Source organism: Pinus tabuliformis, chromosome J (assembly GCF_031772625.1).
Source record: "Pinus tabuliformis cultivar Carrire ecotype Pingquan chromosome J, CPIR1, whole genome shotgun sequence".
Taxonomy (NCBI): domain Eukaryota; kingdom Viridiplantae; phylum Streptophyta; class Pinopsida; order Pinales; family Pinaceae; genus Pinus; species Pinus tabuliformis.
Window position 1 is genome coordinate 1,058,381,387 of NC_142295.1, and position 72,089 is coordinate 1,058,453,475.

The window sequence follows — 72,089 nt, forward strand, 5'->3', positions numbered from 1 at the left end:
TTGTAGGTTGATATTAGAGGGGTTAACCTCATCAGAGTTCATCATAAGGATCTGGTAGTCACTGAGACCAGAAGGTTAGGGGAGTTGGGCTGCTTGACCTAGATGAGGTTAGAGCGCCATGCTGTGCATAAGAAGGAGCAATAGTTTGGTAGACGGGTTGGGGCCCAGGAAATATGTTGCTAGAAGGAGGGGCATAAATGTTGGAGGAACTGGTGCCCCCTGCGTGTAGCCATAATTCTACTGAGTATATGGCGAAGAGTGTGAAAGAGATCCAATGATACTATCAGTTGCGTGAGATGCCCCCGCTGCATTGGCACTTCCAAGAAGATGGAGGTCTGGAATGACGGTATAGACATAACCAGATTAAGCGTAAATCAGATCATATCTCAAAGCGGTCTTGGGAGCTTCTTCCTCGATCTGTGGAAAATGGGATGTGACATCTTTCCCGATGGGGGATAAAAGTCTCTTAAGAAACCAATCTAGATAGACATGGTCTTCGAAAGATGGGCTCGACATGTTCTCCTCCTTTGATGCCACTCTTGAACATGGTCAGAAAAGTGAGTGGCTAAGGACTGACGAAATGTGGTCAATATCTCCGTACCATTGTCGTACTAGAGATGTAACTAGAAATATGAAAGGAACGCTTTAGAAAGCGTCATAAAAACAGTATGAGAGCCACAGGGTTGGTCTAAATAACATTTTGCAGTGTCTCCAGTGAGTGTGTGTTGGAAGAGCTGAAGACAAATGGAGTCATTGGTTATGGATTTGGATGAACACCACATGTGATTAAACATGGTTTGTAGGATCCTCTCTAGCAATACCCTCGAACTTTCGGATGTTTGAGGGAAGCTTAGTCGGCATAGAGGGCCAACCAACATCATGGTGTATGGGGTCATTTATCAACTGGTTGAGATTGGTATACTTCACCCAGCCATAGAGGGGACCATGGGGGCTGATGGAACAGTTCCTAAGACTGTTCCTATTGTTGTGACCACTAGTATAGAACTGGAGCCAACACCAGGTTGGGTTCGTGCACCAGCTATGGGTCCATACATGGCGAAGATATGCAGTGAAGGAGGTTCAAAATCAGATGAGGTATCAAAAGGACCAAGAGAAGAGTCGGTATGGGGACTCGGAGGGTTGTGAACTCGAACTTGACAGGGAGTAATACACCCAAGCGGAAACTGGAAGTGAAGGCCTAATAGTCTCCGTGACACACGCCTTGGTGGCGCAATGATTGAAGGAAACACAAAACATGGAAATGTTGAAGGGAGATCAAAAATATATCTTTTGTCTCGATGTGGGGAGATAAATTTATTATGTTAAGTCTTGGCTTGGCAGTGTAAACCAAGCGCCCTTCGCTTAAGGTTTACTTATGTGAGCAAGTGTATTAATTGATTAAGCCCAGATCATGTTTGTAAAAAAGAAAAAAGCTTGCTGAAAATAAACTGAAATAAATAACAGAAAATGAACAACAAAACAATTAACTAAACCCCACCCAAACTAGGTTTGCAAACACTGCACTGCTTGGTGTCCAAACTGATGGGAAATACACTGAAATAGTCAAGAGATCTGAATGCCGGTGTGACTAAGATCAAGTGACACTAAGCTACTAGAAAGTGGTGCAACAATAGCAAAAAACCAGAGAGGAAGATCACTGCAAAAATATAGGGAGATGGGTGAAACACTTACGGCAACCGATGGGACCCTAAAGGAATGACAAAACAAGTTTGAATGTGAAACTATGGATGGTAGAAACCTATCTTAACAGATCTCAAACAACGGATTACACATATGGAAAATGTGGCTAAAAGTGCTGCAAAAACTTAGACTATTCACTCAACTAAACTCCTCTTAGAAAGGTGGAAGTGTACTAGAAGCCCTCGGGAAGGCTAAATTTGATTTCGACAAATAAAATAGAGTGGATCAAGGCCCAAGTGGGATGAGACAAAGGTCAGACACCCAATATATAGCTCTTAGCAAAACCCAGAAATAGATCTGAGAAAAACCCTAAAACCCAGAAATCAAAGGTTCTGAAGCCTAGATCGCACCTTTTGGGCTGAAAACTGTGATCTCTGTTCCGAGGATCTTGGTCTGCAAATTTCAAAAAAAAGTTCCGCCTTTATCGCAGCTGGTTCCTGTGACCTACGGAAACAACTAGAAAGCTTGCGGAAGTTAGAATTTTATCAGATCTAGGGTTAAAAAACTAGGAACATTAAGAGAATTGAAAAAAGAAGAAACACTAAGCTGAAAACCAAAGGTCACCCAGGTTTCTGGATCTGAAGTATAAAACCCAACAGAGTCACGAATTTGTTGTAGTGTTTTCTTCTCAATGATGTACGAAAAGAACCCACTTAAGATTGTGGATGACAAAAAATCTCAACAATATAAATGACTGCTAAACATTGTAGATTTTCAGCTATTGATAGAAACAAAAACTGCCAATATTATGATCTATGCCACAATCATAGTTCAACAGTGAAATAAAGAGTAATAACCCCAATTATCCAATGCAAACCAGATATGTAAAGGATAATTTTATAATAACACCTGTGAAGAGAACAGATAAATGTTACCAGTCCCCCTCTATGGGATGGGTTCTTGGCTATCCTCAAACATCTTCAGATTTTTGTAGAGTCTCTCTCCTTTATAATGAATAAACCAAAAAACAATATGGTGTGCGATAGTGAAAATAAACAGAGTTAAAACAGTGAGTGCAACAATGAAAATAATCAAAAGTGAATAATGAATGGAAAACCCTTCTACTTATAAAAAAATATTGAGTTATCCTTGAATAATGAGCAATAATAAAATATTATTGATCCTATTCTTGGAATAACCACTTGGAATATTTTATTATATTTGTTTAGGAGGGAAAAAGTATTTAAACTTTTATTTAGAAATAATAAATAAATAAATGATTTATTTATTGTCTCAATGAATTAGTTAAGGAATAATAAACAAATAATGATTTGTTTAATTATTCCTAAGGGATTTAGTCAAATTTAACAAAGAATAGTAATTAATTAATGATTAATTAGTTATTCTTAGAGAAAACTAAGATAAATAATGATTTATCTGTTTATTTTTCATGATTGGGTCAAATTTGACAAGGAATAATAATAAAAAAATGGTTTAATTAATTATTCCTAGAAGAAAATCAAATAAATAGTGATTTATTTAATTATTCTTCATGGGTTTAACCATAAATTACTTAATAAAGGTGGTTTATTAGGTAATTTCTCATAGTGAAACAATTTTACTAGGGTAAAATTGGCTTTACATGGTATACTTCGATCCATCTAGTAAATTAGGGTAGATGATCAATTTTTTGGTAATAACACATGGCCAATATGATGATGTAGGCTAGGCCTTTTGCCATGATGATGAAAAGGAACGGGGAGAGACGGTCACCTTGTCATATACCCCTGGCAGGAAAGAAGGTGTCTAAGGGAGAACCATTGACCAAGATGGAGAAAAAAGGGGTGGATATGAGAGACATGATCCATTGTATTCAGGTGGCTTCAAATCCATAGGCCTGAAGGATGTTTTCAATGCAGTTCCAAAATATTTTTTCCAAGGCTTTTGACATGTCCATTGTAAGTAGCATGCCTTGTGTTTTCAGGGCCTTTAGAGAATGGATTGTTTCATGGGAAAGGATGATGTCATCCAGGATTTGTCTGCCTTTGACATAGCTCGATTTCTCATGGGAGATGAGGAGAGGGAGGAGGGGATTTAGCCTATTTCCTATAACCTTGTAAATGATTTTCTAAATGACATTGCACATAGCTATAAGTATGTATTTACCTGGTGATGCCACATTATCTTCTTTTGGAATGAGGGCAAGGAATGTGGCATTAAAATCTCGCATAATAGATTTGAAACACTTGGGCTCCTCCATAATTTCGTGGATTTCCTTCCTAAGGAAGTGTCAGAATCATTTGAAGAATGAAACTATTAAGCCATTTAGGTTGGGGAACTTTCCAACTGCCATTTGGGATAGGGATTCCCAAAATTCCAATTCTGAGACTGGATGAATGAGTGCTTCATTGTGCTCTGTTATGACAAGGTGGGGGATGTTGGCTACAATTTGGTTGATTTCATATGTGTGCTAGGTTGCAAGTCCCTTGAGAATTTTGGAGACTCTAGCTGACCAACTCTTCTTCAGTATCCTCCTGGTTTTACACCATTGTTCTAGATTTTGTCCTAAGGAGGGACATTCAATTGTTGGCTCTGTGTTGAACGAGGGATTTGCGGAAGAAGGAGGTGTTGAAATCTCTGTCCTTTAGCCATTGGATCCTGGATTTCTACTTCTAGTATATTTCCTCTTGTTTATAGTAATTCTCCATCTGTTGGAGTAGTGAGTTATCACGGGAGGTATATTTCTCAGAGCATCCATTGAGGATGATTTCTTGCTGTAGGGAGCCCATTTATTTTCCTAGGAGCTATTTTTCCTAAAATATATTGTTGAATTCTTCTTTATTCCATTTCTTGATCAAGAATTTGACCTGCTTGAGTTTCTACTAGAAGATGTACATTTTGGATCCCTTACAAATGATTATTCCTTTCCACCATCCCTTGATTTTGGAAATGATGTTAGGGTTCATGAGCTAGAATTGTTTGAATTTGAAGGGTTTATTAAGAGGCTTTCCAAAGGTTCTACTATGGGCTAGTGGTCAGAGCCTGTGGAAGGGAGGATGGTTGCTACAATTTCCTTCCCATTGAGTAGGAGATCCTCTGAGACAAGGAAGTTGTCCACCTAAGGGGAAATTTGGGGAAATTCACCTCTCTTATTCTTCCAGGTGTATAATACATCGGAGGTTTTAATGTCAATAAGGTTAAAGTCCTCAATGAAGGAGTTTAGCATTTCAAATTCATCGTCTAGTTAGGTGGATCCCACTTTTTTCTCCTAGAGGGACGAGATGATATTGAAGTTGCCCCTATGTATCCATTTGTAGGTATCTGGAAGGGGTCTGAGAAATGAGAGGAGATTAGGAAAGGCTAATTTTTTGGGTGGGTTTTTGGGCCTATATGCATTGGAGATGTAGCCACGAATTTCCATTACAAGTAGACGGAAGGAGGCAATAATGACAATTGGGTTAAGATGGGGAGTTTCCATAGATATTATGAAGGGATTTAAGAAATTCCCAAGCCTCCTGAAGCACCATCCATATCCATTGTAATGCATTTGGAAGCTCTCCATGACTTGGTAATTATTGCAGTGAAATATTGACTAGAATGTTTAGTTTCTTGAATGTGTAAGAATATAAGTTGGTCCTATTGGATCTTCCTACGAATAATTCTATGCTTTGAGGGGTTGTACATTCCCATTTTGTTCTAGTATATAATATTCATGGAGATAGAGATGGTTGGGAGGAGTAGATCTCTTAAATATGCTTATATTTCCTTGATTCCACTAACTTCCACTCAAGTATGTGCAGTCTTTGGTCGATTTTCTACCTCACCTTTTGAATTCATTTCCTCTTTTCTTCCCTTCTTTGTTTGTTATTGTATTAACTCCTAGTTGCATTTTGGCTTTCACTTTCTGGAGAGTTATGGATAGGAATTAGATCTACTTGTCAAGTATTATGTTGGCGACATTCCTATGGAAAGCGTCTTCCATGGAAATGAGGTCCAACCCTTAAAGGTTTATGAGGTCTTTAGCTTCAACCATGGGAGTGTCCTCCTCCTAGGCTGGGAGGTCCTACTCCATTAGGGTTTCTAGAGCTCCTTGGTTTTTCCCTTTGTCTTAAGTCATGTTCCGATCTTAGGATGAAGTTGGATCTACCTCAGAAGGCTATTTCATGGTTTTGGTGATGTCCTTTGGGATATCTTCTATAACTTCAAAGTCGTTGCTTGATTTAGGGCGCTTGGTCTGAAAGGGTTGACCCTTCTTTGTGTGCCTCCTTTTGGGAGGAATGCCAGTGAAGCCCTCCTCATCTTGCTAACTAGCATTGAAGGCTAATGGTTTTGGGTTGTTGAGACAAAAATCCTTGAACAAATGGCCATGTTGATGGAATTTCCTACATATGAAGGGAACATGTTCATAGTCCACAATTTGGAACCAATGGTTGTCTTAATATTTTAGGGCTATGACTTCTGGAAGAGATCCTATAATGTCCATGTAGATGCACATCCTAGCGTAGGCTACATAGAATCCCTGGTGATTTTTCTCAGATAGGCACACAAATTTTCCCTTTGTGTTTCCAATGTCCCTTAGGGTATCGTGGTCTGAGTATTCATTGGGAAGTGAATAGAGGAGCACCGATACTGATGCCCATGAAACGTCTTCATTTTCTGGTATAAAGTGTGGATACCATTGCCTGATGTAGAGGCGTATAGAGTTCAGGAAGTAGGTTCCTCCTTCTAAGAAAAACTTGGGCTCATCTTGGTGAGTGAAGACCCCAGTGAAGAAGCCCTTAGATCTTAGCTTGACGTTAAAGTGTTCTTTTAGTTTCCACCTCTAGGAAATCTACCGCATGAATGTCTTTTCAATCAGTCAAAATCCAATGAACTTGCAAATTAGGGCTTGATCTTTCATGTACTGGTTCTTGTGGTTTAACCGTGCCAAACAATATGTAGGGGGGTATCTTCTCCATTTTTCTTTGCAAGTGTTGGTGCTTCTTTGTTCAGGTTCTGGCATAAGCGACATTTGGTGCTTTTGAGAGTCCTAAGTTACACAGTCCTGCATTACGTATGACTTTAATTATGCTCCAATGTCTCATTGTATCGAGAGGTGATCTATACCCTAGAATGGGGAAATATTGTCTTATAACATTGCATTTAAAAATAATTAAATAATACTTACATTAATTCATAAAAATTAGTAATAACAAAAAACTATTTCAATATAAAGTATAAATAAAATAGTTTTTTTTTTTCTAGGTCAGAACATTATATTAGCTGTAGAAGAAATTATTTACAAGGCTACTGCTAAGAGGTATGGCAATGTCACCCCAAACGGGCTTGTTGACCATTGCCATGAGTCCAAAATAAATAGTCTAAAAAAGGCATAAGCTAACCAACCATAACTGTAAGGGAAAGATATGCCAAAAGACTAAAAAAATTAACAGAACACCAAAACACATACTCAATCATCAGATTTTATAGAACGTGGGTTGGTTGGAACCATCCCTGGTGGAGACAAGGGGGGATGAGTAGCTGACATGTTACTCGAGATGAGCTAGTCAAGCCTCCAATGGCTACAACTTATCCAGAATGCAAATATTTCTTCGTTAGATCACCCCCACCCACTCCTAAAGATGACACTAGAAATATCGTATTTTAGCCAAGGCTACGATGACTATGTCATGCTCCTCGCAACAAATTTTTCCATAGGCTTCCAACTGCATTTTCATAGATGGGCACAATTGACCTTGGTGGCGTAAGAGGGATTTTTTCTCTTCATGGATGACATTCATGGCATAGTCCCCAAAAGCTCTTGGTTTCCTATGAGCTTGGCCCCACCTCCTCCCTCTTCTAGTATCGACATCATGGTTGGATTCTGTGGTCGACCCCTTTCTAGTTCCACCCAAGCATGAGCTATGTCATGGTGCCATACACATGCCCTAACACAAAACCTTTCCAACTCCTTCATCACTTTCACAACCACAACCCCAACAACACCACAACACTGCACCGCAACATGTCTGACACCAAAAACACTACAACTCTAGTAATACCACAACACCAACAACACTACAACATCGCAATGCCACAACAAAACTGCAACATCATTGTAACAACCATGGTGAAAATTCCATGTAATAAAAGTTAATAAAGGAAAAATAAGACCATGGGTAGGAGACATGTATTCCAAGCTGAATGTTGGGGAAACATATCCTAGTGGGCATCACTAGATCTATTATTGGCTAAGGAAAATGGGCAAATGAAAAGGCAAAAAGGAATTTTTGGCACATTTATTGATGAAAATAAAGGAAATTAGGAGAAAAGTAAGGTGAAAGGTCACAAGTTCCATGTGAGGAGGAGATTGAAAGAAAATAATGGAAAATGAAGAAATTAGAGGCCTCGTTAATAAAAAGGCCTCTGAGGATCAGTTGGAAATCTTAGTTAGTGTTAAGTTCTTGGTTAGTTCAAGTTTGGATCTCTCTAATTATTCTCCCTCTCTCTCTCATACTATTGGTCACTTAGAGTTTTCTTGAACCACTCTAGCTTTGGAGAAAGGAAGGAAAAGCAAGAAAGGGGAAAGGAAGGAAAGAAATGATCAAGGAAGGAAAAGTGGGATCAAGAAGACTTAGCGAGAATACTTGTAGGTAAACTTTTTCATTTTTGATTTCCTAGTTGTTTTGTACATGCATGGCCTTACATATTTTTGTATGTTTCTCTTGTTATTGATGGTATGGTTTTGCAAGGTTATGACTGTGGTTTTCAGCCTAGCCTTGCCTTTTTCCAGATGCCAAGGTGTTGGAATGTTTATTTTGTCTTTTGAGCTTTGGTTTTCTAGATGGATTTCCAAATGAGTGGTGAAGGTGGTCTCAAGTTTCATTCCCAAAGGACAAGGAATCACTTAACTGATTTTTGTGGGATACACGTAAAACATGAGGGAGGAGTCTCAGTTTAGGGCCTAGTGATCCGAGTTTCAATTGTAGTAAAGCTTGAGAGACTAGTCTCAATTTAGGGCCTAGATATCTGGGATTGGATTGTGGTAATGCCTAACCAATAAGGAGACAAAAAATTCCTCTAGGATAGTGATGCATTCCGGTCGACATTCCAAGTTCGGTTTGGTTGGTAATTGGAGCACCAGTTTTGGTGTGAATAGGGTCTCATGAAGGTGGAGGTGGTTTAACCTCTATATTCCCTCAGTTGTTTTTGGACTATTTTTCTATGAGATCCCACATTCATTCTTGGAGTATTGCATGAGAGTGACTGGTTGAAAGAAAAAATTGGTTCAGCCATGTCTATGGTTAGGTGGTACATGGAAGTCCCGAGCCTGGTCAAATTTGCCTATGATTAATAAAAACTAAGTTCTCTTACTCTTGCACTTGTTTATATGTGGCTTTGATGGTTGTCATAGCTTTGATATTTATATGGTTTTATGGTATTTGTAATCATGGTTACATGACTAGTTCATGTCATGGTTATTTCATGTATTTACTTGTAATTGTTAAAATGATGGATGCAAGGCCTAATTGAGGTTATAATAGTTCAATGGAGAAGGTGGTGATCATTTTGGTTATGTTTCATAAGTGATTTTAGTCATTCATGTTTTGTCTTGTATCCTAGACCTGTAGGTTGCATTGATGCCAAGTGTTTGACATAATGTCAGCCCTGGTTGCGGATGGTCAGCCCTAATCCTATGGGTGATTTTGATTTATTAGTATTGTCATCATGTCTTTGATGGATTTTGGAGTTTGTAACATGTTCTGGTTAAAGGCCAGGATTCTGGGCTAGAAAGGTAGTTCAAATACCAGGGATGTTGGCGTAGGTCTGTTAAAAAGATTCCAGGGATGTTGGCACATAGGCCTACGATAACGACTCTGGGTTTCTGGACATTTTCATGCATATAGCATGAGAGGGAGCAGGGGTTAAAAGGCTTAAAACATTAGTGGGACCCCAGGGCAGGATTTTTGAGTGGATGATATGTCTCATGAGGGTGTTGTTGCTGATGTGGATGGGTGCGATTGGTGTTTCGTTGATTTCATTTCCTTAAAGTCACTAAGGAAGTTGAATCCCTTATAGGGACCTCTTGTGTCTCATGTTTACCCAGGTTGGTTGGTTGCTTTTGTAGACTTGGGAGGAGGGTGTGTTACACATTGGTATGAGAGTGTGGTTGCACTTTCCTTGGGTGAAGGTGTTTGTCATGCATTTATGTTGCTTTTACATGTTTCAATCATCCTCAAATGCTCGTTTCATATGCACAGTGCTGGCCATGGTCGTAATGATGTCATCATGGGAATGAGGATGTCGTTGTGTGAAGCATGTTGTCATGAGTGTATGATTGGTTACATGTTGTTGTTCTTTGCTTACATGTATCATTTTGTAGCCTTTTATTACATCATTATAGGTTAGGTTATATTCTTGTATGTTTGATTCCATGTATTAGTCTTGTAGGTTGGTTACAAGAATTGATCACTTATTCTCGCCTGCATGTGTTCATGCATATGTGTAGTTGATTAGGCATTTCTTATACATGTTGATGGTTGCATGTGGAAATGTGTACAATGGAGTAATGATTGTCATCATGCATGAGGTCATGGTTTATGTGGTTTATATGGTCATGCATTGATGACTGGACTCTAGCTAGAATGAGGTATATATGGTTTGGTACTCATGATTTATATGTTTATATGCAGTTTTCATGAATGTATGGTCTTGATTATAGTTATGCATGAATAGTAGGTCAAACATGTCTTGTGAAGTCATGGTATCAAATTTAGGTCATCAAGGTGATACTGGTATGTCATGATCCTAATGTGTTGGCTGAGATAGAACAGGAGATCTAGGTAATCATAATGAGGTTGTAACATTGGACTTTGGGGTAAGAGAAGATCGTCATACAAGTCTTGTATGTTTGGCATGAAGGTATGTAAGTTAAGGATTGTTATGTGTATTAGGTTTATATACATGTCTATTGATGTTATGGTTACATACATTATAGATTCTATTTGATTAGAGTAGTCATATGCACATGTGTTGGATAGTCATGAATGATAATAACCTATGGTTGTATGCATTGCTATTGTTGTTTTAGGTTAGATAACTTGAAGATTGTGTTATATGTTGTTGATGAAGTATATTATAGGTTAACTTCTTGTTGTTAAATGATAGTTAGCTTAATTATTAGGGTTATAGAATTTATATCTTGATGTTATATGTATCACACTAAGTTGGATTGGCCTATGCAGATGGTTATGGTTACAATATTCAGGTATGAGCGGACATATTTGTGATATGGTGTTGTACTAATCTAGATTGGCTTTGCATATGTGTGAACGATAATTGTGTATGCGTTATGATGTAAACATGTTACCTAGTGACTATTATGGATATCATGATCTTATTTATGTTTCAGTTGATATGTTGTGAAGTCATATCGTGCTAATCTAGCTTGATTGTGTAGATAAGATAGCCTCCCTGAGATACATTAAGGTATGAACTTTCTTATGTCATATATGTGGTGTTTGACTCTTTGATTAGGTCATCTAGTTAATTTATTTAACATGATATGTTTGCAAGTTGGTTGAATGTTTGATGAATTGCATACTATGGGTATGTGTTCAAATGGTCTTGTTTTAAGATGATTGTACAAAGAGATGTGTTGAGAAAGTTGATATGTACTTGAGTGTAATAGGTGACAATTGTAGAATTATGTCTTATGACTATGATTTGATTATGGGTATGACATGATTTTTAGTCTTGGTAAAGGTTGATTTCGAATTGGTACATATGATTGTCTTGATGTTTGGAACATGTGCTTGGCATGCGTGAGTAGTTGTAGGAAACATGCTTGTTATTAGTGTGACAAGGTAATAAGTGATTTTCCTATATAACTAACAATTGGAGGATGTGATATCATGTAATAAGATTTGATTGTAGCAAGATAAATGGTAAAAGAAAGGAATGGGGTAATAATTTCTTTGGCTATGTTTAGTAACCCTAATTTCAAATGAATGAGTGCTTCACATACAAGAAGTATTCATAACCTTAATCTTATCTGACATTATGTGGATACATGCTATATTCACAAACATGTACTTGATAGGTATATTAGCTATTCTTTAGTTACAAATGGATCTGTCAAAGGATTGGAGTTCCCCAAGAGATACCGTGGATGTGCGCATTTGCAAGCAACATGCTTGACACAACACTATGAGATAAATAGTGTATTGTTATGTTTATTTATGCACTAACAATTATGTGTTAAGGAAAACATGATTCAGGGAGTTGCATGGAAGGAGAGGTTGCCATGAAATCTTGAAGAAGGCTCAAGTTAAGTTTTCCTTTGGAAGCATTAGGATCCATGGGGATTGAGTCATGGTGTCTATTGTTAGTCTTGTGCTTTTGTTCTTTTGTGATTTGATTTCATTTGATTTTCAGTTTTGTTATGTCTAGTGGATGATCATGCCTCTTTGGTTGTGGTGTAGTATTGTTGCTATTGGTTTTCATGGTTTTCTTCTTGTTTTTTTCTTAGATTTCCTTTTATGTTTTGAGTCTTGGGAATTTGTTTGGAGAAGATGAAAGTTAAGGGAGATTAGGGAGAGCTCTGTGGTAACCAACAGGTGATTGAAGACGTGGATGAAGCTCGGTGCATGAGTAAGTGCAGCGGAAGGTAAGTCTACGACAGTTGGTTGGATTGGTTGGTCCATTATGGTATGCCCTAGAAATGTTGGATGCCCTGGAAATTTTGGGAACACTTTTTCTCAATGTTGTACATGCTATGCACAAATAAGGAAGCTCTCGTAACCTAGACCTTATGATTCTAGTAGCTATGATATGATTGTGATTATGTTAATGGTTATATCTATACATGTATGTGTATATGGATGTCGTTTTCTGACATCATGATTGTTTATGCTAATGTTTATGTATATGTATGTATGTATCCATGTGTCTATGTCACTGTTTGACATGGTCATCATGAAATTGTCCTTGTGGAGGAATGATTGCTTACGAAAGCGAATGAGAGGAAGATGTTCCTAGCTATGAGGAATCAAGTGGGAAGAGTAGTCATGACAAATATTTGAGGTCAGTATCATGTGAATATGAATTTATATTGTATTATTGTATAATGAATATGCTTATGCTATGGATAGGTTATATTGAAGGATATAGTAGCGAAATGAAAGAAATGTGGTTTGTGACATGTTAGGGAGAGCATGGATAAGACATTGGAAGCAAGGCTGACTAGTAAAGACAACATGGTTTTGGATGTGTGGTATTATTGTTGTGCACATGTTGCATATGTGATGTTATATGCATGTAGTCTTGTGTGGATATTGCATATGCAGTGATAGGTATAGATGGTTCAATGGAGATGTTGGATATGTAGTGCTAAGTACATATTGTACTTTGAGCATGATGTATATGTAGCGTTGTGCGAATATGGTGCTTTGTGCATATTTGATATGTGATGCAGTGTACATACGATGTTGTGTACATGTTGGATATGTAGTGCTATGTACATGTCCTGTTGCATTCATGTTGTACATCTGGTGCTATGTACGTATGGTGTTGTGTGCATGTAGTGTTGTGTAAATGTGGTACAAGTGACACACTGTGCAGGTGGTGTTGTGTACATGTGATTCTGTGTACATGTGATGTGTGTGGTACTGTGTACACGTTGTACAGTGGTGCAGTGTACATGTGGCATTGTGTACACGTTGTGCAGGTGGTGCCATGTACATGTGATGTTGTGCACACGTTGTACATGTGGTTGTACTGTACATGTGGTACTATGTACATGTTGTACATATGGTGTTGGTGTGGATGCATTTATTTCATGGCATTGTATGACGTTTGCATCTATATGTGTGTGATGCACACTATGTGTATGTGCACATGGTTGAGGAGAAGGCATTGGGTGTTTTTCTAGTAGGGAAATCGATTTGGAGTGTGTACGGAATAAAGAGAAAGGTAGAAGCTAAGGATTGATGAAAGGATAAGTATCAACATTTTATTTCAGTTTTATTATGCATGTGATTTATGACTATGGTATATGATGATTATATGTGATATATGATTCTAGTTTATGATGGTTACATGTGATTTACGATGGTTTTGTTTTGAGCTAACCAAATGTGATATGTTTATACATCATGCTTTGATCAAACAATTAGTTTTACTTGTTATGAAGGAAGAAAATAGGATTGCAAGTGTACCCTATTGATGAACTACCAATGAGGTATGATTTGAGGTTATTTAAATTTATTTGAATCTAATGGAAATTATGTGCTTCGAATAGGAATGCATGAACATCCCTGGTTGGGTGGTTGAAATCAATTGCAAGAATTGGCAGCAACAACAAAATAAATTGGAACATGCAAAAATATGTTGGTAGAGTACTTCAGGAGCAGGGCTATTATGGGACACTGGTACCCAATAGTGTCCTTTGATTTCCATGAGCATGTTATGATCGATATGATGGTTGAGGTCGGTATATGAATTGGTTGTTTGATCTTCTGATGTGAGGAAGCCTTACCAAGGGATGGATCACCCGAGATAGGGGAAGCTGGGGAACATGGAAGGTGAGCGACTACACAGAAGGGGGTGATTAGATTTCCCAAGGGGATGTGTAGTAGATAAGGGAACATTGTGGAAATATTGGTTTTGGTCATTAGCATTGCCAGATGGAACTAAATACACATTGGGAGTACGTCGTGGAAAAATGATTCGGTGACTGTTCGTTGAGGGGATAAGTGGTGCAGGATTATAGTGATGGAAATTGGATGCAGCTTTGACTGTGAGAGTGGATTCTAGACTTCCAGGGAAGGTGGTGAATCCTGCTATTAGTTTGAGGGTGGAGGTGTGATCCTCTGGATTCACTTGTTGATTGATACATGCATCATATCCTTTTATTTGATGGTTTAGTGAATGTGAATATGGGTATGTGTGGTTATTGTAAATGCCATAATAAGTTGTGTTATAAAGCTCCAATATGCAATATGGTTGTTATTTGGTCATATTTTCATGATGTTTACTTTTGAGCAGGTCATTCATTGTGAATACTGCAACGAGCTAAGTTATAAATCTCCATGGGAAGTATGTTTTCTTTTCAACATTATTGCTGAGGTCTTGGTGTGGTCTAACACTGAGGATGATGTTCCCCAAGGGGGAGGGCTCTCTAACATCACTAGTGAAAATTCCATGTAGTAAAAGTTAATAAAGGAAAAATAATACCATGGGTAAGGGACACATATTCCAAGCTAAATGTTGGGCAAATATATCGTAGTGGGCATCATTTGATGTGTTTTTGGCTAAGGAAAATTAACAAAGGCTAAGGAAAAGGCATTAAAAATAGAAAAGGCATTTTTGGCACATTTATTTATGAAAATAAAGGAAATTAGGAGAAAATTAAGGTGAAAGGTCATAGGTTGCATGTGACAAGGAAATTGAGGGAACATAATGGAAAATGAAGAAATTAGATGCGTCATTAATCAAATGGTTTCTAAGGATCAGTTAGAAAGATTAGTCAGTGTTAAGCTGTTGGTCAGTTCAAGTTTGGACCTCTCCCATTATTCTCTCTCTCTCTCTTACTCTTGGTCACTTAGAGTTTTCTTGGAGCACTCTAGCTTTGGAGCAAGGAAGGAAAAGCAAGTAAGAGGAAAGGAAGGAAAGAAAGGATCAAGGAAGGAAAAGAAGGATCAAGTAGCTTCAACAGGAATATTTGGAAGTAACCTTTTGCATGTGTGATTTCCTAGCTGGTTTGGACATGCATGGCCTTGCATGTTGGTGTATGGTTCTCTTTATTGTCGATGGCATGGTTTTGCTAGCTTATGACAGTGGTTTTCAGCCTTGCCTTGCCTATTTGTAGATGTCGTGGTGTTGGGATGTTTATTTTGGTTTTTGAGCTTTGGTTTGCTGGATAGATTTCGGAGTCCGAGGCAAAGGTGGTCTCAAGTTTGATTCCCAAAAACCTAGGAAATTATTGACCAGTTTTGGTAGGATACCTGAGGGAGGAGTCTCGGTTTAGGGCCTAGTGAGCCAGGTTTGGATTGCAGTAAAACCCTATAGACTAGTATTGATTTAGGGCCTAGTGATTCGGGATTGTATTGTGGTAAATCCTGAGAGAGAACGAGATGGAAAATTCCTTAAGGATAGTGATGGATTTCAGATGGAATTCCAAGTTCAATTTGGTTGTGATCAAAGCACTAGTTCTGGTGTGATCATAGTTTGATGAGGGTGGAGGTGCTTTAACCTTTGGCTTCCCTTAGTTATTTATGGACTAGTTTTTCTATAAGATACCAGATTCATGCTTGGAATATGGCACAAGGGTGATTAGTTGAAAGAAAGGTTTTGTTCAGTAATGTATATGGTGGGGTGGTACATGGATGTCCCGAACCTGGTCAAATTTTCCTATGATTAATAAAATCTAAGTTATCTTACTCTTACACTTGTTTATATGTGGATTCAATGGCTATCATATCTCTGATGTTTATATGGTTTTATGCTAGTTGTAAGCATGGTTACATGATTGGTTCATGTCATGGTTATTTCATGTATTTACTTGTAATTATTAAAATGATGGATGAAAGACCTAATTGAGGTTATAACAGTTCAATGGAGAAGGTGATGATCCTTTTGGTTGTGTTTCATAAGTTCTTTCAGTCATTCATGCTATGTCTTGTATCCTAGACCTATAGGTTGCATTGATGCCAAGTGTTTGACAGAATGTCCATCCCAGTTGGGGATTCTCAAGCCAAATCCTCAAGTTGATTTTGATTTATTAGTATTATCATCATGTCTTTTATGGATTTTGGAGGTTGTAACAAGTTTTGGGAAGAGGTTGGGATTCTGGGTTAGAAAAGTGGCTCAAATCCCAAGGACGTTAGCATAGGTCTACTAAAAAGAGTCCATGGACACTGGCACATAGGCTTGTGAAATCCACTATGGGTTTTTGGACACTATCATTGCTATAACAGAAGAGTGAGAGGGGGTTAAAAGGCTTAAAACATCAGTGGGACCCAGGAGTAGGATGTTTGAGTGGCTAACATGTCTGATGAGGGTGTTTTTCCTGATTTGGATGGTTTGATTGATGAGTTTTGTCGATTCCATTTCCTTAAGGTCACCAAGGAGTTTAAATCCCTTATAGTGGCCTCTCTCGTCACATGTTTACTCTAGTTGGATAGTTTCTTGGGTAGACCTAGGAGGAGGGGGCATTACAATCAGAACATCGCAACACCATAACATCGCTACACCATAACATGTCCAACACTAGCAACACCACAACAATAGCACCACTGCAACACTAGCAACACCACAACAATAGCACCACTGCAACACTAGCAACACCACAAAACTCTAACACCAGCACCACTACAACACGAGAAACACATCCATAGTGGAGATAAAATATTCCCACAAGACCCAAAGACCTTTTCCTCTAGTCCCACTTCCTACTCTATACTAGTCTCCCTGCCTTGGTTCGATCTCAACAAAGAACGCCTACTCGAGATGAGGCACCCAAGTGTTCTAGCCCACCCAAGACTACACACTTCTCCACCCTTAAACCAAAAATACCTTGAACAACATAGGCCTAGAATAGTTAGAGGAAATTGGGGTAAGAATTTCCCCAAATACCCCACGAAATTCTATGCAGTGCCTCCAACACCAACAGGGATGCACCTAACAATAGACCACAATTCAATCAAGACATTAGAGGAGGGCTGCTTAGTGGGTTGAGTTGTGGAAGCTCACCTAATCAGGAGGGTGACATAGAGAAAGACAAAAGATATAAAGGAATAAATGAATGATGACTCCCTCCTGTAGCATGAAACCACCTTTGACATCATCCAAAGAGAAGAACGTTACATTATCCACCCTCCAAAACTTATCGTCATGGCTTCAATCAGAATTGCATGCCCCAAACTACCATCACCAAAGTATCATAATAATTCCCATCAAATTTTGTAGAGTGCCCATCTCCCATCGGCCTCTGGTTAAATGCACACAAGTGCAACTATCTGGGCTCACATGGAAATTTAACTTTTGTGTACCATGCCATGCATACCTTATACATGTCATGGGCATGGGAAATATGGGGCGGGGGGGCTAAGCTCAACCTTCACTATCTTCAATTTTTCCACCCCCACCAAGGTTTTAAGGTACGTTGCAAGGAGTTGGCCCAGCTCTTCGATCTACCAATCAAGATGTGTTGGTGGCTAGGTCTACAAAATGGATTGGTAAAAAAGTGAAGAGGCCTAATTGGCCAACTAATTCACCACTTTGTTTCCTTCACGTCGCATATGTTCAGTTATGACATATGCAAAGGTATGAGTATGACTGTAGATCTACCCAATAAGGGTCTCAAGATGACATCTTTGACTTATTTGGAGATTGGGGTTCCATTCATTAATTTCTAAATGAGGGAAATCACGATTTAGGAGACTCTAGTGATTTGAAGATTGAAGAGTCTCGCCTCTTGAGCTACACTTAGGCCTCACTGAAGCGTAAGGAATTTTTCCACATCATTTGTTGAAAATCCAAAGGATTCACCATATACCATTAGGGCTGCACCCCGATCAAAATGGAAGACACCTCCTAGGCCTTCTGTTCTCAAGCTCCCTTTGGAAGATCCATCAAAATTTAACTTGGTGCACCCTTCAGGCCAGGGGGTCAAAATGTTGATCGATCGACTAATATGAGGTGGGGATCTTGGCCTCAGTATCTGGTATCATAAAAAATTTCATTATTGTAATTTTTATAAAATTCTGACAATTGTGTTGTGAGCATTTAAGGTTGTAATAAATAGGTTAATACTCCTAGCAGTGTTTCGATACCCGATATAGTTGGAAAGTGAATATTGGTGACAATGAGGATAGCACTATTTTCTCATTTTTCCCATAGGTCAATTGTGAGTGATTAATTTATTTTTTAATATTTAAAGTGTTGATTGTGCTGACCACATTAGCGTTGATATTTTGAGTGCACGTGTCTCTGTTATGATCAAAAGGGTAATTGTTCTTACCTTATGTAATGATTAAAGGTGCTATGTAATAAATTTCATGTAATTATTGATCATGATTCACACTCATGATCAAATGTGATGTTAAGTTTAACTTGACGCATGTGGGTTCACCATATCTTACACCTCATATCCTGTAAGCATTTATATTGGTAAGTTATCTGAGTTTTCCACTTGGAAATTGAAACTATTTCCAATGCAAGGACAAAACATCAAATCACATGGATAATACTAGCCAGAATGGGAAAGGGAGGCATGCTAGACTGAATTTAACCTAAAGAGATGGAGCTATTGAATGTATATCCTCATCTACTACATTTTTTCCAACAAGAAAGGTGGAGTCAGTTCTTCTATTGATGTTTCGATTAACACGATTTGGTAGCTCAATCATTTGCAGTAGGTTTCGACAGGAGCCTTGTAGAAGTCAGTGGTCTAACATTTTAAGTCACAGAGCACAGAGTTCCTGAAGCCAAAACTTTTCCCATGGATGGTAATAGGTTTTTTCACATCCATATTCTAGCAAGCATAGACATTTCATATTTATTCAAGGAAGAGCACAGAGAAAAAAATTGGAAGGTCAGGGTTCGAAAAGATTTCCTACAAGACAAATGGTGTGCTCCCCTGCAGCTTTTGCAACATTATTTTACTTGTGAGGGTCATTATAATAGGATAAATTTATATCATTTTTACTTCTTAGCGCATTTAGATGGCTAGATTAGGATTTATCCCTGCTTCTACTTGGTGGAAATCCTCAAGCACATGGCTGCTAGGTATAGGGATAGGGTTAACCCTTCTTCAAATTTATTTATCACAAGGCACAAATAAATATTTTGATAGAAAGTCAGTTTATTAAGCTTGGGAGGACCTAGAACCATTTCATTTTCTGGGGAGGGTTCTATCCTCAACCTTCCAGAAGGAAAAGAGGCAGACCCCAAACTATCAGGGGGATGAATAAGACTCGGACTCAAGTTCTTGTTCAGAGTCACATCATGTATGAAAAATCAGAAGCCCCATCTACATCAGCTTCCCCAAAATTTGACAAGGTCTATTAAAGGAAGAGTGCTTTACTTCACAAGCGAGAGCCTCCATCATTGAGAAGGCTAGAAGCTAACATTGGCTCCATTAATTTTTCAACTTTACCCTCAGAGAACACGCTGGAAATCACAACTATTACTGAAGATTTAAATGGAAAGAATCCAATAATAGAGGAAAGGGAACTAGAACCTGATATTCTCAGACTGGGTAATAGGAATAGTAGGCCAACAAATAAGCTATGGTATAAAATTAAGCTTAGAAACAATCCATAGTTAGCTAAACAAGTCATTCACATAGATGATGTGCCTCCGAAAGACTAAATCATCAATGAGAAACATGCAAAGTATAAAAAAAGATCTATAGAGTCTGAGAATAAGCCTGTAATCCCTAATAAGAAAGGAAATAAATAGGTTGCCATAGCAAAGCCCATGGAGAATGGAAAGAACAAGAAGCAGATATTAGACAAGTTGGATGTGTTATTCGAAGCTGCCAGTACCCTCAGCTAATATGTTAGGGTATCATAACCATTTTTGTCCACTTGTTTAAATCAAAAACTCAATTTTTCATTTCGTTGACAGTCAGCCTACCAGTTTTGTATACAATATGAAAGTCAGGAGAGATGGAAATGCCCTTTTCAACTTTTTTGAAAACCTTGACAGTGTGTCTATCACCTATTTTGAACAAACTATGCATACTGATTAGTAAATGAAACCTACAGGAAAATGTCAATAACATGACTGTTAATGATTTTTTCTAAAACAAAATAGAGATGCTAACATCTCTGTTGTCAATATATTCGAAAGGATTGACCTCTCATTTGTTAGCTATATCTTAGAATGGAAAATCAGTAATGCGGATGACTTTCCTGTTAGTGATTTTTCCTGAAAATCACAGAGTAGCATAATACATCTAGGGGCAGTGTTGATGAAGTAGATAGAGGAACCTGTTTTGTTGAAACAACGATGATAATCTACAGAGGTACCTATTCTATTTTCTAGCTAGAGATTTGACCAAATCACTTTATTTTTGCCTACAGTTTAGGCCTACAGTTTTTCTAGGATTCATTAGATATTTTCAAAGTTTATCTTTTTCATGCATCAACTTAAAGGATATTTTAAAATTTCTCAGTATTGTAATTGTGAATATTCTATAATTTTGCAAATATTTATGTGAAAATCTATAAAGATAGTTTATGAATAATGAAACATGGTTGGAAATCATTTCAAAAATTACTTGTAGTCTGCATATGTTTGAGCAATCCTAAATGTATTTGTAGTGTTTGACGAGTAGCTAGTATAAAACTCTTGTGTTTCTTTTCCTTGTCAGTGTTTCTCTATTATTAATTGTCTCTTTCATGTCTAAATTGTTAGCTTAATGAGATTGGATTTCATTTGATGCTCCTCTCTTAAATTATCAACCATCAAATACTTGTTGTTCTCAGCTCTTATAAGCTTTGCTTTCTCCGAGATCGTATTTCTTCGAAATCTCTAAAAGAGTCAAAGGACATGTTACTCCCATGCTTTGTGAAAATTTCTCATTAGATATGTGATTTCATTTGGTTGATAGCTTGAATCAATTCCCAATGGTAGGTTTTGAGGATCATCCAACCATATTATACCTAAACCCAAATCTCGCCACCTGAACTCAATTGTGAAAACATTCTACTATAATGACCATAAAGTAGTTAAGTTTTACGGAGAGATCCCCCTGCAGGTTGAAGGGCCAAATTTCAACCTAAAAGTGGTTTGAGGTTACCTTAGCATTTCTCCTTATAGCTAGGGTTTTCTCTAAGTGATAACAATATCGACATCCCCTCCTTAATATTTAGCTTAGTTAAAATGATAAGCTCCAAACCATCGACCTTCTAGTCATCCAGATTCTAAGTATTGGTTAAGAGAGTTTCCTTTAGATTATGTCAGATAATTTCCCAAATATAGCTTCTTGAAGGCTTCTTATGATGAAATATTTCTCGATTACACTCTTTCGAGATGTTTCAAAAGACAAATCCTAGGGCAAGGATCCAAGCTCTGTTGGCAATCAGGTTTTTAAACCACTTAAAGTGGAATAACTCCATAGATTCCTCGAGAGAGTTGGGGGAAATACCATTATGCCTGAAAAAATAATCTCCTTATTCCATAGATCCTCTGTGAAATCACATTTGTTAATAATATTCTCTAATGATTCCTCATCTTCCTGACAGATGGGGCAACACAAAAATCCCGAGAAGCCTTTCGTCCTGACACAATCCCATGTCATCATCCTCCTAAGACCTATAAACCACAAAAAATGGATACTTTAGGCCAAATGTTATTGCCCCAAATGTGTTTCCATAGGGGATTAGGGTCTTTCTCCTACGAGGTTGATAGGAGAGTGTAAGCTTCTTTGACAAAAAATGATCCACATGTGTCATAACCCCATTGAAGCTTGTATAGTTCAGTACTTTTGCAAATGGTTCTCTCCTAGAGCTAAGAAAGAAACGAGTGCCATGACAGTGACTATTGATGCACCAACCAATGCACAAATTTTTTCCATGCACACCATTTTAATGTGGGAGTTTATTTCGACTAGAAGTCTGCTACTGTAGGGGCTCCACTATCTATGATGAATTTTGGGATTTCCTTGAGCTCCTATTTATCGTATAATCATGGAAGCTTCATCCAAGATTCCTCCTAGAAGGAAGTTGTTTGGTCGTTCCTAACTTCCCAGAATCAGTGGTCCTGGATGAGGGAGTGCTTTCTTTGTGCCATATTACATATAAAAGACACATTTGGAAGGTGTTTTCGTCTAAGAATAATTATTGCATTTATATGTTGGGTGTACCTGATCTAAATGTTTGAAAAACTTGTTAATTCTATGTAAGCTCCCTTATTAGTATTAAAAAAATGTGTTTAGGATCGTCTCATATTAACCAAAATGTGAGGAATTATGTGTAGAGTTTGAGTGTCTTTTATGAGTAATTTATGAGGTTCATTAACCATTTAAAACACATATACAAGAAGTAAAATGCAAAGAAGTAAAACACAACAAACTCATAACTCAAAGTTGATAAAGGAGTTCACCCATCCTGGGCTACATATCCTTGGACCTACTTCAATGTCTACACCCTCTTTGGATTAATGGCCAATTCTCTGATTAGATATCCAATGGCTTTGAAACTTGCTCCATTGGATTCAGAAGACCCAAAATACCCAAAAATGACTCTCCAAGCTTTGCAATTGGACTTTAATTGATCTAGGCTTGACCTCCTCCCTTGGTGGCCCTAGGCTTCCTTAAACTTCAACGTAGAAAAATCACATATAAAAGTGCCTTTCTACCTCTACAACCTATTACATTGTCTTCAGAGCATCCACATCATCTAGGAATGACTCTTTCTGAGCCAAAATTGGTCGAAAATTGAAGAAGTTATAGTCTCTTTAGTTTTCCCTAGGACAACTCCACCAAATGTGGAGAAACTCAAGTTAACCTTGTCAAATTTAGCGAATTCCAAATTTGTTGGACCTACAAAACTTCTGCCAACTTAATCCACACTTTAATTGTGGATAAGTATGGGTTACTTAGCATAAATTCCACTTAACGCATTTAATGTTGTGGTTAGTGCTAAGCACTGGCTGCCAGTGTGTAGCAGTTACCTCCCAATCCGCTGACGCTTAAACTACTAGGAAATCATGGATTTCTTTGGCAAAGGCTATGTCCATTGCTCTTTGGAAAGTGGCCCCTGCATTTTTAAGTCCAAAAGGCATTTTGACATATTTAAAGGTTCCCCAAGGTGTTGTAAAGGCAGTTTTGTCTTGATCATCCGGGTGTACTAAAATCTGATTGAATCCAGAGAATCCATCTAACAATGAGATCCTAGAGGCTCCCACTACCCTTTGTAGGATATGATCCATTTTTGGTAAGGGGTAATGGTCTTTGAGAGAGACTTTGTTCAAATTCCTTAAGTCAACACACAGCCTAATCTCTCCCGTTTTCTTCCTAGTAGGCACTAGATTTGAAATCCACTCTGAGAACCTAATTGGAGCAATGATCCCAGCTTCGTACATTCGTTTAACTTCTTTTTCAATTAGGGGAAGGAGGACAGGGTTGACCCTTCTAAGCTTCTGTTTAAAAGGCCTTTGATTTTCTTTCAAGGGTATAGTGTGTTGGATGACTGAAGTATCATAGGACTTGAGGTCCTCATAACTCCAGGCAAAGATATCTTGGAACTCTTTGAACAATTCAATGTATTTCAACTTTTGATCAGCGGGTAATGCCTTGGATAGTTTTACCATTTTGGGATTTTCTGTGGTTCCAATGTTGCAGTCCTCAATTTCAGCATTTAGTGGTTGCATTTTTGGCTTCCTTGAGATATCATTTGAATCGAATAAATCCTCCAAAGGGGTTAAACCTATGGGCAGAAAATTGTCTTTTAGATCAATTACTTCAGCTTCTGCTTCAGCTATTTCATCAAAATCTGTTTGCTTCAGCTCCTGTACATTGCTGTCATTAAAAGTAGTTGGATGCAAAATCAGATTTGCTGTTTCAGCTGATATGTTTTGTTCAATTTTGTGCCTTTGTTGTTGGTCATCCACAGTGCTTGTATCAATGTTCATGTTGGAGAATTCCTCTTTCAAAGTGAGGAAGTTATTTATCTGTGTATCATTTTCAAAGATCTGCCAATTTTTAACATTTTCAAGGACAACAGGTCTATGTTTGATTTCGGCAGTGAAACAGTGGTTGGGTTCTAAAGGTAGCTTCCAAGTGCTGGCAAAGGTTGCCAAGCTATGTGCATGTAAATTGAGCTTTCTGGAAATTTTAGTTAACTGAGATTCTGAGAAGGTGTCAAGTATTTGAATGGCTGCCCCTCTGTAAGCCCTCAACCTAAGATCATTTGTGACAAAATTTCCCTTCATCTGTTGTATGATCAGATCTGAATCCCCTAAAATTGAGACTTTGGTTGCACCTAGATTTTTGATGAGTTTGAGACCTAACAAAAGGGCTTCGTACTCGGCCATATTGTTTGTGCATCTAAAGTTTAATCTATATGCATGACCTTCAGCCTGGTCATTTTGCATGTTGTGTACCCAGACCCCTGCCCCTGCTCCTAATTTGTTGACTGAGCCATCAAACTCTAAATACCATAAGGTTTCATGGTCAAGGTTTGCATTGAGAGTTTTAGAAAGTTGCACCATGGGCAGATTGGGTTCTTGTAAGTCATTTGATGTGTCATTTTTCTTTATTGCATTAGTCATATTGACAATTTTTCGATCTGGATCAGTAGATTGTTCATTCATACTCTCTGGTTGTGCTGTTATCAGGAGTTTGGCATCAGTTTTGGTACACATGTCAGCATTATACAAAATGAATGAATCCATGTCGGAATGTATTGAATAGATGGGGAAGTTTTGGGGTTTTTCTTGACTACTCACCACATATTTCATCAGTGTTTCACGGTACAATCTCTTTGGCTGTCCAAAGACTGAAATAGTGGCATAAGACATGTCCAATTGCAAGGATCCTTGGAGTTTGGCCCCCCATGATCTGGATAAAAGCATGCCATATTTGGGTGGAATATCAGCTACCACCACATCCATCAAAATTGTTTTGGTTGGGTATTGGACCAGGGAAACACACAAATCTTTAATTAGGCCTAGACACTGGACTTGGCTAGAATCAAATGAGAACAAATCTTTGTATGGTCTTGTGATATCTAGGTCTAGTTTTTCCATCACAGATTTAGGAATTAGGTTATGTGAGGCTCCAGAATCAAACATTGCATTGTGTAACACCTTGTCGTGAATGTTTAAACTGACATAAAAAGGTGGAACTCCTCCATTTGTTGTTTTTCCATTAACTTCAGGACCAAAAAGTAATTCAGGCTGATCATCTAGAACATTCACAGCGTCCCTATTTTCTGATGTTTGGAGTGACCTATTGATTTGCTGTCTATATACTTCATGTTTGGAAAGTTCAGAGAGAGGAATAGCTATCTTCAACTTACCTATTTCTGTTTCCAAGTTGAAGGGTTTTTCTATCTGAGTCTTTGTATTATGGGCAACAGATTTTTCCTTTTCAGTTGAATTTTCAGTGACCTTTTCTTCTTCATGGGTATGATTTTGAATTGAATCTGTTTTGAATTTATTTTCAGGAATGCTGTTTGAACTTTCTTTTGAGGGGAGGGATGAGGATGGCTGATTTTTAGAGGGCTGTATATTTGATATATCCTCCACAGTGACTTCTCTTGGGTGTGGGTCTATTTTATCAGACGATTCTATGAGCACAGCTTTGTCTTTTGTCTTTTTTGGATGTTTATTATCCTTTGGTTTGATAGGTTTAGGCACATCTATGGTTCTACTCCTTAGTTTATACTGTTTATGTACCTCATAAGCTACTGCATCATAGCCTTCCCTAAAGTCAAATGACTCTCCTGATTTGGTTTGAAATTGATTGCAGTTATGGGCCTCTTGATCCTCTTGTGTTAGAAAGACCTGATGTTCACTGTCCAAACCCATTAAATTGCTGTGAGGGTCCTCGGTTGGTTCACTAGATGTTGAGGCTTCAGCATAGTTTTCTTGAAAAGGAGGTCTAATGTTCTGGTCGGGACCAACCCTTCCAGCATTTGGATTTTGATTCTTTCTAATGTTTGGGTTTCTAGCAGTACTTGGTTGACCTTCCCATGATGGCTTTCTCTCAATGGTTTCCACCCTATCCCCAAGTCTTTCCATACCTTTGATGATTGCATCCAGTTTTTGTTCAAATGCTGAAGGTTCTTCCTTGAAATTAGTTCTTCTTTCAACTCTTGCCCTATTTCTTTTAGCAATTAGGTTTGCCTCTACACTAACAGCTATATTCTGTATGTCTGCTAAGGTTGGAGGGGCTCTTTCCCTCAGTTGATATGCCATGTCAGAATCAAATCCATCAGGGAATTTGATTAAGGCTAAATCAGGTGGAGGTCTAAGGTTATGAGGAATGGCATTGTAAACATTGTTGAATCTTGCACAACAATCTAGGACAGTTTCTTGTGGGCCTCTTTTTATAGTGTCATACTCAGATAAAATGTGCAGTGGATTTTTTTTCTTTTCCCATCTGTTGAGAAATTTTTGGTAAAGGGCATCCGGATTGGCTATGGAATTTGTAGCAAGTGCCCTAAACCAAGTTCTTACTTCACCTGTTAAACTTTGGAAAAAAAAATTCATTCTCACATCATCATCATCTATATCATAATTCTCAAAGTAGTCTTGCATTTTCTTTGTATGCTGTAAGGCAGTATATGTACCAGTACCATCAAAATAAGTGATCTTACTTTGGTAATCCTGAGGCATAGCCCCAGGATTTCCAAGTAGCTGTAAAGGGGCATAAATATTTTCCATATTTACAGGAACAAATGGAACAACAGGAAGAAATGGAACAGTTGGAACAACAGTAACGGTGGTAGGAATATGTGTAGTAGATGGTGGTGTAGGGAAGGCGCTTTGAGAAGTGGATGAGGAATAAGGAGAAGAAGGAGGTATGTGAGGACGGACTGAAGGTTTAGCAGGGGTTGGAATATAACTTTGCTGAACTGCTTCAGGGCTAGAATCAACAAGATCTTCTTGTTCCTCTTGTTTCCTAAGGATCTTTGGGATTAAGTTGGGATTGTCAAAAATAGTTGGAGGGTCTGGGTCAGGATTTGACCTAGTATAACGAGTTTTCTTCTTTGGAGCCAGCTTCCGAATTTGTTTTTGGTATTTTCTGGGAAATTTCTGATTTTAGGAAGGAACTGATCAAATTTTTTGGAACAACTGTTTAAAGCTTAAAACTAGAATGAAGATTGACTGAAGCAGCTTTTATTTAATCTTGTAAATGCAAAGCAAGAACAGTTTCAAAGGCTTCCTGGCTGACATTCAGGCTTCATCTGTAGTTTTAAGGAATAGACAGCAATTGAAAAATTCGTTCTGTCCCCAGTGGAGTCGCCAATGATGTTATCACTCAGGTTGTTCCCTTTGACTCCCAAGGGAATACGGCCGAGGTAACCACTAACCAATCTTTTAGCTACAGGTCCTAGCCTACCTGCAACCAGAGAGGGCTCTCTCTTTATGATTTAACTTTGTTTTGGTGTAATTTTAGGCTAGTTATAATGTGCAGGATTTTGTTTTGAGTTTGGTTGGATGATGGTTTCAAATAGATCTGACATGCAGCTCTCAGAATAACTTAAACCATTGGGCAATGGAGTCAATGACTGTGTACTACTGAAAGTGCTTGTTGGGAAAGAGGTAGTACTACAGAGCCATATAGGTATCCATGAAACAAATCTTCAAATTTAGGAGTCGATGGCATGGAATCAGGGAATGAAAGGCAGTCAAGGATCTTTCACTATGTTGATAGAGGTAAAGGTGAGAATATTATCTAGGAGCAGTTAAAAATTCCTAAACAGCATTCATAATGAAAGAATCAGTGCAAATATGAGCGATTAAGAATTCATATTCATGACCAATTCTGCAGAAAACATAATTAGAAACAGAGATTGAGCAAAGGGTGTATTTAAACAAGTCTTGAGCTATTCTTTTTCTCTGTCGCTGAGATCATGAAACATACATGTGAATTTAGCAAACATAGAAAAGACAAAACATGGTTTAGAAAAACTTATTGTTTCATTAAACAACATAGGAATCCTGTAGCAGAACGTAGCTCATCACATTCACATCCAGATAGTGCAGAAATCATAAACTCCATCAGCTCTTTGTATTAGGAAATCTGAAAGTTACAGCGCAGCTCTTAGAGCGAAAATCATCAACCAACCCCAAATACATTCTGTGGGGAGGTATATATACAAAAAATAAGATACAAAATATCTAGTTGATGAGTTAATAACTCATAACTTCTTTACCAACTCTTGAGGAATAGTAGCTGAAAGAGTAAATGCTGCAGTAAATATTAATGTATTAGCTATCCATCCTGTCAGAGAATTTTGACTTTTGTGACCAACTGAGTCGGCTGGGGCTGCGCTTTCAAATCTGCATTTCTTTTTCTTTTTTGGGCTTGTTGTCCCAGCACTTTGCTGAGTCACTGCTCCAACCTACTCTGCCTGTTGTCTTCATGCTGTGCCTGGTGCCTGCGTACTCAACTCTGCTGACCTGTAGATGACCTGAGGTTGACCAAAAAGAGAAAGGACTAAGATCACTTTGGCAAAATTTCCAGCATTGCTTGCCACCAATCTTCTTTAGGCAGTTGATGTCTTCGTATCTTTATCAATGTCTCATCTACCTTGGTATACTTGTAAAAGTTGGGTGGGACCTCAAACAAGTGATTGATTTCATGCTCAATGTAAAATAAATTTTCCAGCTTATCATAAAGGCTCTGTCCTGATGGAGGTCCTGTTTCTTCTGAGGTACTTGTGGATGCTGTGATCTGATTTGAAATAAAGTTACTCATCCTGGTGCCATACTGCTCACGGGTCAGTATTCTTCCAGCGCTGGTCAATAGACTGGGCAATCCTTTACCTTGCAATGCTCCCATCCTCAGCTTTTAATCATCTACCTCTGCCTACATTTCCTGACACTTTCTCTCCAAACTTTGCATAAAATTTCTAAGGGTCAGCACCTTTTTTGTGGTTAGAATGGTTTATGTCCTGTTATTGATGTCTAAGGTTGCCAACTCCTCTTTGGTGTGAGTGTTCAGGAAATGAATCATTCTGCTAGCCTGCTCAGGCATATCTCCCAATGCTGCTCTAGCCTTTTGACTCTCAATTTGGGCTAGGCCTATTAATTCAATCTGTTCATGCACAGTTCGGATTGATTTCCATTGTCTAGTGATAGAGTGGTCAATTTTGGTCCACAAAATCTTTTTTATTTCAGCTAGAGTCTTTTCTAAATTCAGCTCCTTCTCCAAGGCCTTTATTTTGTCGTTCAGGGCCTTAATTTCTCTTGTTTTTTCAGCTACTGTCACCTTGGACTTATCATATTTTCCTTCTAGATCGGCCAACTTTTCTTTGGCCTCTTTTATCTCTGTCGCCTGAAGCTCTAGCTCCTTGACAGCTTTCAGCATTTCATCCATGCTCATGCTTGATTCAGGAGCTATTGTTGTCGCTGCTGTAACATCTGTAGCTGTTGTAGTTGCTGGAATAATAGGAGGGGTTACTGCTGCTTGTGTAGGTGGAATAGCAGCAACAGTTGGAACCGTTTGAGGTGGCTGAGAGGTCGACTCTCCCTACTTGCCCTGAAGTGCTCTCTCCAACTCTCCCTCCATTTGAATTATTCTCTGGTTCATTTACATCAATAGGTCCATTGTATCCTCAGCTTCTTTCTCTTGCATAAGTTCTACTGTTTGTGGGTGCATAGTCAAGGAGAGCCTCATTTGCTTTTTAAGAGCAGCAATATCATCCTCCTTTTTCTTCATTAGGGCCTTGATAGCTTTGGGATTCTTAGGATCATGCCCCAGGTCCATAATAATGTCCTCCAATGTTTTTATTCTGTTGTCTTTGGCTGAGGAGGACATTCTTTCCAAATCCAGTTGAGTATTTGTGTTCTTCAAAGATTCCTTCAATTCATGGGCCAGTGTGGCATAGACCATTTCCCCTGTTTGCTTATGTAACTCTATTTGATCCATGGGGTGAATGTCCTTGGCCAGGACCTCTAAATTTGTCTTGACATAGTCTGCAGCTGTCTGAGGCTGCTGAACCTTGGGCTTGAAGTGGCTGAGAATCATCTTTTCTTCTTTGATGTCATATGTTGCCATCAACCTTTCCTGCTTGGCAGGTGTTGCCTTAAGAAATTGGTCATACAATTGTACTCTTAATAGTTCATTTTGAGCCTTAATTTCTTTAAAGGTGGCTTTGATGCTAGCTGGCCTCTTACTTTGCTGTGTAGAGGAAGACACCTCCATGCCATGCTGTCTGTCTTGCTCTTGTTGGAAAGAGCTTGTAGGTGTTTGTTGACTCCCTTCTTTGTCTCTCCTTAGAATTCCAAGGATTTCCTCACTGACTTCCTCCTCAAATGGGGGATCAACTCTTCGCCTTTTAGCTTCAGGCTGCTGTGTAGACCCACTAGCAGGTGTGGAGTCTTCTCGGTCTTGTTTTCTGCCTCTTTCCTCATGGGCAGGAGTCTGTAAAGCAGGCACTTGTGGTGCCTCTATTTGCTGTGGAGGAGCCTATCCTTGAGATTGTTCCATTGAAGTAGTAGGCTGCTCTGCGATCACTTCTTGCTCTGCATCCATTACCTCTTTCCCTTTTGCTGTACCTGTTGCTGATGTAGATGGTCCCTGGGCGGCTTGTGTGGCTGCAGCAGCAGATGTGCCTTCTCCAATTTGATGTGGCAACTTGAATGTTACCTACTGCAAAGAATCCAAGTCAAGAGTTTTTTCTAAATCCTTGACATTTTTCTCCATTATTTCCTCTTGGGTCAATTCCTCAACTAATGTGTCTTGCAACCACTCATCTTGGTTGGCATATTGTTCAATTTGTGGAAATTTACAATGGTCATAGGCCAGTAGCCTGTATTTAACTCTTCTGGCACTGATAAAACCCTCCGGGTCATAAGGGACCCACCAAAAGCTCCTCTTTAACTTATATTTGTCCCTCAATATTTGATTAGCATCTTGCCAACCTTCTTTCTTGTTCATAATGAAAGGGCCTAGATGGTCTTTGAATTTCAGGTGAGCTTTCTTTTTAACACTATGAAAATGAGTGAGATCAGAATTAATGAGTTGCCTATAGTACTCCAAGGCAAACAGTCTCATTGGTACATATCTTGGGAGCCTGTAAGGACAGAGCTCACAGCCATAGATTCTAATGACAGTGTGATTTTGATAGAGATACCAATCACCTATTTTGTAACTCTTGGATAGCTAGAAAGTCTTCTGTATGTCATATGACAATCTAGGAGGAGGGGATCTCCTTAGGAGACAAGAGATCGGGTATACAAATTGGTCAATGAACTCACAGTAGGAAAATGGAGAGTTTTGAACCTCATGGAAAACTGATGACCAGAAGATGATAGACCTTCTCTCACCCTTAGAATCCAACTTCTTGATGGGGCATTGGAAGCATTCAGACTGGTAATACATGAACAAATGATAGATATATGATGAATATTTAAAGACTCCCTCCCTATCCAGTTTTACTAGCTGGTCATGTATTTTGTTGGCTATGAACTTGGCATAATTATACTTGTAAGCAGGGGGTTGTCCTGGACTGTATGCAGATAATAACACCAACACTGTTTCATCAATGTGCTCACTTGTTTTAAAACCCAGCACATAAGAGATCATATCAACTAGCAGTTTGCCCACCTCATTGAAATGGACATATAGGAAAGGAGGTGGCCCTGTAGGCTGGCAGTTTACCCTCATGAATGTCTTGGTAATTCTTGCAATCTCAGAGCTAGAAAGCTTGGAGCCTTCATCCAGCAAATAGTTCATGGAGAAAGGAAACAATAGCTGAGTCTGTTTGAAGTTGAGCATCTGGTTGATGGAGTCAGGAGTAATATGAAAAAGTATGCTCCCAAATGGAGACTTAACAGCTCTCTGAGTTGGCTCATAGTTCTCAGCACATAAGCGGATGATCTCAGGAAAAATATTAACATAAGGACGAAAGTAAACAGGAAAATTGGACTCCCATATGCCATACATGTCACAGTTGTTCACAAAGTTGTTTCTTAGTTGGCAAAAGGTCTGTAAGTGATTTCTATCCCCAACTAAATCTTGAATGAGGTAATCCTTATCAGCAAGAGGCATGGCTTCAAGCTCTCTGTTTGGTGGATTCATAGGAGTGATACTAAGAGCTGTTGGAGTGGCCATTATAAAACTTTTCTGTATTTGTATGTGGAGTGAAGTTTACAGTAGTAACAAATTGAAGATGGCTGTCTCAGTGGATTTGCAAAGGGGTTGCAAAATGAGTTCAATGTGAGGCAATAAGCTCCAATATTTGTGATTATGATAAAGAGGACAATTTGCAGAGTTTTAGACTAGTTTTTCCTTCTCCTTAATGAATTGTCTGGATTCAAGAGATAGTGGGCAAAGTGCAGAGGGGAAAGGAAATAATTCTGAACCCAATTTACTGAGGTTTCTGTAGTGGAATGCGGCAAAAGAGAACAATGCCGAGCTGTTGGCGAATTTTGTCAGGAAGTCGAGCCTTAAAATGGTTTTACACGGTGAAATTGCGAATGGACAGGGGTTTGCAAGGTTTTCTTCTAAGAAGGGGGTGTATCAGTGAATTTAGGCAACATTTAGGCACAGCAGAGTCTTTAATATGCGAATTTGCAGGTAATTGAGTGAGTGAAATGGAGAAAATGGGAAGAACAGGGATGAACATATGGAATTCGGAAAATACCTAGTTTTTAGTTTCCGAGGGTGGTCGAGTTGGTGCAATGGCAGACGGTGGAGCCGAATTCGAAGGTGGCAGCAGCTCAATTGGTCGGATTTTGAATTTTCGAGGCAAACGGGCGAAAACGGAAGCTGCAACTCTCCGCAAAGATCAATGAAAATGACTAACAAATGGTCGGAAAATGCGTGTTTTTATAAAAATTTGGCATATTTGCACTTTTTGTGCTTTTCCGCGATGACGTTAGCATGACGTCATCGGCAGGTCCCGGGTACGGCAGGATGATGTGGCATCTGACATGGGCGCCGACGTGGCAGTGACACAGTGGCAAGGTGTGGACGCGAGCGGACGAAGTGGCAATGACGTGGAGCAGCGGCGGGGACGCGGTGGTGACGTCACAAATGACGTGGTTGCTGACGTCAGGGGATGGAGGGTGGTATCTGGTTTTCCCCGCACCACCTTTGAACATAGGCGGTATTGGGGGAGGGGCCTCTGAACACACCGGGAGGCTGACACGTGGCGGGGGTACGGTAGGGAAACCGCCCATCCCCTGGACGTTAACCTTCGGCAGATCGGGGTTTCAAATTGACTGCCCACCCTTGGATCTGGAGTGCTGGCCATCGGACGGTTGGCGGGGTGATCGGGTGGCGTGCAGTTAGGCGCAGGACCCTCTCGCTATATTAAAATAATTATGCGCTAAGGGGGTCAAAAAACTCTAGAAATGTGGGTTTTGTGGGTTGGGTTTATGCGGGGGGAAATGATAATTTAATGTTTAATGAAAACATTTAAACATTAACCTTGGGAAAATGATTGCGGAGGGGTAGAATTGTAAGGTTTTGATGGGTAGAGGAGTGGGGAAAGAGGTTGTTAACTTAACCAAATTTTAAGTTAACTCCGGAGTTAGGACGCAGAAGGGTTCATAATAGTCCCAAATGGACTATTATTTCCCAAAACTATATATACATAGCTATAATGCTATAGGGTGGGATTTTCAATATATTTTGGGGCTTTTTACATAGTTTTTTGTAGAAAATAGGGGTGGGAAAGTAGTTAGGGAGCTATACAATAGAATTAGAAGTTAATATGAGTTTTTTGAAGTGAAGGAGTAGGGCAGAGGCTAAGTTTATGAACTGAAACTTAGACATAGGGATGAATGGAATATGGAGACATGACTTTTACACAAGAAATGTGGCTTCTCTTCATTGAGGAAAGCCAAAACTTGACTTGATTTTCTCAAGAATGAAGTGCAAGTAGGACTGGTTGGGCAGATCCCAAAGTCCTCAAGGGGGTGTTAGTGAGAAACTTTTAGGGGGAGTGAAGGGGAATTAGACATGCTTCCATAGTTCTGCCATTAAACATCTGCTTTGAGATTTCTATTCCTTGATGAGATGGACCTTGTTTGACAATACAAATGTGATCCAAATCCTACTTCCGCAACCTCAAACTACCTACCCAGCCTAATACACCTAACATTTTTTCTTCCTTTTGAATGGGTGCACTTAGCCTTGCAAACCCTGATTATCCTCTTTTCTTTTGACTGCCCTCGTATCTAAATCTACCGTTATCTCTTCCAAGGGCCCAGATTAAGCAGTTGGGCTCCTTAATTTCTCTACCTAGCTAGTGATCTTCCAAGCTTGAACTGTTTGGACAGATATTGTTTCTCTATTCTACAACCTCAATTTAAACATGGCATGGTCCAGATTGAACTGTTGGGCCATCCATTAAGCTAGAAGTGGCATCTTGGCTAGCCACTTTCCTGGTCATTCTTTGGGGTTCATTTTTGTCATTTTTCTGACCAATTTACTCTTTTTGCCCTTTGATAATTCTTTTAGGGCATACGCTCTTCACATTTTTTAACTTTCCTCTAATGCATTTTTACAAAATATGGAACCTTTGCAGCATGAAAAGATGAACATATTTGGCACTTCCACTGTCAATCATGAAAAATGAAACCTATTGGTATAGGAACCTAACAATAGCAGCGGATCATGGGGCTTGTGTAGGAAAGGTCACGAGTTCCATTCCCCGGCCTGCCAACTATAATTTTACTCGACATTTGAGAGGGTATAGGCTTGCCATGTGTCAACCTCTCATTGTTCCAACCTAAATTCCTTTAACCGATCTGATGCTGACACTTGTCATCACCCAATTGAGCAACCTATGGGAATATTCTAAGAATATTCCCTAGAATATTCTTTTTGCTGACTGGGTTGTACGGATGCCTAGTCAACATCCCAGTCACCCTATACCCAAAATTTGCATGTTTGAAAAAATGGATATTAGGCCCTATCATTCTCATACGAGCTTTGTTTTGAGTGAAATGAATTGAGTTTGGATCATATTGCCGAGATTGACATGGTCGTTCAGTTTTTGATCGATTCTGAGAACTTTGATATTTGAGAAAATTTTTGCCCCTAATCTAGATTTCGATCACTCCTTCCCATTGACAGGATCTTTGACCCACATAAGTTGGTTATTTGATGAGAGTTGAATACTCTTCTCCTTCCCAAGTTTTATCAATTGATTCTATTTGGAAAAATCTCCATGACAACCATTTGGGTTCATTGATATGCCTTACCTTGCAAATGGCTTGGCACTTCAACCAATGTTCTCCTTTTGTTGCTAACCCAATCCAACACTTGCTGGCTACTTAATGATTAAACACCCTTCTATACCAAAGTGATCCCTCAGTGCTTGGAAAGCTAACTTATGGTCTTCCCACTGAGAATCAAGTTCCTCCTTTGCAACACATGCATTCGATGCAACTTCTCCTATGAAACCACTTTTCCTATTTAAGCCCATCTGAATGAACTACACAATGCGTTCCAATATCAGTAATTATAAGAAAAGAAATGACCATTCTTTTACCTCCATGGTTCCAAATTCCACATCTGGAAGAATGCATTCACCATCTATTTCGCTTCTTGGCGTCGACACATCAAATCGCATTGTAGACCATTTGATATTTTATAAGGGGTGCAATTTTTTTTGGCATGTTTGTCCACTTTCGCTTCTTGATTCCATCATCCTTCAGTATTAAGATGCTTCCCATGTCCTGATTTTAGAATGAAGGCTAATCATGAGCCTCTTTCTCAAGCGTGGACCTTCCAGAATCCCATGACATCTTGTCACAAGAAACACCATTAACCTTGAAAAACACTCATGCAAGAATATAACTTGATGACCTCTTCCTTTTGCTTCTTCAAAGCAATAAATGACAGATCATGTGAACATCGCCATGTACTCTTACATATTGGTGTATAAGCCATCGACTAAACACATGTCGACAAAACATGCTTATTGAAACAACTGAATTTCAAATCAAGCAAAAGCATGTACAACAACTTGACGATTTACAACAAGAATTCCACATTTTCATGAAACAATTCGTCACATATCCCTTTCATCTTTGGAGACAAAGTAAACTCTTCCAATTCTATATAACATACATGTAAAAATCAATCGACCACACAAGTCGACACTCATGCACGTGAAAATGATCAACATTCTCAAGTTTAAAAAATACATGTTAACAAAGAAATCAACCAACACAAGTCAATCACTCATGCATGTTCAAGCACAATGAAACTATTAAAAATTCTACTATTCACAAACACAAACACTCATTCATGTATAACAAGAACCCCATTGATATGTACGAGTGCTTAAAGAGCTGAAATGAACAAATTTGCTGCAATAAAGTGAATCAAAATACTCCATTTTTTAACACCTTCCTGGCGTAGACATGCAAGTTCAAGAATGCAACATGCATGCAAATTTGTAGTTTCAAATTTCCATCTTTGCTGCATCTAAGTCAGTCAACGTAACTCTACTTTTCCAACATCTTGCTTCATGTAATATGCATCATACTTTCAAGAGAAAAGAAATGCATCCAAATAACAAGTAAATGCATCAATAAGGCAAGATTTGCATCAATTATCAAAATAAATTCAAGGCCTTAATTGGTTAAGAAATCTAACCATCTCTTTCCAAACCATTTCAATGGTGCTTCTTTCAGCTGCACTTAATCATGTCTATCTTCCTGACCCACATCAATTATGGAATCCTCTTTTCCATTCTTGCAAAAATATCTCTCCACCTTCTTCAAATGTCGTGGATGACTTGTTGGATGCAAATTCCAAGACTTGTCTACAATATGACCCTACTTATGGCAATGAGTGTGTTGGGCCTAAGAATTATCCTTAAAATACATCCACTTTCACTCCATTCAACATCCACTTTCTCTCCATTCACATATTTTCTCACCTCTATTCCACCACCATGTCATCACATTAGCTTCACTTTCATCATTATATGGGTTACCTTTGTGTTTTCCAAAACATTATTAATCCTTAGTATTTTTAACTGAATTTGTGGTTAAACTTTAGAAAATAATATTCTTATACTTATACCTAACAATTGGAATGAGTTTGTTGACATGTGTAGGTTAAAAGGAAGCTTCCAAAAGCCTCTTATGTGGCCTCCCAAGGCTAAATTCGAATTTGAGAAGATATACCTCATGGAGGAGATAATGGAAGATAGGGTTATGTGTCACCATTGGTTGAGAAATATGTGGATCAAAGGAGGGAATAGTGGATCATCATTATGAGTTTGTTATCTCATCTTGTCATATAAATAGGAGTGTTATCTCCTTCATTTGTAATCTTAATTTTCAGAATTTAGAAGCTTAGTCCTTCATTTGTAATTTTAGATTTTAGGATCATTGTAATGGAGATTTAGAACATTTTGGAATGTAGAACTTGGAGCTTGTAATTGCAATTTGCAATTGAGGATAAATAAAGTGGATTGGATTTTCTTCTACATTTTACTTCTTTCTATGTGTGCTTGTGGAGCTATGGTGGGCCCCCATTGCCTCACTTGCATACTTGTTTTGGTATAGTAAGTTTTAATTTATGTTTTTAATTTCATTAGTTTAAAGATATTGATGCTGGAAATATAAATGAACAGTCTCTTGTAAGAGAGATTTAATATTTCCTGTAATAAGAATTATGTTTAAACACCTTCATTTCTTAGTTTATTGAATAATATGGTTAGAAATATTAATGAATAGTCCCCTGTAAGGGAGGTTTAATATTTCTTACACTTGTCACAATGTCTTTAGATTTCATTTTGATTAAATGGCTAAATAGGAGCTTTGGCATTTCTTCACCTAGCTTAGTTTAGTTTGTCTCTAAGTCCATATATATTGGATGATCCTCGAACTTTACTTACCTGGATTGATAGTAAATGAAACTCTAATTTGCATCCGCATTTTAGACCAAACAAAGTGCAAAATAATTGCATCTTCTTTTCAACATGGCTTCCATTATCCAATGCACCTTTTTCTTTTTGTCTCTTTTGTTTTGAAAGTTTCCTGTGTATTACTATCCTCTTCCAACACCTAAAAATAGTATTCAAACCACAAAAGGAACATGTAAATTTTCTCCAAATCTTATGTGAAAATTTACCATGTTTATCATAATCAAAAGAAACTTGATTAAAGGCAGATTTATAACTTGAACATTCAACTTTTTCACCTTCTTTAAGAGGTGAATTTGATGAGGTAGTTTCTTTCTTTAGAATACCAACAATAGTTTCAATGAACTTAGAGCTTTAAACATCCTCTTGTTTTCCATTTCCACTAGTTGTATGCTTATGAGCATCCTTTTGCGAATTTGGTATAAAACTTTTGCATTCCTCATGAACACAATCTTCACAAGCTTGAGGTAATGAACATGTATTGAAATTCCTTCTTGGAACACCTTCATGTGCCTCCTTGGCTTTGGAGAATTCTCCATCATGTTGTCCATAACCAAGACCCAAATACCTAGGCCTTTCCTCAACAACAATTGGCTCAACTATGCCTTGTGCATGTTTTCCTAACCCTTTACCATCATAGCCCATCTTCATAAAAAATTTGGACCCTATTCCTCTAGGGTGTCTTTCAAAAGAACCAAAACATTCATTTTGCGAGGAAATTGAAGAGAAACATGAATTTCATACCTCATTTTCATGCACATACTTAGCTAGGGTTTCCTTGGCATCATGGAATTGAATCTCCATCTCATGCATCTTTCCAAGAGGCTCTTTCTTCTCCTCCTTCATGGCCATAAACTACTCCTGAAGTATAATGTTCTTCTACCTATCTTCATTCATTTCCTGCACCATATCTCTCATGATGATAAGCTATTGCAACATCTCTGAATCAAAAAGAGTAGCTAAGGAAGATGGATTAGAAACATCACTTGTTGAAGCTATCATCACACTTGTAATGCATCAAAAAGCTTGACAAAGACAAAAAAATTCTCAACAAAGAAGCATCTCCCTTCTTCAGCTGACACACATAAACTTGCACACAGTTAAATTCTCATTCCACAAATACAAAACCAATAGATAATTTTATAGCCAGCCTTGGGCAAACTTGTTAATTCTATGCAAGCTCCCTCATCAGTATTAAAAAAAATGTGTTTAGGATCGTCTCATATTAACCAAAATATGAGGAATTATGTGACAAGTTTGAGTGTCTTTTATGAGAAATTTATGAGGTTAATTAGATGTTTAAAACACATGTACAACAAGTAAAATGCAGAGAATTAAAACACAACAAACTCATAATGCAAATATGATAAAGGAGTTCACCCCTCCTAGGATACATCTCCTTGGACTTGCTTCAATGGCTAGGCCCTCTTTGGATTAATGGTCAATTCTTTGATTACATGAACCTGCAATGCTCCAATGGCTTTTCAATCTACTCCATTGGATTCAAAAGACCAAAAAAACCCAAAAATGACTCTTCAAGCTCTGCAATTGGACTTTAGCTGATCTAGGTTTCACCTTCTCTCCTAGTGGCCCTAGGCTTCTTTAAACTTCAACGTAGAAAAATCACATACAAAAGTGACTTTCTACTTCTACAACCTATTCCATTGTGTTAAGAGCATCCAAATCATCTAGGAATGACTCTTTTTGAGTCAAAATTGGTTGAAAATTGAAGAAGTTATGGTCTCTTTAGTTTTCCCTAGGAAAACTCCACCAAATGTGGAGAAACTCCAGTTAACCCTGCCAAATTTGGCACAATTCCAGATTTGTCAGACCTGCCAAACTACCACCAACTTAGTCCTCACTTTAATTATGGATCAACATGGGTTAATTAACATAAACTCCACTTAACATGTTTAATGGTGTGGTTAGTGCTAAACACTAGCCGCCAGTTTACAGTGTTGGTCACATGTGGAGGTTAAGTTAGCAGTTACCTCCCAATCTGCCGATGCTTAAACTTCAAATAGAAAATGCGACCATAGATTATTGAGACATAACGTGTGCCATAGCGGTGGAGCGTGGGGCTTGTGTGGGCGAGGTCACGAGTTCAATTCCCCGGCTTGTCAACTATAATATTACCCTATCTTTGAGAGGTCCCTTGGCGGCCTCTGGGCTTGCCATGTGTCAGCCTCTCATTGCTCCACCTAAATGCCTTTGACTAATCTGATGCTGAAACTTGTCACGACCCAATTGGGCCACCTGTGGGAATATTTTAGGAATATTCTTTTTGTTGTCCGGGTTGTACGAATTCCTAGTCAGCATCCGAGTCAGCCTGTACCCAAAATTTCCCTATTTGACAAAATAGATAGCAGGCTCTATCTTTCTTATATGAACTCCATTTTGAGTGAAATGAGCTACATTGGAATCATATCGCTGAGATGGACGTGGTCATTCAGGTTTTGAGAGATTCTAGGCACTTTGATTTTTGAGCAAATTTTTGCCCCTAATCTAGATTATGTTCCCATAGGTGGCTCAATTGGGTCGTGAGAAGTGTCGGAATCAGATTGGTCAAAGGAATTTAGGTGGACCAATGAGAGTCTAACACGTGGCAAGCCCAGAGGCTGCCACATGCCCTCTCAAAGATTGGGGAAAATTATACTTGGCGGGTCAGCGAATCGAACTTGTGACCTCGCCCACACAAGCCCCACACTCCACCATTATGCCACACATTATGTCTTAACAATATATGGGTGAATTTTCTATTTTAAGTTTAATCGTAGATGGATTGGGAGGTAACTGCTAGCTTAACCTCTCCATGTGACCAACACTACAAATTGGCGGCCAATGCTTAACATTAACCACTCCATTAAATGTGTTAAGTGGATTTTATGCTAATTAACCCATGCTTATCCATAATTAAAGTCTGGATTAAGTTGGTGGAAGTTTGGCAAGTCTGAAAAATCTGGAATTGTGCCAAATTTGGTAGGGTTAACTGGAGTTTCTCCAGATTTTGTGGAGTTTTCCTAGGGAAAAATGAAGAGACCATAACTTCTACAATTTTTGACCAATTTTCTCTTAGAAAGAGTCATTCCTAGCTGATTTCGATGCTGTGAACACAACGGAATAATTTTTAGAGGTAGAAAGGCAATTCTGTATGTGATTTTGTAATGTTGAAGTTTAAGGAAGCCTAGGGCCACCAGGAGAGTAGGTCAAGCCTAGATCAACTAAAGTCCAATTGCAGAGCTTGGAGAGTCATTTTTAGGGTTTTTGGGTCTTATAAATCTAATGGAGTAGGTTGCAAAGCCATTGGATCACTTCAGGTGGATGTAATATGAGAATTGACCATTAATCCAAAGAGGGCCTAGCCATTGAAGCAGGTCCAAGGAGATGTAACCTAGGAGGGGTGAACTCCTTTATCAACTTTGTGTTATGAGCTTGTTATGTTTTAATTCTCTGCATTTTACTCATTGTATATGTGTTTTAAAGAGCTAATTAACCTCATAAATTTCTCATAAAAAAAACTCAAACTTGACACATAATTCCTCACATTTTGGTTAATATGAGACGATCCTAAACACATTTTTTTAATAATGATGAGGGAGCTTTCATAGAATTAACAAGCTTTTCCAACATTCAGATCAATACTCGTGATACCAAATCTGTTTCCATAATTACGAACCACCTTGTAGCCACCTCCACCATAATGTTTTTCCCATGACCTCATTTAGGATTGCTCGATATCGAAACACTAGGCCTCTTAATAGTTTGGGTAATCAAACCTTATCCCATAAGACCAGAGACCATTTCTTCCCATTTTGAACTCTTTTCCAAAAAGCATTCAGTAATTTTGAGGCTAGATCTTTAATAATTCACTAGAAGAGCTTGTAAGATAGAATTTAATAGAGTAACTCATCCTGCCAAGTTTAAGGCCATGAATGTCTAGTTAGCAAGCCTCTGATATATCCTATCTAGTAATTCCCTCCAATAGGCCACTTGGAAGGTGTTAATGGTGAGAGGCACTCCAATATATTTACTCAGAAGGGAGCCAATTTAGAATCCTAGAGTGCAAATGGGATGAGCTTGGAAATGACGATTGGTATTAAAGAAGTAAATGTCTCAATTGTCCTCGTTGATCTCATTCTCGGACGAATCTTGTAAGTACTTCAAGATAATGAAAACATTGTGAGCCTCCATATGGGTTGGTTTCCCAAACAACATATTGTCATCAACAAATAAATGATGAGTCAGTGGGGGGTACTGAGTTCCCAATATGAGACCCCTGAGTTCCCCTGTTCTTGTCACATTTTTTATATTTTGACTTAAACCCTCAATGAAAATGATGTAAGGAAGGGAGATATTAGGTCACCTTGTCTGAGGCCCCTGGAACCTCATAAGGTGTGAGTGGGGGAGATATCCAATACATTTAGAAAATAATTTCAGTTAAGGCAATCATAAGATTTGTATAGGTCTAGTTTAATGACCATACTTGGCTTGTTTGAATTTTGTAGTGAATGAGAGATTTCATGGGATGTGATGATGTCATTCATGAGTTTCCTACCTTCCACAAACCCTCATTTCTCAAGTTAAATGATGTTCTTTAGTAGAGGATTTAATCAATGGACCATAACTCCTGAGATGATTTTGTAGATCACATTGTAGAGAGAAATAGACTTGAAACTGCATGGGTTTGTCACTTCTCGTATTTTTGGGATTAATCTGAGGAAGTTGGCATTGAGACCTACCCATATATATTTCTTTTGTCAAGACTCCTCCACTAGCGCGTGAATCTCATGGCCCAAGAAGGGCAATCCAACTTTAAAAACTACGCGCTGAATCCATCTAGGGCTAGGGCTTTGTTTGTGGGGAGGGATTTGAAAACTTCCTCTACCTATGAATAAGGTACTTCCCTCATTAGGTCCTCATTTTCATCTGCAGTTGCCAACCACGTAATAAAATGGCTAATCTGTGAAATCAACCCCTCTCATAGGACATCTGGTTCAGACAACAAATTATGGTAATAAGAGATGAGCTCATCTATGACTTCTTCATGTTGAAGAAGCCTTCTTCCCACTGAGTTGGTCAAAGATAAAATCTTGTTACTTTTCCTATGGTGTAGCATCGATCTTTGGAAGAATTTAGTGTTATGTTCCCCCTCTTGTAACCACTAAATTCTTGATTTTTTCTTCCGTAGTATTTCCTCCTTCTTATGGTGTAGTTCAAGCTCATGAAGGACACATCCCTTCGTCCTCAACTAGTTGTTGGGATCTCCCTTCCTATATGATATGTTGTTGGATTTGTTGCATCATTCCATGGAGGATCTTCTTCTCTTTATGAATTTTACCAAAGTCTCTTTATTTCCATTGCTTTATCTATTTCTTCAACTCCTTTAACTTCCATTGGAATTCCTCCATTCAGTATCTTCTATGGACGTGGATATTATCCCACCATTTTTCTAGTTTCTGAATCAATTTAGGTCTTTGGAACTAGAAGGGTTCAAAATGAAAAAGGTGATTCCTTGGAGCCATCTTCATATCTATTTCCAATCTAATAAGACAATGGTCAGAACCTAGGTAGGCGAGGATGGTTGCTTCGCAGAAGATCTAGATGGAGTAGTTGCTCTGATAAGAAAAATTTGTCCAGCTTTGAAGCTATTTGATTCTTATCTCCCTGCCAATTTTTCCATATTAAGAGTCCATTGACAGTATCCATGTCCTCAATATTCAACTCTTGGATAACTTCTTGGAAAACATGGGAAGAAGGATCCAGTTGACGAAGGCATATTTTCTTCTCATCCAAATGTTGTATTGTATCGAAGTCTCCAGATACAATCCATTTCTCCTCTGGTTGAATGGACTGGAGTTGAATGAGATCCTGAAGGAATCTCTTCTTATCTTGTGGATTCGTAGGGCCATAAAAAATCGTAAGACATATGTTCCACATTGAGGTGATGGATCTAAAAATACTAGATAGGATTTGGGAGAAAACCACCCAATCCGAGAAGATGATGGTTTGAGAATCCCATAGAATTTCCAAACACCCAACACTTCCACATGCATCTAAGGGCATGCACTCCACATAGGGAAAAAAATTCCCTAACAGATCACACAGCTCCTCATGGGAGACTTTGGTTCCATGTAGTACCATGATATTTGGTTTTTCCTATTTTATTATTTTCTTAAGGTACCTCACCTTCCCCTTAGAGCTTGATATTCCATGAGACCATCTTCATTGAGGGTCAGGAGGGGATCTTGAAAAGTATATGTGAAGACATTAGTTTGGCTTGAATTGACCAAAATGGCCACTACTTCTTGAATCACCTCCCACATTGTTTTCCTCCCTTTCCTGCTCCGTTCCCCTCTCGAAGAGGCATCAAGGCATCCCAAGTGAGGGGGGTCTCTGCTAATTATGAGGGAAGAGTTGTTGTTATATTCATAGGCATGTTCACGCTTGTCTCATTCTGTGTACTTTCTTTAGAATTAGTGAAGTTACTTAGGAAGGGCTTCATCCGCACTTGCCTTGGCCCAACTATTTAGGAAAGAAAGCATTACGGTCTCCTTAGAATTTAACTAAGTAGCCTTATCTTCTTGTTCTAGAGTAGGCTGGAATTTCATTAGGAGTTTTTGAATATCCTTGACCTCATTTGCTGCCTCAGGGGTTTTTCGCTTCTACACTTTCTTCTCCTTGACATTTTCATGCAATCCTTCTATCTCAATTGGTTGTTGTGCTTGGAGAGCTAGGTCCATCCCTGAAAAATTATCCTAATCAAAGAGATATAAAAGGATTGAGAACATTTGGATTTAAACTAGGATTCGATTGAGAGGTGTTCCTTGGTTTTGATTGGGTTTTGTTGCTTGTCCCCTTAACTCCATGATTCCTTTTACTCGATACTTCCTGGAACCCATTGTTTGTGATAACCAAAGGGGGAGTAGGGTCTTATTTTGGTCGCTAAGTGAAATCTATGAATAAGTGGCCATATTCATAATAAAGCCTACAATAGAATGAGACATTCTTATAGTCCAGTTGTTGGTTCCACACTTCATCTTGATACTCAATGTCCCCCAACTCTAACAAGGGCTTTGAGATGTTCATGTAGACACATATGCATGCATAGGAGGCTTGTCTTTGTTTCTTTGTAATTTTTGAGATCTGTACAAAGTCCCCAATGGAGTTGCCAATAGATTCTAGTAATATCGAGCTCCCAAAAGTCCTCAAATAGAGAGTAAAGATGGACCCATATGGGGGCTTCTGATAAGTACTCCTTATCGAGGTTATAACATGGCTCCCAATATCACATGAATAGTCCAACATTGTTCATAAATTATGGGCCACCTTCGAACACTCCTTTTTTATCCTTCAAATCATGGAATATGATAGTGAAAAGCCATTTAGCTTGGAATTAGTGCTCAATGGGGTCCTTTAGTTTCCAGTTTTGTTGGATCCATCTAAGGATCTCCCATTATTTGAGCCAAATGCCCACAAATTCGCAAATAATCAAGTGGTCCTGCATAAACTAGCGCAAACTTTCCAAGAGATTTTTGGTTATGATGACCCTTGGGTTCGTAGCCACCTTCAGTAGGCACTGTCCTTGCAACCTTGACTGCCACTACGCGCCTAAAGTGGGTCATCCTATTGTGTAACTTGAGCCTGTTATCAAGGCATGTCTTCCATGGAAGAGGGGCAGTGACATCCCTGAAGAACATTCTTAAAGGAGGGGTATTCCCTACCCCTTCTCCCCTTTTGAGGGACTTGACATGCAACCAATAACCAATGGGGTGAGATCAACCCAATGACGGTTGTATCCACGAAAATATGTCGTGCATGGAGGTTTCAAAGTTGTAAAAAAACCCTAGACCTCCAAACCCTAGTCGTAGAGCTCAGGGTTTTCAAAATACTTTAATTTTCATTTTAGTTTTATATGAACTTTATATAGAGAGAAAAAGTAATTGAAATTAATAAACTTCTAATTATATGGATAGGCATGTCTATTTAGGAATAAAGTTTCTATAATTTAATTTAATTATTATTAGGTGAATGGGTTGGATTTAAAGTACACAAAATATTCAAGAATATGGATACTAATATTCATAGTAGTATACTCAAATCTAAGATTAAGATTTATCTCCAAAGTAGTTATGGCCTTTTTCCCTTTTTAATTAAATATATTAATTAAAAAAATGTCATATGACAAAGTGTCATATGAAGTGAGTTATGATTTTTTGGCCATATGGTATTGTTAAGTTATAATATTAGCCCAAGGTATTGTAACAAAACCTATTTACAAATTAAGAATCTCTATAGTTAAGAATTTTGTTTTATGTTTTTTAAACCTATATATGTTTAATTTATATATTAATTATTTTTCTAATTATCATTAATAATAATAATTTAAATAAAGTTATAATTTATTTAGTTTTTATGATCTTTAAAATTTTATGAGATGTATTATGAAGTAAGTGTTTTGATACTTATTATAAATTGATGCTCTTGCCATTTAATTTATATGGTTGTGTTAGTTTAATTTAGAATTTCTTCCTATGTGACAAGTGAAATAAAAAAATAATAGTATTGATATTATAATTAAGGAAAAATAAAATTATATATATATATATATATATATATATATATATATATATATATATATATATATAGATATATATTGCAATTAAAAGAAATAAATATTTTTCACTTTCCATCATAGGGAGATGTGTATTTTATTCAAATTTTAATATGGATTTATATATAAGATTAATATTAATAACAGTGAAATATAAAAAATAATATTATGGATATTATAATTAAGGAAAAATGAGATTATGTGGCGTATATATATATATATATATATATATATATATATATAGTAAATGCAATTAAAAAAATAAATATTTTTCACTTTTTATATAGAGATGTGTATTTTATTCAATTTTTAATATGGAATTGACATGTAAGATCAATATTAATAACAAAAATAATTCACGAGTGTATATAAAAAAACATACTTTTTAGTTCCAAATATGAAGAGACATATTATTAAACATATATTAAAAAAATAAATAAATTATATAAATCAAAAATAAAATATTTTAATAACTATGTTGAATACTAATTATATATTTTATATAAAATAAATTAAAAATAAATTGTTATTATAGTTAAAACTTTGATCTGTATTTTCTTCCATACTTACATACAATTTACATTCTTCCATACTTCCATACAATTTACACATAATATGTACACATACCACTTATCAATTTAAAATAAACATAAAAATAAAAAATAAAAAATTACACACCTCTACCTACATTCATAAAACTAATATAGATTCCAAAGTTTATTGAGATTCACGAGGTATCGGCGGTTTAGGTCAAATAATTAAAAATATAAGAAATGAGGTAAGTCGGTACGTCTTCGGGCTATATAATATAATCCGACGAGATAAGGTGATATTGCAAATTAATATTTTCTTTGTTTGATCATGCGCTTCAGTGATGTTCCCTACATTTGTTTGATCATGCGCTTCAGTGACGTTGCCTACATTTGTGTTGACTAGATGTAAGAGTAAGTACCAAGCCAAAAACACTTGTGTGCAGACTAAGCAAAGGCGGCGGATTCAATATTTTTATATAAGTGGGTGTACGATGGTGCTCTGCGCAACAATTGCGAGTCTTTGAAATCTGTACTGCGAAAGAACACTTTGAGTAGTTTGATCATCACGGAGATTTCATTTAAACTGATCACTGGTTGTTTCAAACCCTTTGGCTCACATGTATTTCCCACTTCTTATTCTTCTTCGCTGGTGGAATCGAGTAAAGGGAATGATAAGCGGAAAGCGAAGGGCATAAAGAGCAAGAAACATTTCCTTTTTTGGGGAGGGTTTTATCCTCAACCTTCCACAAGGAAAAGAGGCAGACCCCAAACTAACTATCAGGAGGATGTATAAAGGAAACGGAACTAGCATCTAAGATTCTCAGATCGGGTAATAGGAATAGTAGGCTAACAAACAAGCTACGGTATAAAATTAAGCTTAGAAACCATCCATAGTTAGCTAGATAAGTCATTCACATAGATGATGTGCCTCTAAAAGACTAAATCATCCATGAGAAACCTGCAAAGTCTAAAAAAAGTTCTATAGAGTCTCAGAATAAGCCTGCAATCCCTAATAAGAAAGGAAATAAACAGGTTGCCAAAGCAAAGCCCATGGAGAATGGAAAGAACAAAAAGTAGATATTAGACAAGTTGGATGTGTTATTCGAAGTTGCCCTGAGCTAATATCTCAAGGTATCATAACCATTTTTGTCCACTGGTTTAAATCAAAAACTCAATTTTTGCATTTCGTTGATAGTGGGTCTACCAGTTTGGTATACAATGTGAAAGTTGAGAGAGATGAGAATGCCCTTTTCAACATTTTTGAAAAGCTTGACAGTGTGTTTGTTAGCTATTTTGAACATAATATACACACTGATTAGTAAATGAAACCTATAGGAAAATTTTGATAATGTGCATGTCAACAATTTTTTCTAAAACAAAATGGAGACGCTAACATCTTTGTTGTCAACGATATTCGAAAGGATTGACCTCTCGGTTGTTAGCTATATCTCAGATCAAAAAATCAGTAATGCTGATGAATTTCCTGTTAGCGATTTTCCCTGAAAATCGCAGAGTAGCATAATTCATCCAGGGCAGTGTTGATGAAGTAGAGAAAGGAACCTGTTTTGTTGAAACAACGATGACAATCTACAGAGGTACCTCTTCTATTTTCCAGCTAGAGAGTTGACAAAATCACTTTATTTTTGCCTAGATTTTAGCAGATTTTCCTACAGCGTTCTAGGATTCATTAGATATTTTCAAAGTTTATCTTTTTCATGCATCAACTTAAAGGATATTTTAAAATATCTCAGTATTGTAATTGTGAAGATTCTATTATTTTGCAAATATTTGTGTGAAACTCTATAAAGACAGTTTATGAATAATGAAACATGGTTGGAAATCATTTGAAAAGTTACTTGTAGTCTACATATGTTTGAGCAATCTTAAATGTATTTGCAGTGTTTGACGAGTAGCTAGTATAAAACTCTCGTGTTTCATTTCCTTGTCAGTATTTCTCTATTATTAATCGTCCCTTTCATGTCTGAATTGTTAGCTTAATGAGCTTGGATTTCATTTGATGCTCCTCCGTTAAATTATCAGCCATCAAATACTTGTTGTTCTCGGCTCTTATAAGCTTTGTTTTTTCCCAGTTCATCTTTCTTTGAAATATCCAAAAGAGTCAAAGGACATGTTACTCCCATGGTTTGTGAAATTTTCTCATTAAATCTGTGATTTCATTTGGTTGATAGCTTGACTCAATTTCCAATGGTATGTTTTGAGGATCATCCAACCATATTATACCTAAACCCAAATCTCGTTCCCTGAACTCAATTGTGAAAACATTCTACTACAGTGACCGTAAAGTAATTAAGTTTTACGGAGAGATCCCCCTACAGGTTGAAGGGCAAGCTTTCAACCTAAAAGTGGTTTGAGGTTACCTTAGAGTTTCTCCCTGTAGCCAGGGTTTTCTCTTAGTGATAACAATATTGACATCCCCTCCTTAATATTTAGTTTAGTTAAAATGCTCGCCTCCAAACCCTCGACCTTCTATTCATCCAAATTCCAAGTGTTGGTCAAGAGAGTTTCCTTTATATTATGTCAGATAATTTCCAAAATCTAGCTTCTTGAACGCTTCTAATCATGAAATATTTCTCGATTACGCTCTTTCGAGACGTTCCACAAGACAAATCATAGGGCAAGGATCCAAGCTCTGTTGAAAATCAGGTTTTTAAACCACTTAAAGTTGAATAACTCTAGAGATTACTTGAGAGAGTTTGGGGAAATATCATTATGCCTGAGCAAAATAAGCTCCTTATTTCATAGATCCTCTGTGAAATTACATTTTTTAACAATATTCTCTAATGAGTCCTCATCTTCCTAACAGAGGGGGCAGCACGAAAGTCCTAAGAAGTCTTTCATCCTGACACAATCCCATGTCATCAGCCTCCTGGGACCTATTAACAACAACAAAAATGGATGCTTTAGGCCAAATTTTATTGCCCCAAATGTGTTTCCATAGGGGATTAGGGTGTTTTTCATGCGAGGTTGATAGGAGAGTGTAAGCCTCTTTGACAAAAAATTATCCACATGTGTGATAACACCATCGAAGCTTGTATGGTTTAGTACTTTTGCAAATGGTTCTCTCTTGGAGTTAAGAAAGCAATGAATCCCATGAGAGTGACTATTGGTGCACCAAACAATGCTCGAATTGTTTCCATGCATGCCATTTTAATGTGGGAGTTTAGTTCAACTAGAAGTTTTCTACTGTAGAGGGTCCGCTATCTATGATGAATTCCTAGATTTCCTTGAGCTCCTCTTTATCCTATAATCATGGAAGCTTAATTCAGGATTCCTCCCAAAAGAGAGTTGTTTGGTTGTTCCTAACTTCCCAGAATCAGTGGTCCTGGATGAGGGAGTGGTTGCTTTGTGCCATATTACATATAAATGACACATTTGGAAGGTGCTTCCCTCTAAGAATCATTACTGCATTCATATTTTGGGTGTACCTAATATGAATGTTTGACAAACTTGTTAATGCTATGCAAGCTCCCTTATCAGTATTAAAAAAATGTGTTTAGGACCGTCTCATATTAAACAAAATTTGAGGAATTATGTATCAAGTTTGAGTGTCTTTTATGAGAAATTTATGAGGTTAATTAGCTCTTTAAAACACATATACAACAAGTAACATGTAGAGAAGTAAAACACAACAAACTCATAACTCAAAGTTGATAAAGGAGTTCACCCGTCCTGTGCTACATCTTCTTGGACCTGATTCAATGGCTAGGCCCTCTTTGGATTAATGGTAAATTCTCTGACTACATGCACCTTCAATTATCCAATGGCTTTGAAACCTTCTCCATTGGATTCAGATGACCCAAAAAACCTAAAAATGACTCTCTAATCTCTGCAATTGGACTTTAGTTGATCTAGGCTTGACCTCCTCTCTTGGTGGCCCTAAGATTCCTTAAACTTCAATGTAGAAAAATCACCTACAACGGTACCTTTCTACCTCTACAACCTATTCCATTATGTTCGTAGAATCCAAATCATCTAGAAATGACTCTTTCTGAGCCAAAATGGGTCTAAAATTGAAGAAGTTATGGTCTCTTAAGTTTTCTGTAAGAAAACTCCACCAAGTGTAGAGAAACTCCAGTTAACCCTGCAAAATTTAGTGAATTCTGGATTTATCGGACCTGCCAAACTTCCACCAAATTAATCCACACTTCAATTATAGATATGCATGTGTTACTTAGCATAAACTCCACTTAATGTGTTTAATGGCGTGGTTAGTGCTAAGCACTGGCTGCCGGTTTGCAACGTTGGTCACATGCAGAGGTTAAGTTAGCAATTACTTCCCAATCCGAAGACGCTTAAACTTCAAATAGAAAATGTGCCCATAGATTGTTAAGACATAATGTGTGGCATAGCCGTGGATCATGGGGATTGTGCAGGTGAGGTCACAAGTTCCATTCCCTGACTTGCCAACTATAATTTTACCTGACCTTTGAGAGGGCATGTGGCAACCTCCGAGATTGCCACGTGTCAGCCTCTCATTGTTCCACCTAAATTCCTTTGACCAATCCGATGTCGACACTTGTCATGACCCAATTGAGAAACTTGTGGGAATATTCCAAAAATATTCCCTAGAATATTCTTTTTACTGACTGGGTTGTATGAATGCCTAGTCAGCATCCTAGTCACCCTGTACCCAAAATTTGCATGTTTGACAAAACATATAGTAGATTCTATCATTCTCATACGAACTCTGTTTTGAGTGAAACGAGTTGAGTTGGGATTGTATTGCTGAGACAGATGCAGTTGTCCAGTTTTTGAGGGATTCTGAGCACTTTTATTTTTGAACAATTTTTCCCCCTAATCCAGATTCCAATCACTCCTTCCCATGGATAGGCTTTTGGACCCACAGAAGCTGGTTATGTGTTGAGAGTTGAATACTCTTCTCCTTCCCAAATTCTATCAATTGATTCTATTTGGAAAAATCTCCATGACAATCACTTGGGTTCACTGACATGCCTTGCTGTGCAAATGGCTTGGCACTTCAACCAATGTTCTCCTTTTGCTACTGACCCAATCCAACACTTGTTGGCTGCTTACTGATTGAACACCCTGCTGTACCAAAGTGATCCCTTAGTGTTTGGAAAGCTAACTTATGGCCTTCCCACTGAGAATCATGTTCATCCTTCGCAAGACATGCATTCGATGCAACTTCTTCTTGGAAACCACTTTTCCAAGTTAAGCCCATCTAAGTGAACTACAACAATGAGTTTCAATATCAGTAATAACAAGAAAAGAAATGACTATTCGTTTACCTCCATGATTTCAAATTCCACATCTGGAAGAATGCATTCACCATCTATTTCGCTTCTTAATGTCAACACATCAAATCGCATTGTAGACCATTTGATATTTTATAAGGGGTGCAATTCTTTTTGGCATTTTTGTCCACTTTTGATTCTTGATTCCATCATCCTTTAGTATTAACATGCTTTTGATGTCCTGATTTTATAATGAAGGCTAATCATGAGCCTCTTTCTCAAACGCGGACCTTCCAAAATCCTGCGACATCTTGTCACAAGAAACACCATTAACCTTGAAAAACACTCATGCAAGAATATAACTTGACGACCTCTTCATTTTTCTTCTTCAAAGCAATAAATGTCACATCATGTGAACATTTCCATGTACTCTTACATATTGGTGTATAAACCATCAACTAAACACATGTCGACAAAACATGCCTTTTCAAACAACTGACTTTCAAATCAAGCAAAAGAATGTGCAACAACTTGACAATTTACAACAAGAACTCCACATTCTCATGAAACAATTCGTCACATATCCCTTTCATCTTTGGAGACAAAATCAACTCTTCCAAGTCGATATAATATACATGTAGAAATCAATCGACCACACAAGCAGACACTCATGCATGTGAAAATGATCAACATTCTCAAGTTGACAACATACATGTTAACAAAGCACTCAACCAACACAAGTCAATCACTCATGCATGTTCAAGGATAATGAAACTATTAAAATTCCTCTTTTCACAAACACAAACTCTCATTCATGTATAACAATTCTCAACTCTCTCTCATAAATACAATCATAAGTACAAGAATTCCATTGGTATGTACGAGTACTTAAAGAGCTGAATGACCAAATTTGCTGCAATAAGGTGAGTCAACATACTTCACTTTCGAACACCTTCCTGGTGTAAACATGCAAGTTCAAGAATGAAACATGCATGCAAATTTTTAGTTTCAAATTGCCATCTTTGTTGCATCTAAGTGAGTCAAAATAACTCTACTTTTCCAACATCTTGCTTCATGCAATATGCAACATACTCTCAAGAGAAAAGAAATGCATCCAAATAACAAGGAAATGCATCAATAAGGCAATATTTGCATTAATTATCAAAATAAATTCAAGTCCTTAATTGGTTAAGAAATCTAACCATCTCTTTCGAAACCATTTCAATGGCGCTTCTTTCAACTGTACTTCATCATGTGTATCATCCTAGCCCACCTCAATTATGGAATCCTATTTTCCATTCTTGCCAAAATACCTCTCAACCTTCTTCAAATGTTGTGGATGACTTGTTGGATTCAAGTTCCAACACTTGTATACAAGATGACCCTGCTTATGGCAATGAGTGCAAAATAATTGCATCTTCTTTTCAACATGGTTTACATTATCCAATGGACCTCCGGCTTTCTGTCTCTTTTGTTTCAAAAGTTTCCTATGTATGGCAATCCTCTTCCAACACCTCAAATAGTATTCAAACAACAAAAGGAACATGTAAATTTTCTCCAAATCTTATGTGAGAATTTACCATGTTCATCATAATCAAAAGAAACTTGATTAAAGGTAGATTTATACCTTTCACATTCAACTTTGTCTCCTTCTTTAAGAGGTGAATTTGATGAGGTAGTTTCTCTCTTCAGAATACCAAAAATGGTTTCAATGAACTTAGAGCTTTCAACATCCTCTTGTCTTCCATTTCCACTAGTTGCATGCTTATGAGCATCTTCTTGCAAAGTGGGTATAAAACTTTTGCATTCCTCATGAACACAAACTTCACAAGCTTGAGGTAATGAACATGTATTGAAAGTCCTTCTTGGAACACCTTCATGTGCCTCCTTGGCTTTGGAGAATTCTCCATCATGTTGTCCATAACCAAGACCCAAATACCTATGCCTTTCCTCAATGACAATTGGCTCAACTATGCCTTGTGCATGTTTTCCTAACCCTTTACCATCATAGCCCATCTTCATCAATAATTTGGACCCTATTCCTCTAGTGTGTCTTTCAAAACCACCAAAACATTCATTTTGAGAGGAAATTGAAGAGAAACTTGAATTGCATACCTCATTTTCATGCACATACTTGGCTAGGGTTTCCTTGGCATCGTGGAGTTGAATCTCCATCTCATGAATATTTTCAAGAAGCTCTTGCTTCTCCTCCTACATGGGCATAAACTCCTCTTGAAGTATAGTGTTCTCCTTCCTATCTTCATTCATCTCCTACACCATATCTCTCATGATAATAATCTCTTGCAACATCTCTGAATCAAAGAGTCTTGCTAAGGAAGATGGATTGGAAACATCACTTGTTGAAGCTGCCATCACACTTGTAATACATCAAAAAACTTCACAAAGACAAAAAATTTCTCAACAAAGAAGCATCTCCCTTTAGCTGACACACATAAACTTGCACACAATTAAATTCTCATTACACAAATACAAAACCAATAAATAATTTTCTAGCTAACCTTGGTAAACCATCTCAAGTTTAAAATAAGCTAACAAGTGCCTCTGATACCAAATTGATATGAATGTTGGGAAAACTTGTTAATTATGTACAAGCTCCCTCATCTATATTAAAAAATGTGTTTAGGATCGTCTCATTTTAACCAAAATGTGAGGAATTATGTATCAAGTTTGAGTGTCTTTCATGAGAAATTTATGAGGTTAATTAGATGTTTAAAAAACATATTCAGCAAATAAAATGTAGAGAATTAAAACTCAACAAACTCATAAAACAAAGCTGATAAAGGAGTTCACCCCTCCTCGGCTGCATCTCCTTGGACCTACTTCAGTGGCTAGGCCCTCTTTGGATTAATGGTCAATTCTTTGATTACATGAACTTGCAATGCTCCAATGGCTTTTCAACCTACTCAGTTGGATTCAGAAGACCCATAAACCCCAAAAATTAATCCAAAAATACATTACAACAGATACCAAGTTCATCCCTGAACTTAGTAAATTTTATTCTGCCGAGCGGTTTTGTGAAAATGTCGAAGATTTGATCTTCGGAAGGACAATAAACTGGTTTGAGGACATCTTTGGCAATGAGAGATCTGATATGATGATACTTGGTGTCCACATGCTTTGTATTTGAATGAAAAACTGGGTTCTTGGCAAGTTTGATGGCTGACTGGCTGTCAATGAATAACGATGTAGTTTCTGCCTGAGAAATGCCCAAGTACTGCAAAATTCGGCGCAACCAAACAATTTCACATGCTGCTTCCCATGCTGAAATGTACTCTGCTTCTGCTGAAGAAGTGGCCACTGTAGCTTGTTTCTTACAACTCCAAGATACTGTTGTTGATCCCATGTTCATTAAATAACTTGATGTTGATGCTCGATCATCAATACTCCTAGCAAAGTCGGCATCAGAATATCCACCAAGTACAAAATTTTTAGTCTTTGTGTAAAGAAGACCAAAATCGTTTGTTCCTTGGATATATCGAAGAACTCTTTTGGCTGCATTCCAGTGGCTGTCACGTGGTTCCTGCATAAAACGTGAAAGAATATTGACTGCATAAGATAGATCAGGACGAGTACTTGTCAAATAAATCAAGCTGCCAATGAACTGTCTGTAAGTTGTACTATCCACCTTTTCCCCCCGCTTCAAATTTTGAAAGTTTCAAGTTTTGCTCCATGGGGGTGAGAACGGGCTTGCAATCTTGCATGCCAAATCACTGAAGAACCTCTGCTGCATACTTATTCTGAGAAATGAAAATATGATGTGGACATTGGAAGACTTCAACTCCAAGATAGTAGTGAAGTAATCCCAAATCTGTCATCTTAAAACCTGCATGTAATTCCTTTTTCACCTGTGCAATATGATCATCATGGTTGCCAGTAATGATCAAATCATCTACATACATAACAAGAATTACCAGATATTTTCCCTGTTGTCGCACATACAAAGTATCATCAGATTCACTTCATTGAAAACCAACTTTCTTAAGGTATTCATCCATCTTTGCATACCAAGCTCGGGGAGCTTGTTTTAATCCATATAAAGCCTTGATCAATTTGCAGACTTTATGTTCTTGTCCTTCAATTTCAAAACCTGGCGGTTGGGTCATATACACTTCCTCCTATAAATCTCTGTTGAGAAAAGCACTTTTCACATCCATTTGATGAACTTTCCATCCTTTCTGAGCGGCCAATGCAAGTGTTAATCGGATGGTGTTCCATTTAGCTGTAGGAGCAAAAGTTTCCTCATAATCAATGCCTTCCTGCTGCACAAAACCTTTTGCGACAAGTCGTGCTTTATACTTTTCAAGTTCTCCCTTTTGATTATACTTAATTCTGTAAACCCATTTGCATCCTATGGGTTTAACATTTGCTGGACAATCAACAAGTTTCCAAGTGTTGTTATCAATTACTGCTTGATATTCTTCAACCATAGCCTATTGCCATTCTTTATGTTTTACTGCTTCTTTGTATGTGGAAGGTTCAGTAAAATCATTTTCTATCAAGGCAAAATTGCCTTCACTTCTATGTGCCCTTCTGGTGCCCGTTTTATTCTGTTCATCAGGCTTTACATCTTTTAAAAGTTGAACTGCCCATTTCGGAAGTTCGTGCTCACTTGTTTGTGCTTCTGTAAAGTCCCCATCATTGTAAAGAGGATTAATGTAAACTGATGTTCGTCATTCAGGTGAAGAATGTGGAGAATCACTGTCAGAAGAACTGCTGCTGCTTGGAGATGCGGATGAACTCCTAGAAGACCCAGATGATGTTGTTGATGTAGATGGACTGGATGACTCATATTCAGAGGAAGGAAAATCAAGTTCATACCAATTTGGTGAAGTTGGTTGACTTTGCATTTTTCCATTTCTTTTACTTCCCTTAGTTTCTAACTTGTGAAGAATATTTTCAATTTCATCAACACTCTTACTCTCCGTTTCATCAAAAATGACATCCCTGCTCACAATGAATTTTCCATTGGTCAAAAGACGATACCCTTTCTTCTCATCAGAATAGCCAACCATTGTGCATTTTAAACTTCTTGAGTCAAGCTTAGTTCGTTTTTCTTTCGGAACTAAGGCATAACACACTGACCCAAAAACTCTAAGATGTTTAACTCGAGGTTTGAAACCAAACCAAGCTTCATAAGGTGTGATTCCGTCTAAAGAAGCAGTTGGAGATCTGTTTCTTAAGTAGAAAACTGTATGGATTTCTTCTGCCCAATATGTTGGACTTAACCTTTTGAAAGTTAACATGGATCTCGCCATGCCTAACAAAGTGCGATTCATTCTTTCGACTACTCCATTTTGCTGTGGAGTGTAAACATTAGTAAGATGTCGTCTGATGCCATTTTCACTGCAATAAGTTTTGAATTCATTTGAAGTGAATTCTCCCCCATTATCTGTCCTGAGAGTACCTATCTTTTCTTTGACTTCATTTTCAACAAGTTGGCGAAAAATTTTAAACTTATCAAATGCTTCTAACTTGTTCTTCAAAAAGTAAACCCAAGTCATTCTGCTGAAATCATCAATGAATAGTAAGAAATATTTGCAACCACCAAATGAAGTTTGTAGTGGTCCACAAACATCACTGTGAACTAGTTGTAGCCGCCTGTTTGCATGCCATGAACTTGTTGGAAAACTTTCTCGATTTTGTTTGCCATAAATGCAAGCTTCACATTTTTCATTTTCCCTTTTGAATGTGGGAAGTCCTTTAACCATTCCTTGTTTCTGCAATTGAGAAAGACTCTCAAAATTCAAATGTCCATTGTGGAAGTTTGGAGGGGTACGTCTTAGGACTTGATTTATTTGCATTTCCAGAACACAGAGATGATTTACGATGTGAACTCTCCACGCTTTAGGTCCTTCCTCGGCCAGAAGGGAGGAGATGCTGCTGGTTCTAAACAGATTGAGATAGGAACAAAGTTATCTGAAGATTTCCGTAAGTACGGGGGGATGCTTGTAATTCGTTCAGAGTCTGGACAAGTCTTATATGGCGATATCCTAGTATGCAGTCATACATCAGGCCCCATGCTCAGATTCTCTTTCCCGACCAGCATCCAAAACTTCGAAAATGCACCCATTAGTACCACTGCACTGACTAGTCCAATTAGTGGGAAAATTGTGTCTCTAGTTTTTCCTCTATAAAAAAAAACGATTCTCACATCCGATTTACGGATCAGGACACCTTTTTCGTTGAAGAAGGAGTCACCTGGAAAACCCTCGGCGTATCGGAAGAACTTGAAAATGCTTTACTCGCAGTTGGTTTGAGCAGACCTTCGCTGGTACAGGCTGCTGCTATTCCGTCTATTCTATCAGGCAAAGATGTTATAGTGGCGGCAGAAACTGGAAGTGGTAAAACACATGGATATCTGGTACCTATTATTCAGAATCTACATGGCATGTATGGACTCCTTGAAAATGGTATAAAGAAAGGTAGATCAGGGGCTCGAAAGTTTGCACTTGTTTTGTGCCCAAATGCAATGTTATGTGAGCAGGCAGTTCGCATGGCTAGCAATCTCCATGGTCCTTATGGTGATCCTTTGTTGAAAGTGATGGCAGTCAGTGGGAGTCAGGGGTGGCCTGTTGTTCAACCTGATGTTTTGATTTCAACACCAGGTACTCTGCTTAATTGGCTTTTTGCTTTTGATCCCAGGAGATGGCGCCGCACAACATTTGTTCGAGATGTAAAATATGTGGTATTTGACGAGGCAGAAGTTTGGCAGAAGTTGAAGCCGAGAAAATAATAGAAATTCAAGACCCAACGATTTTGATTATAATTCAAAAAATTGATTTTCAGATTTCAAAATCTAAAATCAATAAAATAATAAAATTTCTTCTCTTTTAAACAAAAATTTGACAAATTTCTTACCCAACATTCACTGAACAATTCAATGTAGTTTTCCAAAAATTTGTACAGCTGGAATCTCCTCCTCACATCCACTGCAGCATTACTGGAGCTCTGATACCACAATAATGGCAGAAGTGTCCTCAGACACGTAATTTTATTAATCAGAAAAAATAATTACATAATTGATTTTGCAAGAGTTTACACCCGAACAACTCAAACACTCTTGCAATGAGCTATATATAAGCTCCATGTCCTAACTACCTCTAATTATGGATCACTTATTAAATAACAAGTGTCCATTTACAATAAATGCTATTCAAACCAACTAGCTAACTAATCTCCTAAAATAGAGCCTAAGATACGACACATTTGGAGAGTCATATCTAGTTACAACAATATGCTAATTCTAAAAGTCTCCATTAAATAATTAAACATTCTAGAATAATAATTATTAATTTAATATCTTAAATTAATAATTATTTTATTCTAATTTTATAACCTATGATAAAATTGTATTTTTGGATCATCTAACAAAAATGACTCTCCAAGCTCTGCAATCGGACTTTAGCTGATCTAGGCTTGACCTCCTCTCCTGGTGGCCCTATGCTTTCTTAAACTTCAATGTAGCAAAATCACATACAAAAGTGTCTTTCTACCTCTGCAACCTATTCTATTGTGTTCAAAGCATCCAAATCATCTAGGAATGAATCTTTCTGAGCCAAAATTGATAAAGAATTGAAGACGTTATGGTCTCTTCAGTTTTCCCTAGGAAAATTCCATCAAATGTGGATAAAATCTAGTTAACCCTGCCAAATTTGGTGCAATTTCTGATTTTTCAGACTTGCCAAACTTCCGCCAATGTAATCTACACTTTAATTATGGATAAGCATGGGCTAATTAACATAAACTCCACTTAACGCATTTAATGGCGTGGTTAGTGCTAAACATTGGCCGCAAGTTTGCAGTGTTGGTCACATGCGGAGGTTAAGTTAGGGGTTACTTCCCAATCCGCCAACACTTAAACTTCAAATAGAAATTGCGCCCATAAATTGTTAAAATATAACGTGTGGCATAGTGATGGAGCATGGGGCTTATTCAAGTGAGATCATGGGTTCGATTCCCCGGCCTGCCAACTATAATTTTACCTGACCTTTGAGAGGGCCTGTGGCAGCCTCTCAGCTTGCCACGTGTCAGCCTCTCATTGGAGAGTCATTTTTGGGGTTTTTGAGTCTTATGAATCTAATGGAGTAGGTTTCAAAGCCATTAGAGCACTACAGGAGCATGTAATATGAGAATTGACCATTAATCCAAAGAGGGCCTAGCAATTGAAGGAGGTCTAAAGAGATGTAATCCAGGAGAGGTGAACTCGTTTATCACCTTTGTGTTATGAATTTGTTGTGTTTTAATTCTTTGCATTTTACTCGATGTATATGTGTTTTAAATGACTAATTAACCTCATAAATTTCTCATTAAAAAAAAACTCAAACTTGACACATAATTCATCACATTTTGGTTAATATAAGACAATCCTAAACACATTTTCTAAATACTAATGAGGGAGTTTGCATAGAATTAACAAGTTTGTCGAAAATTCAGATCAATTCTCGTGAGACTAAATCTGTTTCCATAATTACAAACCACCTTGTAGCCACCTCCACCATAATTTTTTCCCCATGACCTCTTTCAAGATTGCTCGATCTCAAAACACCAGGTCTCCTAATAGCTTGGATAAGAAAACCTTATCCCATGAGATGAGAGACCATTTCTTCCCATTTTGAACTCTTTTCCAAAAAACCTTCAGTAATTTTGAGGCTAGATCTTTAAGAATGCACTAGAGGGATGGTATTGTTGACAATTGATACACTGGAAGAGCTTGCAAGATATAATTTAATAGAGTAACTCATCCTGCCAAGTTTAAGGCCATGAATGTCTAGTTAGCAAGCCTATGATATATCTTATCTAGTAATTCCCTCCAATAGGCCACTTGGAGGGAGTTAATGGTGAGAGGCACTCCAATATATTTACTCGGGAGGGAGCCAATTTAGAATCCTAAAGTGCAAATGAGATGAGCTTGGAAACGATGGTTGGTGTTGAAGAAGTAAATGTCTCAATTGTCCTTGTTAATCTCAATCCCAGACACATCTTGGAAGTATTTCAGGATAATGAAAAAAATTTGAGCCTCCATATGGGTGGGTTTCCCAAACAACATATTGTCATCAAAAAATTACTGATGAGTTAGTCGGGGGTAGTGGTTTCCCAATATGAGACCCCTGAGTTCCCCTGTGCTTGTCACAATTTTTATATTTTGACTTAACTCCTCAACAACAATGATGGAAGGAAGGGAGAGATTGTGTCACCTTCTCCGAGGCCCCTAGAGCCTCAAAAGGTGTGAGTGGGGGAGATATCCAATACATTGAGCAAATAATTTCGGTTAAGGCCGTCATAAGATTTGGATAGGTCTAGTTTGATGATCATACTTGGCTTGTAGGAATTTTGTAGTGAATGAGAGATTTCATGGGACATGATGATGTCATTCATGATTTTCCTACATTCCAAAAACCATGATTTCTCAAGTTAAATGATTTTCTTTAGTAGAGGATTTAATCAATGGACCATAACTCCTGAGATGATTTTGTAGATCACATTGCAGAGAGAAAAAGACTTGAAACTACATGGGTCTGTCACTTCTCCTTTTTTGGAGATTAATATGAGGAAGTTTACATTGAGACCTACCCATATAGATTGCTTCTGTCAGGACTCCTCCACTAGCGCGTGAATCTCATGGCCCAAGAAGGGCCATGCAACTTTAAAAACCACGGAGTGAATCGATTTGGTCCTAGGGATTTGTTTGTGGGGAGGGATTTGAAAACTTCCTCTACTTATGAATAAGAGACTTCCCTCATTAAGTCCTCATTCTCATCTTCAGTTGACAACCACGTAATAAAATATTTAATTCATGAAATCAAACCATTTCGTAAGACATTTGGTTCAGAAAAAAATTTATGGTAATAAGAGATGAGCTCATCGACGATTTCTTCATGTTGAAGAAGCCTTCTTCCCACAGAGTTTTTCAAAGAGAAAATCTTGTTACTTTTCTTATGGTGTAGCATAAATCTTTAGAAGAATTTAGTGTTACGTTCCCCTCTTTTAACCACTAAATTCTTGATTTTTTCTTCCACAGTATTTCCTCCTTCTTATGGTGTAGCTCAAGTTCATGAAGGATGCATCCCTCGTCCTCAACTAGTTGTTGGGATCTCCCTTCCTAAATGATATGTTGTTGGATTTCTTGCATCATTCCATGGAGGATCTTCTTCTCTTTATGAATTTTACCAAAGTCTCTTTATTTCCATTCCTTGATTTGTTTCTTCAACTCCTTTAACTTCCATTGGAATTCCTCCATTCAGTATCTTCTACGGATGTGGATCTTAGCCCACCTTTTTTCCAGTTTCTGAATGAAGTTAGGTCTATCGAACTAGAAGGCTTCAAAATGAAAAGGGTGATTCCTTGGAGCCATTTTCATATCTATTTCAAATCTAATAGGACAATGGACTAAACCTAGGCAGGCGAGGATGGCCACTTAGCAGAAGATCTAGATGGAGTAGTTGCTCTGATAAGAAGAATTTGTCCAGCTTTGAAGCTATTTGATTCTTATCCCCCTTCCAATTTTTCCATCTTAAGATCCCATTGATAGTGTCCATGTCCTCAATATGCAACTCTTGGATAACTTCTTGGAAAACATGGGAAGAAGGATCCAGGTGATGAAGGCATCTTTTCTTCTCATCCAAATGTCATATCATATTGAAGTCTCTGGCTACAATCCATTTCTCCTCTCGTTGAATGGACTAGAGTTGAATGAGATCCTAAAGTAATCTCTTCTTATCTTGTGGAGTCATAGGGCCATAAAAAATTGTAAGACATATGTTCTACATTGAGGCGATGGATCTAAAAATACTAGATAGGATTTGGGAGAACAACACCCAATCTGAGAATATGATGGTTTGGGAATCCCATAGACTTTTTGAGCCCCCAACGCTTCTGTGTGCATCCAAGGGCATGCACTCCACTTAGGGACAAAAATTCCTTGACAGATCACATAGTTTCTCATGGGAGACGTTGGTTCCCTATAGTAACATGATATCTGGTTTTTCTTGTTTTATTATTTTCTTAAGGTACCTCACCTTCCCCTTAGAGTTTAATATTCCATGAGACCATCTGCATTGAGGGTCAGGAGTGGATCTTGCAAAGTATATGTGAGGACATTAGTTTGGCCTGAATTGACCAAATTGCCCCCTACTTCTTGAATCACCTCCCACATTGTTTTCCTCCCTTTCTTGCTTCGTTCCCCTCTCGAAGAGGCATTGGGGCATCCCAAGTGAAGGGGGTCTCCTCTAATGATGAGGGAACAGTTGTTGTTATATTCAGAGGCATGTTCATGCCTGCCCCATTCTGTGTAGTTTCTCTGGAATTAGTGAAGTTACCTAGGAAGGATATCATTCGCACCTGCCTTGGCGCAACTATTTAGGAGAGAAATCATTATGGTCTCCATAGAATTTAACTAAGTAGCCTTATCTGCTTGTTCCATATCAGGCTAGAATTTCATTAGGAGTTTTTGAATATCCTTGACCTCATTTGTTGCCTCCAAGGTTTTTCGATTCATCACTTTCTTCTCCTTGAAATTTTCACGCAGTCCTTCTAGCTTCATTGGTTGTTGTGCTTGGATAGGTAGGTCGAGCCCTAAAGGTTTATCCCAACCGAAGAGATCTAAAAAGATTGAGAATGGATTTAAACTAGGATTCGGTTGAGAGGTGTTCCCTAGTTTTTATTGGGTTTTGTTGCTTGTCCCCTTAAATCCATTATTTTTTTACTTGATACTTCCTAGAACCCATTGTTTGCAACAACCAAAGGGGGAGTAGGGTCTTATTTGGGTCGCTAAGCGAAATCTCTGAATAAGTGGCCATATTTGTAGCAAAGCCTACAACAGAATGGGACATTCTTATAGTCCACCTGTTGGTTACACACATCATATTAATACTTGATGTCCCCCAACTCCAACAAGGGCTTTGAGATGTTGATGTAGACACATATGCGGGCATAGGAGGCTTGTCTTCATTTCTTTGTAAATTTTAAGATCTGTACGAAGTCCCCAATGGAGTTGCCAATAGATTCTAGTAATATTGAGCTCCCAAAAGTCCTCAGATAGAGAGTAAAGATGGGGCCATATGTGGGCTTCCAAGAAGTACTCCTTATCGAGGTTATAACATGGCTCACAATATCACATAAATAGTCCAACATTGTTCAGAAATTATGGGCCACCTTTGAACCCTCTTTTTTTATCCTTCAAATCATGGAATATGATAGTGAAAGACCATTTAGCCTGGAATTGGAGCTCGATGGGCTCTTCAGTTGCCATTTTTACTAGATCCACCTAAGGATCTCCCATTGTTCGAGCCAAATGCCCACAAATTTGCATATCATCACGTGGTTCGTAACCACCTTCAGTAGGCACTGTCCTTGCAACCTTGACTACCACTATGCGCCCAAAGTGGGGGTGTCCTATTGTGTAACTTGACCCTGTTATCAAGGTATGTCTTCCATGGAACAGGGGCAGTGACATCTCTAAAGAACATTCTTAAAGGAAGGGTATTCCTGCACTACCCCCCCAAGGGAACTGACATGCAACCAATAACCAAAGGGGTGAGATCAACCTGATGACAGTTGTATCAATGAAAATATGTCTTGCATGGAGGTTTAAAAGTTGTAAAAAATCCCTAGACCTCCAAATCCTCATCGTAGAGCTCAGGGTTTTCAAAATACTTTAATTTTCATTTTAATTTTATATGAACTTTATTTAGAGAGAAAAATTAATTGAAATTAATAAACTTCTAATTATATGGATAGGCATGTCTATTTAGGAATAAAGTTTCTATAATTTTAATTTAATTATTAATAATTATTAGGTGAATGGTTTGGATTTAAAGTACACAAAATATTCAAGAATATGCATACTAATATTCATAGTAGTATACTCAAATCGAAGGTTAAGATTTATCTCCAAAGTAGTTATGCCCTTTTTCTCTTTTTAGTTAAATATATTAATTAAAAAAATGGCATATGACAAAGTGTCATATGAACTGAGTTATGGTTTTTTGGCAACTTGGTATTGTTAAGTCATAATATTAGCCGAAGGTACTGTACAGAAACCTATTTACAAATTAAGAATCTCCATAGTTAAAACATTTGTTTTATGTTTTTTTTAAACTATATATGTTTAACTTGTATATTAATTACTTTTATAACTATTATTAATAATAATAATTTAAAATAAAGTTATAATTTATTTAGTTTTTATGATTTTTAAAATTTTATGAGATGTATTATGAAGTAAGTGTTTTGATACTTATTATAAAGTGATGGTACCTGCCATTTAATTTATATGGTTGTGTTAGTTTAATTTAGAATTTCTTAATATGTGACAAGTGAAATAAATAAAAAAACAGTATTGATATTATAATTAAGGGAAAACAAGATTATATATATATATATATATCTATATATATATATATATATATATATATGTATATATATATATTGCATTTAAAAGAAATAAATATTTTTCACCTTCCAATCACAAGGAGATGTGTATTTTATTCTATTTTTAATATAGAGTTGATATGTAGGATTAATATTAATAACAATGAAATATAAAAAATAATATTATTGATATTATAATTAAGGAAAAATAAGATTATATATATATATATATATATATATATATATATATATATATATATATATATATATATATATATATATTATTAATATTAATCTCTTTCATATATATATATATATTGCAATTAAAAGAAATAAATATTTTTCATTTTAGAGAGAGATGTGTATTTTATTCAATTTTTAATATGGAATTGAGACGTAAAATTAATATTAATAACAAGAATAATTCATGCTTGTATATAAAAAATAATATTATTGACATTATAATTAAGGAAAAATAAGATTATATATATATATATATATATATATAATATATATATATATATATATATATATATATATATAAATAATATTAATCTCTTTCTTATATATATATATATTTTGCAATTAAAAGAAATAAATATTTTTCATCCCTGTGAGCATCACCCGATGCAATGAGTGCTAAGTGAACTATTCAAAAATCATGAGAAATTAGTCAGTTACGACTACCTCTCATGGAAATAGTCATACGTGAATGACTTACTTAATGCAGTTGAATCCCAAAATGATATCTAATATAATGCACTGCGTAAACCCCCATACTTAAATTCAAAAAGAGTCAAGGGATCTCTACTTGAATGGTTCATGAGGCACAATACTTGCTAAGGTTTTGCAAATGGGGTAGCAAGCTAAGTGGGCTTGATTGTGGGGAAAAACTCCACAGTTAAGCGCGCTTGACCCAGAGGAGTTCTGGGATGGGTGACCTCCTGGGAAGTCCTGGTTACCGGGTGCAAGCCCCGGAAGTGATGATTGATGCTATGTGATTCGTTCTCCACATTTCACTAGTTTCAATCCCACTTCTTCACCCCTGTGAGCATCACCCGATGCAATGAGTGCTAAGTGAACTATTCAAAAATCATGAGAAATTAGTCAGTTATGACTACCTCTCATGGAAATAGTTATACGTGAATGACTTACTTAACGCAGTTGAATCCCAAAATGATATCTAATGTAAAATTAATATTAATAACAAGAATAATTCATGCTTGTATATAAAAAGACATGTTTTTTGCTTCCCAATATGAAAGGACATATACTTCAACATATGTTAATAGGAAAAAAAAATGTGAATCATATAGATCAAAAATAAAATATTTTGATAGTTATAAATAAAATATTTATGAAATATAAATATATTTTATATAAAACAAATTAAAAATTGGTTAAAATTTAAATTAAAATAAAAATGAAAATAAAAATAATAAAATAAAATAAATAAATAAATAATCTGTAATTTCTTCCATACTTACGTAAGTATGTACAATTTACAGATATAATATGTATACTTATACACATATCAATTGCACATAAACATAAAGAAAATTACACACATCTTTATCTACATTCATAAAACAAATATAGATCTATGTTAATCTCGCGTTTATGAAATGTTAAAAGCCATCAAATATCTTTAGTTCGAATCTTTTTTGAAATTTTATATTTTTAAAATAAGCTTTTACATCAACATCGATATACGGTGGTATAACTAATTTTCTCCTGAGATTCCCAAGTTTATTGAGATTCACGAGGTATGGGCGTTTTAGGTCAAATAATTAAAAATATAAGCAATGAGGTAAGTCGGTACGTCTTCGGGGTATGTAATATAATCCGCAGTGATAAAGGTGATATTGCAAATTAATATTTTCTTTGTTGGATGATGCGCTTAAGGCAAAAACACTTGGTGTGAGCAGTTTGATCATTTCATTTAAGTTGATGACTGGTTGCTTCAAACCCTTTGGCTCACATGTATTCCCCACCAGTGGAATTGATTCAAGGGAATGAGAAGAAGAAAGAGGAGGGCGCAATAAAAGGATGACGCTGTCTGTGTATAGCAACCGATGAGATGTAATTGTTTCATGTTGTGTGGCATGTTATGACTTCCTCATCCGTTAACCTTTCTATTAACTTATTCGTACCTACATAGACATACTTGGGGTGAACATATTCCCTATGACCTAATACAATTTGCCACTAATTCTGTATTCTAGTGATAGGAATGCATTGTGAGGCTTCAGATTAATTCATTTTGCTCCAGTAATCAAGCCAATCGACTTGACACTGTCTTCAATATGAAGAAAGAGGATATAATAAGAAAGAAATATAGGCAGCGATTCAAAATAATAAAATCAAACAGAGCACACATTGAGATATATTTTGCATTTGATTCAAACGAAAAATTAATTTACAAAAAGAACCAGAGCTACTTCTCGTTTTTTACTACCTCAAAATTCTTATTTTAGTTATGTTTACACACAAAAAAAAATACCCTATTTCAGAGATCTATTTACAAACACAATAAGAGATTTTTTCACACAATAAAAGCCTTGTTTTTACACGCACAGTTTGTTTTCTACCACAATAAAATATAGTGATTCCATCCTATCTATTCTCATTCCAATTGATCTACCATTTCTAGAGGCAGGAATACTCAATCGAGAGTAAGTAAACATAATTATATACCTAAAGAATATATCTCATCTATGCAGATATAATCATGTGGAAATTCTTACTCTACTTTGTTACACAATAAGATATCAGCTCTTTTCCATACTCTGATAAATAATAATAATGATAATAATAAGCACCATCATTGTAGGGCTGAATACATGTCCGTTTGTACTTAAAAGTTGCATCAATCATGTTCAACTTAATATACATACTTTCATACTACAAAAAGTGATATGTCACAAATTATTTTGGTATGTTAGAAATGGGAGAGTAAGAGTAAATGTGGTAGTTGGGATTATTATTGACACTTCTTCCTAATCACAATTGTTGATAAGCATGATGCTTAAGTTGTTTCTTAGATGAATAGAAATTCTCTTTCCCAATGGTTTGGTGAAGACGTCTGCATATTGTTTTCGACCAGCAATGTTCCAAAACAATATCTACGCCATTGATCATATATATTATATAACTTGTGTTAATATGTTTACTTATTTTGTGAAAGACCGATTTTTTGGATAGTGAATTGAAGAGTTGTTGCCACAATAGATTTTTCAACATTTTTCATTTCTTAAGCCTTTCAACATTTTTGTCATCTAAATTTCTTGACAAGATACCCCTATTGCTGCTACATATTGAACTTCAACTGTGGAAAGAGAAATAATTACTTGTTTCCTGGAATTCCATGAAATGGTTCCCAAACCTAAATGAAAAGCATAGCTTGATGTTGTCTTTCTATCATCTACACTTCCCTCCCATTCATTTCTATATATCCAAGCAACCTAAATTCATTTGTTGTAGTATACAGAATGCCATATCCCTTGGTTCCATTAACATACCTTAGAATTATTTTGTCTCCTAGCCAATGTGTATCCTTTGGCATTTCCATGGATCTAGAGAATATACTCGCTAGATACATTAGATCAAGCCTAGTGGAACGTAAATACATCAGGTTTCCAACCATGCTTTTGTATAGTGTTGGATCTACATTTTTGCTACAACCTTATTTACTTAATTTCAAACCCATGTTTCATGATGTTGGAGAAGGGTTGTTGTTTTGCATTTTATACCATGTTGCATACTTTGTTAAAGAAATAAAAATTCCATCTTCTATTTGCTTCACTTTTATTCCTACAAAATACCTTAACGATTTTAAACTTTTCATTTTAGACTCCTTTTTCATGGCCTCCTTGAAATCATCAATGAGAATATCACCACTCCTTGTGAAAATCAAATCATCTACATATAAAACCACAATTAAAAGTTTACCATCACTTTCTTTGATATAGAGGGTAGGCTCACCATCACTTTTTCTAAAAGCATTGTTCAACAAATATGAATATGTTTTGCTATACCATGCCTTTGGCACTTGCTTCAACCCATAATGAGCTTTATTTACTCTATACACCTAGTCTTCTTTCCCTTAAACCTCATAAATAGATGCTTGTTCCACATACACTTCCTCTTTTTGTACTTCATTCAAGAAGGTTGATTTCATGTCCATTTGATATACCTTTCATTTATGTTGGGCTATTATTTCTAAAACTATTATCATAGATTCCATTCGTGAAATTATAGTAAATGTTTGAGCATAATATCTTCGAGACTATATTTTGTATCCCTTAATATCCAACCTTACTTTAAGCCTTTCAATCCTTCCTACTGCATTGTTTTTGGTCTTATAGACCCACCTTACACCTATGACTTATTTTCCTTATGGAAGACACACTAATTCCCAGGTATCATTCTTTTTTATAACATCTATTTCATCATCCACTACTGCTACCCATTTTTCTTCTTTAATTTCATCTTCAAAATTAAGTGGATCATTTACATGTGAATATAAAGAAAACAGAATTATTTAGACTTGCACTACTTTTGCCTTCATTTTTCTCATAAATATCTCTCAAAATTCTAAATTGTTGTCTTCAAAAGATTTCCAAAATTGGATTTGATGTGTCCCTTGAAGTTGAACTTATAGAATGTGGAGTTTTTGTCCTTGCATAGAAAATTCTTGCTATTGATGATCCTCTTGCCCACTTGGAGGACTATTTGCTTGAAAATGTGAGGTTTCCCATTGCTTTTTGAAGGTGTCCTGTGAAAATTACTTTGTCGAGCTTGAATAGGTGTGTGAGGAGTTATAATTGAACAAGTAACTACTATTATTAATTCTTCTTTTTCTTCTTGTGATAATTTTTCTACTTTATTTATTATTTTCCCTATACTTCCATCCTATGCTTCCTTTTCTATGAATTGTACATCTTTGTTGATTATGACCTTTTTGGTTATTTAATTTTATATCTTATATGTCGTGGATTCATAACTATTACCCAAAAATTTGCATTTATTTCCTTTTTTGTCTAATTTCATTCTTAACACACTTGGGATATGTGGATATGCTACACATCCAAACACTCTCATGTGCGAAACACTATGTTTCCTTCTACTTCATGATAATTATTTACACTTTTGGTTGGACATATATTTATGATTGAAGTTCTACCCACTACAACATCAACCCAATATTCATTTGGTAAATGCTTTTATTTTAACATATTCCTTTCCAATTTACATATTTTTTCTATTTTTCCTTTCAGCGACACCATTTTGTTGAGTGTGTACCTTGTAAATTTTTTGTGAATTCCATGATCCTTTCAAAAACATATTTGATCATTTGAAATATATTCGCCACCTCTATATATTCTCAATTTTGATATGGTTCTCACTTTTATTTTCAAATTTTAACAACAACTCTGAATTGAAAAAAGCGCTCAAATGCTTCATTTTTATGTCTCATAGAATAGAACCATGTTTTTCTTGTGTAGTCATTTATGAATGTGAAGAAATAATAATTTCCACCAATTGAGGGTGTATGCATTGGTCCACACAAATCTCAAAGGGCGATCTCCAAAGGTGCCTTTTCCCTTATTGACTTTCTTACTAGAAATGATTCCCTTGTTGTTTTTCCAAGATGCATCCTTCACATAATCTTTCTAGTTTTTTATAAGTGGAAAACCATTTACCATGTATTTCCTATGTAGTTGGCTTAGACCTCCAAAGTTGAGATATCCAAATCTTAGATGTCATAACCAATTTTCATATTTTATTTCCACGTGAAAGGTTGTTTCTATGATTGTTGTATTTTTTCCGTCATCCTCTTGTGGGTTCCTTGAGGATTGTGCTTGAGGAAGCTTTACCTTCAAATCATGTTTTATCCTTAGGGGAAGCATTCTATTGGTTGTCATTTGGAAATTTTCAATCAGTGGTTTACTTGGAAATTTATCTATAATTGTGCATTCTCCATTTTTGAAAAATACATTATACCCCTTTAGCATAAGTTGTCTAATTCTTATTAGATTGTGTTTTAAGCTTGGAACAAAATATACATATGAAATGTACTTTTTCTCCCCCTTCTTGTTTAGAATATTTATGTTTACTTTACTCGTGATTGACA